Source organism: Oncorhynchus gorbuscha, linkage group LG07 (assembly GCF_021184085.1).
Source record: "Oncorhynchus gorbuscha isolate QuinsamMale2020 ecotype Even-year linkage group LG07, OgorEven_v1.0, whole genome shotgun sequence".
Lineage (NCBI taxonomy): Eukaryota > Metazoa > Chordata > Actinopteri > Salmoniformes > Salmonidae > Oncorhynchus > Oncorhynchus gorbuscha.
Genome location: NC_060179.1, coordinates 66,936,067 through 67,007,180, shown reverse-complemented (window position 1 = coordinate 67,007,180; position 71,114 = coordinate 66,936,067). Strand labels below are relative to the sequence as shown.

At 44.1% G+C, this 71,114-nt stretch overlaps 4 protein-coding genes across 7 annotated transcripts in view; 2 read left to right on the top strand and 2 right to left on the bottom strand.

The window, feature by feature from the left end:
• The window catches only part of urb2 (URB2 ribosome biogenesis homolog), a 19,860-nt gene extending 7,793 nt beyond the window's left edge, over nt 1-12,067 (bottom strand). The window contains exons 1-7 of the mRNA XM_046357264.1: nt 11,885-12,067; nt 11,021-11,160; nt 10,730-10,906; nt 6,793-10,132; nt 6,253-6,413; nt 5,818-5,928; nt 4,492-4,734 (exon numbers count right to left, since the gene is read on the bottom strand). Coding sequence (XP_046213220.1) covers nt 4,492-4,734; nt 5,818-5,928; nt 6,253-6,413; nt 6,793-10,132; nt 10,730-10,906; nt 11,021-11,146 — 4,158 coding nt within the window. The 5' untranslated portion in view covers nt 11,147-11,160; nt 11,885-12,067. The remainder of the gene's footprint in view (nt 1-4,491; nt 4,735-5,817; nt 5,929-6,252; nt 6,414-6,792; nt 10,133-10,729; nt 10,907-11,020; nt 11,161-11,884) is intronic.
• Nucleotides 12,068-12,780: 713 nt separating this feature from the next.
• abcb10 (ATP-binding cassette, sub-family B (MDR/TAP), member 10) lies at nt 12,781-20,134 on the top strand. Of its 2 annotated transcripts, XM_046357263.1 has the most exons (14): nt 12,781-13,430; nt 13,589-13,740; nt 13,970-14,170; nt 14,323-14,525; nt 15,124-15,258; nt 15,424-15,570; nt 15,800-15,935; nt 16,103-16,198; nt 16,344-16,553; nt 16,659-16,738; nt 16,851-17,031; nt 17,257-17,300; nt 17,397-17,431; nt 17,608-20,134. In XM_046357263.1, exons 3-14 carry the CDS (start codon nt 13,987-13,989, stop codon nt 17,858-17,860), a joined length of 1,704 nt encoding a protein of 567 aa, XP_046213219.1. In that variant the 5' UTR covers nt 12,781-13,430; nt 13,589-13,740; nt 13,970-13,986; the 3' UTR covers nt 17,861-20,134. The 2 variants fall into 2 exon arrangements, with proteins under 2 accessions (XP_046213219.1, XP_046213218.1); XM_046357262.1 differs by having other exon boundaries at nt 12,781-13,740.
• Nucleotides 20,135-35,607: 15,473 nt separating this feature from the next.
• Nucleotides 35,608-38,649, top strand: LOC124040258 (actin, alpha skeletal muscle 2-like). The gene is made up of 7 exons (XM_046357261.1): nt 35,608-35,763; nt 36,555-36,691; nt 36,854-37,178; nt 37,305-37,466; nt 37,603-37,794; nt 37,893-38,074; nt 38,201-38,649. The coding sequence occupies exons 2-7, from the start codon at nt 36,563-36,565 to the stop codon at nt 38,342-38,344; spliced, it is 1,134 nt and encodes a 377-aa protein (XP_046213217.1). The 5' UTR covers nt 35,608-35,763; nt 36,555-36,562; the 3' UTR covers nt 38,345-38,649.
• A 19,186-nt stretch (nt 38,650-57,835) lies between these two features.
• Nucleotides 57,836-63,123, bottom strand: LOC124040257 (ras-related protein Rab-4A). Of its 3 annotated transcripts, none has more exons than XM_046357257.1 (8): nt 62,965-63,123; nt 62,442-62,522; nt 62,159-62,273; nt 61,445-61,507; nt 60,971-61,125; nt 60,474-60,569; nt 60,209-60,353; nt 57,836-58,935 (listed from the first exon to the last, which is right to left on the bottom strand). In XM_046357257.1, the coding sequence occupies exons 1-7, from the start codon at nt 62,978-62,980 to the stop codon at nt 60,238-60,240; spliced, it is 642 nt and encodes a 213-aa protein (XP_046213213.1). In that variant the 5' UTR covers nt 62,981-63,123; the 3' UTR covers nt 57,836-58,935; nt 60,209-60,237. The 3 variants fall into 3 exon arrangements, with proteins under 3 accessions (XP_046213213.1, XP_046213214.1, XP_046213215.1); XM_046357258.1 differs by having other exon boundaries at nt 57,836-58,817; XM_046357259.1 differs by having other exon boundaries at nt 60,209-60,350.
• Between the last annotated feature and the right edge of the window lie 7,991 nt (nt 63,124-71,114).

The following is a 71,114-nucleotide window of genomic DNA, read 5'->3' as shown; positions in this document are numbered from 1 at the left end:
GGACAACACCCTGTCGTTCTCAACTAACATCAAGGCGGTGGCCCGTTCCTGTAGGTTCATGCTCTACAACATCCGCAGAGTACGACCCTGCCTCACACAGGAAGCGGCACAGGTCCTAATCCAGGCACTTGTCATCTCCCGTCTGGATTACTGCAACTCGCTGTTGGCTGGGCTCCCTGCCTGTGCCATTAAACCCCTACAACTCATCCAGAACGCCGCAGCCCGTCTGGTGTTCAACCTTCCCAAGTTCTCTCACGTCACCCCGCTCCTCCACTCTCTCCACTGGCTTCCAGTTGAAGCTCGCATCCGCTACAAGACCATGGTGCTTGCCTACGGAGCTGTGAGGGGAACGGCACCTCAGTACCTCCAGGCTCTGATCAGGCCCTACACCCAAATAAGGGCACTGCGTTCATCCACCTCTGGCCTGCTCGCCTCCCTACCACTGAGGAAGTACAGTTCCCGCTCAGCCCAGTCAAAACTGTTCGCTGCTCTGGCTCCCCAATGGTGGAACAAACTCCCTCACGACGCCAGGACAGCGGAATCAATCACCACCTTCCGGAGACACCTGAAACCCCACCTCTTTAAGGAATACCTAGGATAGGATAAAGTAATCCTTCTCACCCCCCTTAAAATATGTAGATGCACTATTGTAAAGTGGCTGTTCCACTGGATGTCATAAGGTGAATGCACCAATTTGTAAGTCGCTCTGGATAAGAGCGTCTGCTAAATGACTTAAATGTAATGTAAATGTATTTCTGAGGTCTTGGCTGATTTCTTTTGATTTTCCCATGTTGTCAAGCAAATAGGCACTGAGTTTGAAGGTAGGCCTTGAAATACATCCACAGATACACCTCCAATTGACTCAAATTATGTCAGTTAGCCTATCAGAATCTTCTAAAGCCATGACATCATTTCCTGGAACTTTCCAAGCTGTTTAAAGGCACAGTCAACTTAGTGTATGTAAACTTGTGACCCACTGGAATTGTGATACAGTGAATTACAAGTTAAATAACCTGTCTGTAAACAGTTGTTGGAAAAATTACTTGTCATGCACAAAGTAGATATCCTAACCAACATGCCAAAACTACAGTTTGTTAACAAGACATTTGTGGAGTGGTTGAAAAATGAGTGTTTACATACACTTTGGAGTATATGTAAACTTCCGACTTCAACTGTAATATTACCCGCTAACATGAATTTCCTTAAACTAAATATGCAGGTTTTAAAAAATATATACCTCTGTGTATTGATTTTTAGGCATTGACGTTTATGGTTAGGTACATTCGTGCAACGATTGTGCTTTTTTCGCGAATGAGCTTTTGTTAAATCATCCCCGGTTTGGCAAAGTAGGCTGTGATTCGATGATAAATTAACAGGCACAGCATTGATTATATGCAACGCAGGACAAGCTAGTTAACCTAGTAATATCATGAACCATGTGTAGTTAATCACTAGTTATGTTAAGATTGACTGTTTTTTTTATAAGATAAGTTTAATGCGACCTAGCAACTTACTTCGCGTGGTCTGCCTGCCACGCAATTTTTTCGTGGAATGCAATGTAATCCAAAAATGCCGATTACCGATTGTTATGAAAACTTGAAATCGACCCTAATTAAATCGGCCATGCCAATTAAATCGGTTGACCTCTAATCTTGACAAACAGACCTATACATCCCTCCCTACCTTGTAGGCTTACCCAGTTTTGAAGGCATGGCAATCTCTGAATGTCATTAACATTTTTGGTGTTTCGTAATAGATGTATCTTTCCATTCATCATTTGGACTCTATACAGTTTGGATTGGTTGATTCATTTTATTTATCAATATAAATAAAAAAAGTTTGGAGACCTACTCATTCAAGGGTTTTTATTTTTATTATATTGTAGAATAATAGTGAAGACATCAAAACTAACTTTGTCAGATGGCTACTGCGTCTGCTATACAGATTTTCAATTCAAATATTTTTGTACAAAGATAAGCATAATATTGTTATATTATAGGTGTAACTCTTGTAGTTTTCCCTCACCTGAAGTTCAACTGTCGGAGTCAGCTGGAGCGCTTGGGCTCCCGAGTGGCGCAGCGGACTAAGGCACTGCATCTCAGCGCTAGAGGTGTCACTACAGACATCCTAGTTCGAATCCAGGCTTTATCACAACCGGCCGTGATTGGGAGTTCCATAGGGCAGCGCACAATTGGCCTGCAGTAGCTAAAGCTTAATAATAGCCATACCATACCAAACATTCACAAATGTTTCTCAACTTTATTAGGGTAATATCAAAAGTCAGTCAAGCTATTGTTTATAGAGAAAATACGAGCAGAAAAACAAATGTTAAGCAGGGAAAATAAACGCACTACCATCCCCTGTGCCCCCCATAAAACACAAACTTCGGCAAAAAAACCCAATAATAATTTGGCCCCTCCCCTATTTTGGATCACTCCTCGACCCCAGTAAAATTAGATTACTCCCTAATAAAAATCACACCTATCTTAACATACTTTACTTTGTTTGCAAGATCAAACATATCATCATTATAATTTGAGTATTCATTTTTGGAAGTTGTTTTAATTTCAGAGCATCTAAATTTGTAAACATTTCAATTGTTTTTAAAATTCCACGAAAAATGAACACCCATCAAAATAAAGTGATCTTTCTTCTCTTTCACTCTAACATGCTAACTACACCGCTTGCCTCGGGTGCATAGCAAAATACATTTAGACATAGATGTTATTCAATTATTGTACCCACACTGCTCACGTGCATCAATGAGCATCTGCGTTGTCAAAGGCTAAAATAGAAGTCAGTTCTATTTGTGACACTGATCGCGCTGCAAGTCCTGCCTCTCTCATCTCATTGGTTTAAAGAAGCACATACCCATGTTGTGACGGCCCTGAATTTTTCTGAGCCGTCTCAGTGCTTCTCCTTCCAATAGGGTGCTTTCCCTTTAATTCCCAATTAAATAGCCAGCATCAGCTGCGCAAAAGTGGGGGTGTGATGGAGACGTGAATGAGGATGTGTTCAAACCTCAGTTCCGAAGCTTCTCTATTCCGTTTGTTTGGTAGCCTAATAGAGTTTACCCAGGATCGGATCCACTTTCTCAGCCTTTCTCCACTGGAGATCTATTGGCGGATTGGATTGTCTGACTGACCGACTACCACCTTTTTGTATACGGTATTTCATTTGTTTTGATGTGATGTATACTGTGATGATTTATGTAGTTAGTTGTAGTTGAGGACATAGTAAGAGTTGATACGCTTTAAAGTTCTGTGGTAAAATATTGTATGATTAATACTGGGTTTACGCTACACTTGAATGAACGGACAAACATTGCGTGACTAAGGTCACGGGAGTTCCCTGAACTCCTTTACCGGGCTGGACTCTTAGGCCCGAGGTACAGGACATTTCTGGAGGAACCAGAACTCATTGTGATATTATTATATGTGTGTGTGTAATCATTGGTGTTGCTAATACAACCCACGCAAAAGAACATTGTTGTTTTTGAAGTTCTTTCCAATGTTTTACGGGTTTATGAAAAGTTTATTTCCATCCCGACTTTTACATAAGTCCTTTGTATTGGTGTAGACTTGATGGACCAGATGGGACTCATTCCCTCCCAAACCAAAAGGAGAAACCAATGTTTTACCTGGTAGGCACAACCTACCTGGCATCCCTATAAATAATAACCTCAAGTCAAAACCGTTACAATGTGCCATTTCCTCATTGGTTATACCCACGTGGGTGACTGAAAGACGATCGGAGGTCGGTGGTGGTTATACACCTTTTATGAAAGTTAGTTGCCAATCGCCATATAAGTCCAAAGAAGAAATTCCTGGAAGGAGGAGAGATGACTACAAATGACTCGGTTGACCATTTTATCTGTGGATTAATTGTCGGAGTAGAGGACCTTGTGCATTTCAGGTAAAATAACAACATTTATATCCCAGGACAAATTAGCTAGCAACAGCAAGCTAGCTAGCTAAATTGCCATAAATGTTTAATGCTTTTCGACCTGTCCCCAAATGAATAAAATTGGTTCAGAGTTTGTTTTGATATTTTAATCTGCGTGTCTTGATCGCGTTTGGTGTGGGGGGACAAAATCTATTTGCGCACAGTGGCATGTGCGAGGCCGGTTTGGGTACGGTGTAAGTCTCGAGACGGTATGTTAAATCCCTGAGAAGCTTTAGCGTTCTTATAGATTCAACAGAAAGACCATGTATTCTATTAAGACCATTTCAGCCATTACCGGAGTGTGTTTGATAGGTCATTACATACGTTTCCTCGGTTGTAACATTAACGGGAGGGAAAAAAACAACAGGAACAAGCAAAACTATGAAAGTCACAGTATTAAAAGGAAAGCAATCAATCAAAATGGAATTGACAAGTGGATTTTGCACTCCTTAAGCACAGGAAATAGATGGCTGAAAAAGACAGATCCTCCGGTGGACGGTGCATATGCGTTGCTAAAAACACATTTATCGAATCCAGGCCACTAACCTGCGGGTGACACTGGATGACTGCAAACAGAGCCTCGTGAATGGCCTCAAAGGTAGCGTGGTAGACTTCCATCGTCAGGTGCTCAAGGGGGACAAACTGCAGGGCCCCCAGCACCATGGTCACGTGGTGGGGGTTGGAGAGCATCCACTCCCCCTGACGGAGCATGGCTGTCAGAGTGTCCAACACTGGCACGGTCAGAGCAGCAGTCAGTGTTGGCTCCTTGCCAGCCTCCTTCACTAGAAACTGAGAGAGAGCAGAGAGGACCGTGGGAGTTGAACCAGAGATGAATATAATGAGGAATATGGATTTAAGATGGAGGACAGAAAGAGAGAAACAAGGAGTGAAGTACTACATTCTGTATGGGTTCTCAAAATGTGTTGTCTCAATGTTTTACTATGGTTGATGACAACAAGTAAATAAATGTGTTAATTAAGCAATGAAAGTTTACATTTGGATTTGGCAATAGGGCTAAGTAAGCCATAGAGAGAACAGAAAAAAACTGTTATACTGTAGACCAATTAAGGTATGAGGCAACATTCCTGTTTGTGTTGTGAACACAGTGAGGGATTATAGTTGTGTTGTAAAACCTAACGTTAGTTATTCCTGCAGAGTTGCAATGAGGTGAGAAGGGGCAATATTGATAAATGAAACCAGATTCAGCTCGATTAAATGGGACAGTAACAGGGAGGGAGAGACACTTACTGCTGCAGCCCAAAATTGGCTTTCCCCAGCTAAATAAATTCTTCCCCCGTATCAGATCCAAGACCCAGGAGACAGTGCACAGCGGAGGAGAAGCGTGACATGCTTTGTAACAGACAGCCAGACTGTGGTTCTAATTACAGTGCTCTCTGCAATGCCCAAAGGGGGTTTCTACATTAGATAGGAAACACATTTACCCTTTACGTCGATGATAAGTCTATGCCAAAGCCAATGCTTTGTTTTGTCCCTCTTGAAGCATGGACGCAGGTTTTTAAGTGAGAAGGACGCAGGTTTTTAAGTGAGAAAGACGCAGGTTTTTAAGTGAGAAAGACGCAGGTTTTTAAGTGAGAAAGACGCAGGTTTTTAAGTGAGAAAGACGCAGGTTTTTAAGTGAGAAAGACGCAGGTTTTTAAGTGAGAAAGACGCAGGTTTTTAAGTGAGAAAGACGCAGGTTTTTAAGTGAGAAAGACGCAGGTTTTTAAGTGAGAAGTACACATTGTACCTTCACCATAACTGGATGTTGAGTGATTCTAGCTCAAATAATATTTTTCAGTGGCATCAATTGATTTGGATAAACCATCCTTGTTTATCCAAATCAGCACATCAAATGTCACAGTTAATACTTACTACTAAGGCAGATATGATCTGAGGTGCAATGAGCCAGAATGCCTTTAAGCAGGTTTCTGGAAGCAGGCCGCTGGCAAGCAGCTTCGTTATCGTCACTGTTGAAAGGACTTCCTGTAAAATACAGTGTGCTCTTTGTAGTGTGTCAACAAAGCCAACATAACCATTTTAGGGAAAATCTCTGTAGAGGAGAACTGAGAAGAGGGAAAATTGAGGGATTCCTGTGCTGAATTATTTAGTAGGAAAAATATAAGGCTAGGTTTTAAAGGTGGTGTTAAATACCATTTAGTAGCCCATATAGGAAATGTTATCCAGACTTCAGTGTTTAAGTATTCAGGACACCAAATACAGTAGCTTGTAACTCAGATAGCATCATTTTACAGTAGCTAGTAATATCACAACTTGTACAGTAACACTTGCAGTAAATATAACACCTACCCTATGACAGCCGCTCCTGAACTTGGAGGTATCCAGTCCGTCTCGGAGCAGCAGCAGGAGAAGGTGGAACTGTTCTGGGGTACTCCTGACCAGCAGCTGGTCCAGAAGCTCCTTTACTGGCTCCTCCAGGGACCTCACCTCTGATACTGACAGCCATGGGGCTAACACAGAAGAGTTATGGTTAACATTAAATAATAGGCGTGAAGTATCAATCCATAACGTTATCATTATATTTATCCATTACTGGGAAATTAGATGGTTTCTAAATGTACAATTATTTTGAATAATATTTTTTTATACTAATATGTATTATTATTTTGTGTTCAAGAGAAATTCTGTCCAAATGCTTAATTATGTCTGTTTTAGTTATCAATGTCTGTCAGCAGTGGTACAGGAAATGTACTTTGACATTTACTTGAGTGCTATTTTACAAGCAGTAGGAAATCACACAACACACACACACACAGGTGAGCATCTCAGAATACACTGTACCAAGTCGGATAAAAAAAACATTCATTGTTGTGGAATAAGAGCGCGTACCTGCAAGCAGTTTGTGGACAGTCTGCAGAATTGCCACAAAGAGCTCCTCCTGGCCAAGGGCTTTGGTCATCTCTGCAGCAGCATAGTACGCTGAGAGGAAGTGGAGCGATGAGACCAGGAAGTCCATGGGGCGCTGGGATGGGCACAGCTCTCTGAGAATCTGCTGGCTGAAGCTCCTGTACATGCCCATGTGGCTTAGACTCTCTTGTGTGATGCCCTCGCTAGGCTCATCTTGGTGGCAAGCACAGGCCAGCTCGCTCCTCACCATCCCGGTCACCACATCCACAGAGAAGGCCTGGCCTAGTAGACTGCCTGTCTGAGCCCTCAGGCTGGCCTGGATGGCAGGGCCCATGACAGCAGTGGTCTTCCCCAGTAATTGACTCAGGGTCTCATCTAGCTGCTTGGTTGTCCTGAGGCTGGATGTCATGGCCTGGCACAGTGTGTTCATAGACGCAAGCAGGAGCTGTATGGCGAACAGGCCCCCTGTTTCAATGTTTCCTGGGAGAGAAGACAAAGCCATAACGGCAACCTCGCTATTGACCAAATAGGTGGTGAATTTCTCCAGGTTAAGGCGGACACTGCTCTTTCTGTGGATTATCAATAGGATCAGGGACTGGATGAAATCCTGGACGGTTTTTAGGAAAGTCAGCCAAGCAGAGCTGTCCACGGTTTGAAAGAGGCCCTTATTGCTGTGTGAAAAGAGAGCTGTCAAAGATGCCTCCAAGAGGCTACTCCCATGCACAATCTTTAAAACATGATGGGAATTATTCCCTGCCAGAAGCAACCCCATGAGACTGAAGAGCTGGTTCAGCAGATGTATTGTTACGGCAGGCTTCACATCATTATGTAGCTGTGTGTCTGTGACCATGAGGAATAAGAGTAAAAAGAGCCCTGAAAAGTCTTCAGAGGACATTCCATCTGGGTTAAGAGCATTGGTGACTTGAAGTAAGCTTAAAAGGTTATCGGCTTGACTTTGAGATAGGGTTATAGAGGCTCCGGTCGTACTAGAGTTCAGTATGTGTTGGGCTATGGACTCCAGTCTCTTCAAAGCAGAATGGGATTCACTGACATCGCCATCTGACTGAGTTACTGCACTTCCTTTGTCTCCAGCTGTCAAACAGCTTACTTCACTCAACTTCATGAGTGCAGGACAGACAGAGGCCATGTCTGGGATGCCGCTGAGAATCCCCACAATCCTTTGAGTGACACATCTGACAACAGCAGAGTAAATAGTGGGTAACTCGACAAGAACAAGGCTCTCAAGCAGATCTTTGGAAATGAGAGAGACAGACAGCCTCTCAGTGGTGTCATCTGGTGTCTTCTGAAGTAGGGAGCTGAGGAGAACATCAGCTATACGACACAATTCGTCCTCAGTGAGGAATGGCGAGATCATGGGTAGGTTTGTGGTAATGAGGTACCAATGTGCCACTGGGTACGTGCTGGCATCCACACTACTGACCTGACGGTCCCATAGCTGGTCACTCTGCTGGCAGAGTTGAGGATCTCCTCTCCCCACAATGTACTGGGCTGCTCTGCGGAGGACATCTGAAGCTCTAGTCTGTGCCAAGAGCTCATTGCTTAGGATAATTTTCTTCATTTGTTGGAGAGTGAGCAGTTTTTGCAGGAGGTGAGTCATGGGGCTACAGTGCTGGCCGATGGGAGAGGCCTGATCTTCACCTGTCGCCATCACACCAGAGAGGAGAATACCTATGTCGTCTAGTATGTTAACGCTAGCTGGGTCCGTTGGAGATGTGTATTTCGTACAGTGAATCTGAAAGAGGGTGTCCACCTCCACCCAAGTGTACTTTAGCAGAAGGCCTGCATCTTGGACTTTCTGACACCCAGGGACGTCTGGGGCCTGGCCTTCAGCCAGCTGCAGCACTGGCTTCACCACCTGGAGCATCTTCTCCATTAGAGCCTGGGTTTGCCTCACAACAGGAACTGGTGTGCTGTTGTCCAAAGTTTTCAGGCTGAACAACACAGAGTACAAGAGCACACTCAAGGAGAACAACTTCAGGGACATGTCTTTGTTTCCTTCCAGATCCGGGAGTACATAGCTTGTTACATTCTCTAACATGAGGCAGCATATTTCCAAAGTCTGGCTGGTAGGGTTGTCCAGAAGGCATGTGCTGAGCGTCCTATGCACTGCCTCTGGGAGAACAGGCTGTCTGAGCTCATCCATTGCTGGGCGGCAGATGACAGCCAGGAGCTCCTCGAAGAGCTTGGGGAGCTGCCTCAGCTTGGCGTAGATCTGGAGAACAGAGGAGATGAGGGCCTCGCGTGCCTTCCTAACCCGTGGCTCTGTGCAGTCGGAATCAATCCATCCTGCCGACAGCAGCTCGTCCAGGTCCGGCTCTATGATCAGGTGGTTGAGACTGAGCAGGGCTTTTAGACAGCGGTACCATGCTGATATGCTGGGCTGGGCATTGTCGAACAACAGCCTCACCACCTTCCTGTAGAAAATCAACTGAACCTCCTCGTACTTTATCCTGTCAGCCACCACATTGTAAATGTCTGCCGTCAAGCATAAATTCAAGAGGTTCTCCAAAGCCAGCAGAGCTAAGCTCCAGTTTTCACCATCAAACAGGTCTTTGAGAGTCACCTCATTTGTGAAATCCAAGGCAGCGATTAACTGTGTTAACATGTGAAAGCAGAGTACTTTATTATCTCCTCCTTTACAGTAGGCATCCAGAGAGAATTTGAAGAGCAGTGGGAGGGAACTCGACCTGACCGCAAAATGGAGATCAGTGTCACAGTACCCTTGTACACAAATCTTTGAGAGTATCGTGTTGACTGGGGAGAGTAGGCTCTTCCCCGCTGCTCCCTTCTTCATCCCTGGCTCCTCCTTTGAGAGGAGCTCCTCCTTATAGGCCTGGAGGTGGTCTGGCAGGAAGAGAGCAGACTGCAGGATGGTGTCCACTTTCCCACGGATGTCCCTACTCAGGTGCTGGCGGACACGGGAGTCATCCTCGGCCATCCAGGTCCTGGAAGTCAATAGGTGTCTGAGCAGGAGGAGGTGCTGGAGCAGGTGTGTTGTGACTTGGGCAAACACGCGGTTAGCATTGGCCTGCTGCTTTTGGACCGCGAGGTAACTACTCAGGGTAAGGAGGAGGACCTCAAACACCTGGGGTGTCAGGGGGTCTGTGGCTTGCTGCTGACTGAGCTTGGAGCAGCCCAGGGTACACAGCTTGGCCAACAGCTCCACCAGTAGCTCGTACTTAGTGGTGAATGTGACAGAGAGGACTGAGGAGGAAAGGATGCCCTGACAGCAGCTCAACACGGTGGAGACAGACGCTGAGGAGGTCCCTGAGCTAAACTCCTGAATCCTTTCAATTATAACCTGGAAAGAAAAATCACCTGTCAAAAATCAATACATTCAATAAAACAGGTGTACTTTTTTTTTTTTTTTTTTTACAATTATTTTACCAGGTAACTTGACTGAGAACACATTCATTTACAGTAATGATCTGGGGAATAGTTACAAGGGAGAGGAGGGGGATGAATGAACCAATTGTAAGCTGGTGATGATTAGGTGACAGTGATGGTATGAGGGTCAGATTGGGAATTTAGCCAGGACACCGGGGTTAACACCCCTACTCCTTCAATAAGCGCCATGGGATCTTAAGTGACCACAGAGTCTGGAAACCCATTTAACATCCCATCCGAAAGACGGCAGCCTACACAGGGCAATGTCCCCAATCACTGCCCTGGGGCATTGGGATATTTTTTTTAGACCAGAGGAACAGGTGCCTCCTACTGGCCCTCCAACACCACTTCCAGCAGCATCTCGTCTCCCATCCAGGGACCAACCCTGCAGTGAGATGCAGGGTGGTATGCTGTACCATCAATGTCCTTATCTTGAAAAGCATCAAACTTACTTAAGCTGCTAAAAGTGTAGCGATTACATACTGATCATTGGCACTTATGACCAACTTACTTGCGCTACTGCCAAACGAAGGCTGATGGTTTTTCCTTGGCTCAACACACTATGTAGCTTTTTGCTGTGCAAAATATCATCCAGGTAGATCCACAAGCCTTCCACCACCACCTGTGGCAACTCCACTTTCTTACTGTAAAAGCCTGTCAATGCATGACTTATCCAATCAAAGAGTACCTGTAAGGAGATATAGGACACAGCACTTCAATATAAAACAAATAAGGTTTACAGAGACAATAGGATAAACATGCTGGTATAATTCACCTAATATCTGATGGGCAGATGTGTTACCTGTTCTTTGTTAGGAAGTAAGCACTGTGATGAAATCCATGCAAAACGGGCAAGCTTCAGTTTGTCCACCCAGGGTGTCTTGGGGTTTTTGAGCTTCAAGTGAATACCAGAGTACATGGCAGCCATATCCGAAGCCTGGCCTGTGGAGAAACTGACCTGAGTCAATAGTTCTCAGACTAAAGGACTTACCTTATTTGGCCAGTAGAGGGAGACGTTTACTTAAAGTTAAATTCTGACTGCTTAGTCTAATGGAGCAAGCTGGTGAATGGACTTGAAACAGCAAGAATCCACATGATTGTGAAATACAAATGAAATACATTTGTATGTCACATGCACCATATACAACAGGTGTAGGTAGACCTTGCAGTGAAATGCTAAATGTACCATGCCTGGAGTGCACTGGTCAAATAAACGTGTAATCAGATTTGTTTTTATAGCAAGTAGCATTGACATAGTACTACTACACGATGAGCTATTACTGTTCTAGTACAGATATACAAATATTTGGTACTAGCTTTAGTTACTAACTCGCCAAGGTTGTTTCTGCAATGCTAACATCTGTCAAAAATGACATGTCAAGTAGAAATAAGTAAATAATACAAGTGAAAGTCATTCATATTTAGTGTGTCATGAGGTTGTAACAAAATCGAAGGAGACGCTAGAAAGAACAAGCGAGAATCTACATGATCAACGGCTAGCATGCACGGCTAAGCTAAATCAAGTTAAGCTAATCATGGGTCTTTCAGCTGTACTTTTAACTACGAAAACACGAAGCAATGTCTGAACAATTCAAACACTCACATTTTAATAAAATTCTGAATTATAAACCGATTTTGTTAGCAAATGATGTTAGATATTACTTACTATTTTAACACCAACACGTGTTCCGGTGTTTTCACAGACAAACTTTAACCTTTACCCTTTGAACGCCACTGTATCCAGACAAAAACAATCGAGTGCTGATTATTGCTCACTTTTTTTTGTAACTTAACCTTAATTTATCTAGGCAAGTCAGTTAAGAACAAGCTCTTATTTTCAACGACGGCCTAGGAACAGTGGGTTAACTGCCTGTTCAGGGGCAGAACGACAGATTTGTACCTTGTCAGCTCGGGGATTTGAACGCTCTAACCACTAGGCTACCCTGCCGCCCTCATGTGGTACCCCTCAGGCTCATCCTGACATGACCCTCCAAGCATGACAAAGTCACTAGCCATACTGCTCGTACTGTGCATGATTTCCTGCAAGACAGGAATGTCAGTGTTCTGCCATGGCCGGCGAATAGCCCGGATCTCAATCCCATTGAGCACATCTGGGACCTGTTGGATCGGAGGGTGAGGGCTTGGGCCATTCCCCCCAGAAATGTCCTGGAACTTGCAGGTGCCTTGGTGGAAGAGTGGGGTAACATCTCACAGCAAGAACTGGCAAGTCTGGTGCTGTCCATGAGGAGAAGATGCACTGCAATACTTAATGCAGCTGGTGGCCACACCAGATAATGACTTTTGATTTTGTCCCCCCCCCCCCTTTGTTGAGGGACACATTATTCCATCAATGTTAGTTACATGTCTGTGGAACTTGTTCAGTTTATGTCTCAGTTGTTGAATATTGTTATGTTCATACACATATTTACACATGTTTAAGTTTGCTTAAAATAAACGCAGTTGACAGTGAGAGGACGTTTATTTTTTTGCTGAGTTTATATGTTTCTGTTGAAGATGACATCGATTAATCGAGGTCGCTTAGCAATGTCTTTCAAAGTTATTCTTATATCGTCGGCCATTGATTTCCGTCAGGGACTTTAACAAGAAGCAGCTAGGTTATTTTCCGGGGGTCACCTTTTCTATTGAACAGAGAGGTTTTTCTGTTCGTAGAGTAGTGTGTTCTTCTGACAGTCGGTTACCGTTAGGCTGCCTTGTCGCCTGCAGATTGTGTCGACATGTCACTCCTATCGACAGACATATTGTTGTGACAGGGCGCTCCCAGCGCGATAAAGACAACTTCGCCTAAATGTGGCTGTCACGAACAGATAATGATGAATAACCGCCAGGAACCCACGATGTAATAGACATTATCATTTGCCGTTAGTGTTGGCTGGACACGAAGGAGGACGTTGACCTAACCGTGTTTTTATGTTGGAATTCGCTGGCCTCCTCGTATGTGAAATGGAACATGCTCGTTCGCACTTTCTTGCTATGTTTTGGTCATTTGGTAGGTAGCTGGCAAGCCAACGCACTTGAGTTTGTTTTTCTTGCTTTTATGTGTCTGAGTCGCTCACTAGCTGTCTTGCAGAATGGGACTGTTGCTGTTGCAATTGTCAAAATGTCCAGGCGTGAATATTTTGAAGCGCGAGGTTCACTCCCGTGTACATAAACTATTTTGGTTAGAATGCCAGACGTCCAGGGGACAACGAGAGGTGAGTGGGAAAAGGTTCGAACCTGTGGCACGCTCTTCGCTTTCACACCCGAGGAGATGCAACTCTCTTGTGCCCTGTGTACCACTTAGACAGTTCACCATACCCCCCCATTTGTTGAGGAACTCATGGACAGCAACTGTACACTTTGCCAACTACAGCTCTTCGACAGACTCAAAACAAGCAACACAACAAGAAGTTGACAGCAAAGATCTGCAGTCAACGGAAACAAAACAATCCCCAACTCGGATACCCACTGAGGATGTGAAAAGGATTTTACAACTTGCCCACCCTGAGCGCTTGCGACTGTCAGGTAGGCCATGTCATTTAAGGTCACCACAGGGATATCTTCGAAAATGACCAACGTGGCACTGAAATAATGTTATCACCAACTTGTGCCTGTGTAGGGTTGACTAAATGACATCGTTTATTCCTTACTTGGGCCCTATTTGTTGTCATGAAAGTTTCCCTTTTTAAACAATAATACAGTAATGTTACTTGTTTTGATTCTTATATTATGTTTTCTATACCATCCTCCTCAGCGGCTGTGGGCTTCCTAATGGTCTCCAGCGCTGTCACAATGTCGGCTCCCTTCTTCCTGGGCCATGTCATTGACACCATCTACACCAGCTCTTCAGAGGACTTCAGTGCCTCCCTCCGCTCTCTGTGTATCATGCTTTCAGGGGTATTCCTTTGTGGGGGCGCCGCTAATGCTGCCCGTGTCTACCTCATGCAAATCTCAGGTGAGCGTCACCTTTTGCTCTCAGTGCATGCAGAGTGGGTTTACATATTAAACAGATGTCGATCTCTGGATTTCTTTTGGTTATTACTATCATGACTTTGATGCCATACAGAGGAACTAATCGAACATTTAAAAAATATGTGACTCTTGCAGGTCAACAGATTGTGAGAAATCTACGTGTATTCCTATTCTCCTCGATTCTGAGGCAGGAGGTAGGTTTCTTTGATAAGACCCGTACCGGGGAACTCATTAACCGCCTATCTGCAGACACGGCACTCATCGGCCGCTCCGTCACAGACAACCTTTCTGACGGGCTCCGCGCTGTCGCCCAGGCAACAGCTGGGGTCAGCATGATGGTGAGAAACAGCCCTCTCTCCACATTTGTTTGTAAAGTGTTTTTAGGGTGTTAAAGTCCATTCTACTCTGTACAGGGATCAGTTCTAAGATTTTGAGTCACATGGGAATGCAAGTTGTATTCAGAGGTGAAACTGGTTTGTCATTAGGAAGATGTGATTTTTCATCCTTTCATGTACAGCTTTCCTTAGCGGTACCATTATTCTGGTTACTGTCATTTTTCTTTGTCATTGTTCTGGTCTCTCCACATAGGATCTGGTTTGACCCAAGTTCTTCTCATGTTACAACAAGTATATTTAGAATTTATCCTTGAGTTTAGAGTTAATTCCTTGAGTTTCCTCCTTGGTTAGTATATATTCCTAAGATGTCATTTCTAAAACGGATGACCCCGTAGCAAAATATCCATAACTCATTTATCATAGTAAATATAGTACAGTTGAATACATTCATGATAAATATGTTAACACATCCTCTCCGGTCATTAGTGGCTTTACAGGTTCAAAATCCCTTTATAAAAAGGTAACCGAGCAGGCTTAAAATACTTGGGCTGAATTGCCTCCTCACATTTCCTGGCATCTCCCTCTCGCTCTCTGCCAACAGTTTTATGTGTCACCAAGTTTAGCAGCCTTTGTGCTGCTGATTGTGCCTCCTATGGCTGGCCTAGCTGTCATATATGGGAGATACCTGCGCTCCATATCCAAACGTACACAGGACTCTCTGGCTGAGGCCACACAGGTAAGACGAGACCCGTTCTAACTGCACAGCATTAGTCATTACTGAAGCAGTGTTGCACTGTAGATTATTCTCCAAGCAGAGTACATAGACACCAGGTCTTTTAATAATTTTTTAAAATGTTTAATTGAAACCAATTGATCAGACTGATACTGTATTGTCTTGTAGTTGGCAGAAGAACGCATCAGCAACATGAGGACAGTTCGGGCGTTTGGTAAGGAGCTGACAGAGGTGGCCAAGTATACGGAGAAGGCCAACTATGTTCTCCACCTGGCCAAACAGGAAGCCGTTTTGAGGGCTGGCTTCTTTGGCGCGGTGAGCATCCAACAATTCAATGTTGCCCAATGTTCCTTAAAGAGAAATGGAGTGGTTGTTAACATTTTCTCAATCAACGGCAGTTGAAATGTAGTCAAGCCCTTTTGGCCTTTTGAAAGACTGGAACCACAGAGTTGTGCGATCTGTGGTGGTAGCTTCTGCTTTTATGACCTGTGTGTTTCTTCGGTGGTCATTGGGTTGTAACTGGTTTTGTATGAGTCTCTTTTAGACTGGACTCAGTGGCAACATCATCATCCTGTCAGTGCTGTATAAGGGAGGGCTATTGATGGCCAGTGAACACATGACTGTGGGAGAGCTCTCTTCCTTCCTCATGTACGCCTTCTGGGTGGGCATTAGCATTGCAGGTAGGGCGTATATAATTGTCTCATTGCCTATGCATTCTGATGAAAACCCCTGCTCATTAATCAATGAACAAATCACACTGTTAGAATTTCCATTTTAATAAGAAACTGATTCTCTCTATCCCCTAGTCTGTCTGAGCAGCTGTTTAAATGTCTGTTTCGTTGAACAGGTATGAGCTCGTTCTACTCTGAACTGATGAAGGGCTTTGGCGCAGGGGCACGGCTTTGGGAGCTACTGGACAGGAAGCCCGAGTTCCCCCTCAATGGTCAGCATCAAGCCCTGCAATTCTAGACCACACTGAGAAAGCATTGTGCAAAACACCTTAATTACATCACACTTGGCTAGTAGTCCTCTGCATCTAAACTGGCATGTAAATGTATATGTCCATGTTCCTCCTCATTTCTCTGAAGAGGGTATTGTACTGAGGCCGGAGCAGCTTAAGGGTCAACTGGAGTTCCAGAATGTCTCCTTTGCCTACCCAACCCGCAAAGACGCCCCCATCTTCCAGGACCTGAGTCTCTCTGTGCCTGCTGGCTCCGTCATGGCTGTGGTAGGGCCCAGTGGATCGGGCAAATCCACTCTGGTCTCCCTGCTGCTCAGGCTCTATGACCCAGTTGCAGGTGAGGACTACAGTTGAGGTCATCTCTTACAGCAGCTTCATGTCACTGTATGTGTTCCATTTCGTCAACAGTCTTCTGATATAGAGATCCTTTTTTGCTGTATAGGTGTGATCACTATCGACGGGCATGATGTGAGAGATTTGAATCCTTATTGGCTGAGGAGTCACATTGGAACTGTTAGTCAGGTAATTGGTCACATGATGATTATTAGTAGGCAATATGTTCCCATTGTTGTGGCTAAGCAGTGCTTTGACATGTGGTCTAACCCTGTGGTATTCTCCCTCTGTGGGTCTGCAGGAGCCTGTACTCTTCTCCTGTTCCATCGCTGAGAACATTGCCTATGGAGCGCCCGACTCTGGCACGGTCACAGTTCAGGAAATCCACCAGGCTGCACAGATCGCCAACGCTTATGAGTTTGTCCGAGGTTTCCCAAAAGGCTTTGACACTGTGGTGGGAGAGAAGGGTGTTCTTCTCTCAGGTGAGACAAATACATGCGTATCAGGAATTTTATTTGATTTTGTGATGTGATTACGTAGTTGATAGGTGTTCCTAAAAAAAAAAACTTTTTAAATTGTTATGGTGTTGGACTTCACTGGGCATTCCTCAAACCGGAATGATCTGACTACAGAGTTATTGTTCATAACTACAACCATCGCTTCTTTAACAGCTTTAATGTAATGACTAGTTTTGCTTTAACCAACAGGTGGTCAGAAACAGAGAATTGCTATTGCAAGGGCTCTGCTTAAGGTATTTTTAATTACACCTGATTACATGCATCAACATTTTTATGTTTTAGTCAAATGGGCAAATGTTGTAATGTATGCATTCTCTCCCTTCTCTCAGAACCCCAAGATACTTCTACTTGATGAGGCTACAAGGTAAGACATTGTGCATGGTCTAATCACATTTCCATGAGTCGTTCTTCCTCTGTTTTGGACAGTTAAGCAAGTTCAATCAGCTGGGTGAAGCAGGGTCAAACAACCCAATGACATGTGAGCTATAACTCATGGACCTCTCACTTTTGCCCTCTCTTCTCCATCCCCCTCTTCCTCAGTGCCCTGGATGCAGAGAATGAGTTCCTGGTCCAGGAGGCTCTAGAGCGGCTCATGGATGGTCGCACAGTGCTGATCATCGCCCACCGCCTCTCCACCATCCAGAACGCTGACGCCGTGGCTGTGCTGGACCAGCGGCGTGTGGTGGAGTGTGGGCAGCATGCACAGCTCCTGGGCAACCGCCAAGGCCTCTTCAGGAAGCTGATGGAGAAACAAGCCTTCCTTCAAGAGGGGCAAAAGCAAGCGTTGCGTTGAAAAGAGCTGGGGAGGGGCCTTAAATGTAGAGAAACTGCCTTTAGCTGTGTGGTGACGTGCTAATCACGCTGCGCTCTGCTACACTCCTCAGTCTGTCAGTGGTGTGTGTGAATCAGTTTAAGCTATTTGCAAGGGAGCATTTGAATATCAACTGGAACATGGATGATTTTAATATTGCAGAGCCATCTCGTAGTGCTGAGGGGGGTTCATTTTGAGACAGCCAGTAGGTTTGGATTCTCTTCTTGAGGACACCCAACTTATTGAGTATCATTCTTCAAGCTACAATATGTCACTTTTTGGGTGACCTGACCAAATTTGCATAGAAATGTTATAGATCAGTCACTCATTGAAAGCAAGTCTAAGAAGGGGTACATCTGTTCTATATGCGCTATTTCTATGCTTCCTGTTAAGTTTTGTCTTTTACTTTCGGTTTTGTACACCAGCTTTAAAAAGCTGGAAATATTTTTGATTCTGAAAAATATATTTCACAGCGGTTAAGATGGTACAATGATTCTCTACACTGTGCTTCCTAGTTTTGTCAAACACTGAAATTTTTTCACAAAATTGGGTTGTGCCTTCAGATAGTGAGTCATGTGGCTTGCGATATAAAGCAGAAGGACAGTCATCGAGGCATTCAGTTATTGTTCGATTGAAGGTTAGAATGGGTGAAACGAATAACCTAAGCGACTTGGAGCATGGTTTTATCATCGGTGCCAGGCATGCAGGTTCCAGTATCTTAGAAACGGTCTGCCTCCTGGGCTTTTCACGCACAACTGTGTCTAGGGTTTACCGAGACGTGAGACAAACAAAAAAACATCCAATCAGCAGCAGTCCTGTGGGCGAAAACAGCTTGTTGATGAGAGGTCGATTGAGAATGGCAAGAATAGTGCAAGCTTACAGGCGGACCACAAACAGGCAACTAATGGCGCACAACGACATCTTGGAACTCACAACTCATCCGTCCTTGTCACGGATGGGCTATTGCAGCAGACGACCACACCAGGTTCCACTCCTATCAGCTAAAAACAAGAAGCGGCTCCAGTGGGCACGCAATCACCAACACTGGACAATTGAGGAGTAAAAAAACAAACATTGCCTGGTCTGACAAATCTTGATTCCTGTTGCGTCATGCCAGAGTCAGGATTTGGCATAAGCAGCGCGAGTCCATGGCCCATCCTGCCTGGTGTCAACAGTAGAGGATGATTAGGGTGGTGTGGGGATTGTTAATTCCATTGATAACAATTGAGCAATGTTTCCATGCCCTGAAGAATTCAGACTGTTCTGGAGGCAAAGGGGTGTCTGACTCGGTACCAGATGGTACCTAATAAACTAGCCACAGTGTGCATTTATTTGTTAGAAGTTATCCAAAACGTGAAGCTAGCATTGTCAATTATGTAGGCCTATTTCAAAGACAATGGAAAACATACAGAACACTGATATACAAGCAACATTGGCATAAATGTGGACGATAATCAAATATCTTACATTGCAGTTGATAAAGCAAACAAACCACCACTGATCAGTTATGAAAATGATGTGCATATCCATGCAAATGTTCTGCTATATCACCTATTTCACCACTGGCTATTATTTCATTGATGGATAGTATGCTGGATATTTGATTTACATGAAATACAATCACAAAATTAATCTTCAAAGATGCTTTTGGGTGTTCCACTGGTACCAATTGTACATTGTACATTTCTGAACAATCTAACATTCAATAGGTAGAATTTGACCAAATCCATGTTATCTTGACAGTTGACAGTATGTATAACTGAAAGACCTTGCAGACTTTTTAGTATTTGGATGTAGATTTCAGCAAAATCCTTTCTACTAATGGGATATGTAGATCTTTAAAATGTGGCATTATACGCTCACATTATCAAATAACATTTATTTTCTTATCTGACACTGATGAATAGATTTCTCACTTACCTGTGACACTGGATGTACTGTGCCTGGATTGTACTGCAAAGAAACATTCACTGCTCTGTTTTGTGCCATTTTGCTCCTCACATTTTAATCTTGGATTCAGTAGTCATCCTTGTGCAATAGAATGGCAAGAACAAGAATGGTAGGGAGATTTTAAATAACTTTGAGCTTCAACCAATGCCATACCAATGTGTTTGTGTGTAAGTCCTATATCCATGTTCTCTACAGAAGGCTCCTTGGTAAAATCAGCATGTTGTAATAATGTATTCAAATATAATATTTTAATGATTTTGTGTGCTAAATTATTAGGCCTTTGAAAAATAAACGATTTTAATAATATTCTGTGATTTCCTTTTCAAATATAAACCCATTAATACAGACCCTTACTATGCAGGACAAGTTACATTAACTGTAAAATGTTTTTTATATTATCTCAGACTCAGTCACATATCTTCTCAGAAAATATTTCATCTAACTTAATCTCTTGTGGACAGATGAAACAGCAAGAAAAAAAAGAGTAAATGACAAACTTTCACAAGAGAATTTTACTTCTGGGTAACCAAAATGACCAAAAGAGGGTACTATTAACCTAATGTTTTTTCTCCAATCTGTGTGTGTTTAGAAAAGTTATATATCAAATTAATGAAATTCTAAATGTTCAGTCGAGACAAATCTGGACCATCCTCATCCATTCTATTCATACACCTTTGTCACCTCTTTCAGTGATCAAATAGATCAGTTCAGAGCCCATGACATGCACTGGCGTTGCGTACTGGACACCTGCGCTGCCCCCGCAAGGTAGTAACCCTTCAAAAAGTCTGTCATCAAGCTTTTTAATGTCAATAAGTACTTATTTCTTGGCATCAAATCACATATCTACCGTAGCTTTGATTGGACTGATCATGTCAACATCATACTTTCAAAATCCTAGCTAGCAAGCTAGACAAGCAGTCATCTTCAAGAATCAAGTCAACAATCTACTGGCAAATCCTGTTCAATCCTTGTCATATGAAGAGAAATTATAGATAAAATGTATCGGTGCTCATCAGCCATTGGACATTGGAAATTGCAAATTCAACAATGAGTGGTTTGGAAGGAATCAGTGGCGAACTGCAAGTCTTGCAAAGCAATCACTAGCCTGCTATTCAGTGGAGAGGGTGTGTGGTCCAAGTCTGGCTTTAAGGGTCTCTTTTCCAAGCTTAAAAGGATAAACATTCACATGCAACACCATGGGAATTAAAAGGTTGAATTCATTGGCCATGCTGTCAATCCAGCATGACTTCTGCCGCATTCAAAACAACTGGAAACTTGGAACTGGGAAATCTCAGACGTTAGTGAGTTCAAGACAACTGGGAACTCAGGGAAAAAATGAGCCCCGACTGGGAAAATACATTTTGAACAGTCATTCAAGTCGGAATTCCAAGTCGGGAACTCATGCCATGATTCAACCTTGTTTAAAAATATATATATTTTACCCCTTTTCCCCCTTTTTTCTCCCAATTTCAATTACGATCTTGTCTCATTGCTGCAACTCCCCAACGGGCTTGGGAGAAGCAAAGGTTGAGTCATGCATCCTCCGAAACGTGACCCACCAAACCGCACTCTTCAACACTCGCCTGCTTACTCCAGAGGCCAGCTGCACCAAAGTGTCAGAAGAAACACCGTTCAGCTGACAACCGAAGTCAGCCTGCCCGGCACCCGGCCTGCCACAAGGAGTCACTAGAGCGCGAGAAGCCAAGTAAAGTATTTATCCTACGGTTCTGACTTGTGTACAGGGAGATTACTGTAAGAACGGTCCATGTTATGAATTATGTACCTGTAAATTTCAAAAGTGCTGAACAAATAGTTATATTGACTACATCCATCCTAGCTCGCTCATTAATGTCTTAATCGAAATTACGGATTGCCTCTTATCAACTGACACACATCTCAAATGTCAGTAGAATCCACATTTGTTTAAGCAAGTCAGCCATATCAGCTATGTTTTTTAAAAAGGCAGTAAATGAGGCTGAATTAACTGTTTCACTGCCAGACAAGGCTCCATTCATAGCCAGATGTAAGGATTCACTCCATGGTGCTGAAAAGAAAGCTCTACAGTTGGGACAGATTTATGTAGTTTGTGGGCACCATTTGTTACCGTTATAGTGCAATTAATGTATTGTTTAGTGTTGTGTTGTGTAGTGGCTTTGCTAACTTGCATCAAAACATTTGGGGGGAGTTTGCCCCACCAAAATCTTCATGCTAAAATCGCCACTGCTCAGGCCTTGAAAATGAAATTTACATTTACATTTACATTTAAGTCATTTTGGCCTAATTGAACTGATGGAAAGTAAGTGGATTTCGGTGAAGAAATGCCGTGGTTAAGGCTACGATGGTGCCAGTGCAGAGTGGAGCATACTCAGGTGTTCAAAAGCACATATCAGGCCGAGAGCCTAATGCTTCTTTCTGAGGTAGCTCTTTATGAGTTTTAGTTTAGAAAACCATCTCTCCGCAGAAGCGACAGTTACAGGGATGGTTAAAAACAACTTGATTGGCATAGCAACATCAGGGAACAGGGCAGAAGGGAGTGGTGATTCAAATACAGCAGTTCTGCAACATCTTTAATTGAGCCTTTCATTCTCCTTAATTGCCATCCTAAAAACATTATGGAAAGAGTTTAACTGTAGCCTATAGGATGTTTTGGAACAGGTCCACCTGGCAGATGCAAACAGATTGGCAGATGCAAACAGATAAATACAGGATAAGATAGGATGAAGGAGTACTCACTCTGGGCAACGAGCAGAGGCAGCAGGTCTGTGGAGTAGCTGCACTCAAGGAAGGCAGTGTGTGGGCCACCTTCACAGGCTGTATTTACTGTGCAGCCCAATTTCACTGGTGAATGGTTCTGTGTCATCATGACAATGTGGGTGAGTGCCTCCCCATCTGGCAGGAAGTCCTCCATCCCTCTACTTTGACTGAACTGAGTTATCCATCTACCTACACACACACGCAAATAAGAGCCGATAGGTTAAAGGTGACAACAACTCAGGAGATGAAATAAGCACTTGAACCCCAGCCCTCTAGTACCTTTGAAGTAGACAACACCCAGAGCAACCAAGGCAGCACTTCTTCACACAGGCTTTGTCAGGATGCGATTCACCTTGCAGCCAGTCTGGTTGATTGCATTAATGGTTGTGCCTGTTTTCAATCTTTCCGCAAGATGGCGCCAACTCTCCATGTAAATGCTCAGTACAATGCTCATGTGCTTTCAAAATGGTCCTGTATTCTTCCACGAATGAAAACCATCACTGCTCAAATGAGTCTCTTTTTCCAAAAATGCGACAACAAAAACAAAAAACTGCATCAGATATACTTGAATACACAAGCTATGTCAGTGTCATTTCTTCGCAATTTTTCATACATTTTTCATAGTTGTCACTAAATGTCAGAGGGACTGGGTCCCCACTTTGAGGGAATACAAAATCTCTGATCTGTTTTGACCCTTTATGAGAAGATGGTTGTCAGACGGGGCCTCTGGCCACAATTGTGCATCATCACATAAACACACTCACGTTCTGTAGTAGGTCCACAAACTGGTCTTTTTGTGACTGGAACAGCAAGTGCTGGGAGTGAATCAGACTCCAGCTGTAGCTGGTTGAGAAAATGCCAAGAGTGTGCAAAGCTGTCATCAAGGCAAAGGGTGGCTATTTGAAGAATCTCAAATAATAAATATATTTAGATTTGTTTAACACTTTTTTTGGTTACTACATGATTCCATATGTATTATTTCATAGTTTTGATGTTTTCACTACTATTCTACAATGTAGAAAATAGTAAAAAGAAAGAAAAACCCTTGGATGAGTAGGTGTTCTAAAACTTTTGACCGGTAGTGTAGCTGATATTGCTGACTTGCTTAAACAAATGTGTTTTCTACTGACAACTGAGATGTACAAGCTATGGCATAAGGGGATGACAAGCGGATAAGATAATTTCGATTAAGACATTAATGAGAGAGCGACGACAGACGTAGTCAATATAACTATTTGTTGAGCACTTTTGAAATGTACAGCGACAGAATTCAGAACATGGGCCGTTCTTACAGTGTTCTCCTTGTACAACAAGTCAGAACCATAGGATAAATAAAGGGGGCATATAAACAAACAATGAAAGCTCTTCCAATATTCAATGATTACATTTCTCAAAAAACAGGTTATAGGCTACATGTGCACCCCCAAGTTAGAACAGTAGGCAAAATGAAGAGGTGAAAATAGATTGAATTGTTAGGGTGAAGCACATTGAATGCCGTTTGGGTCTTTGCGTGTCAAAAAACATACACGTCATCTAACACTATTTAACACATTAAATAAGCTTTTAATTTGACACATCAAATGACACAATTCTATTATAGAATGTTGTGTGTGCTGAATTTGCACGTGCAAGCCAAGCGCCCCCACTACTATCAGCAGCACTGTCAAAGATGTACAAAAAAAGTTTGCTAACAATCACACACCAGGCCATGAACGGTGTGTTTACAATACTGTATTACATTCTTAGCTACAATATACATATCTCCGTTGCATATTACATCATTTATGCAGCAACATACAATATATTTTTGGACTCACCTTGTGATGGTGGTGCAGCGGGCCTTTGTGGGCAAATTTTGGCATCAAACTTTGTCATCAAAGTCTGGCATTCTCTGGATTTGTGGTGGGAACTCTGGGGAAAAAAACAGCCACTCCATTGAATAGCAGACTAACATTAGTGGTTGCTTTGCAATGCTTGCAGTTAGCCACTGATTCCTTCCAAATGACTCATTGTTGAATTTGTTGTGTAATCTTTATGTCCAATGACCGATGAGCACCGATACATTTTAGCTATAATTTATATTCATATGACAAGGATTAAAAAGGATTTGCCAGTAGATTGTCGACTTGATTCATGATGATGACTGCTAGCTAAGAAAGTAAGATGTTGACATGATCAGTCCAATCAAAGCTACAGTACATATAACGTGATTTGAGGTCATTTTATCTGTGGCCAATTAAATCAAATGTATATATATAGCCCTTTGTACATCAGCTGATATCTCAAAGTGCTGTACAGAAACCCAGCCTAAAACCCCAAACAGCAAGCAATGCAGGTGTAGAAGCACGGTGGCTAGGTAAAACTCCCTAGAAAGGCCAAAACCTAGGAAGAAACCTAGAGAGGAATCAGGCTATGAGCGGTGGCCAGTCCTCTTCTGGCTGTGCCGGGTGGAGATTATAACAGAACATGGCCAAGATGTTCAAATGTTCATAAATGACCAGCATGGTCAAATAATAATAATCACAGTAGTTGTCGAGAGTGCAGCAAGTCAGCACCTCAGGAGTAAATGTCAGTTGGCTTTTCATAGCCGATCATTAAGAGTATCTCTACCACTCCTGCTGTCTCTAGAGAGTTGAAAACAGCATGTCTGGGACAGGTAGCACATCCGGTGAACAGGTCAGGATTCCATAGCCGCAGGCAGAACAGTTGAAACTGGAGAAGCAGCACGGCCAGGTGGACTGGGGACAGCAAGGAGTCATCATGCCAGGTAGTCCAGAGGCATGGTCCTGGGGCTCAGGTCCTCCTCCGAGAGAGAGAAAGAAAGACAGAAAGAGAGAGCATACTTAAATTCACACAGGACACCAGATAAGACAGGAGAAGTACTCCAGATATAACAAACTGACCCTAGCCCCCCGACACATAAACTACTGCGGCATAAATACTGGAGGCTGAGACAGGAGGGGTCAGGAGACACTGTGGCCCCATCCGATGATACCCCGGACCGGGCCAAACAGGAAGGATATAACCCCACCCACGTTGCCAAAGCACAGCCCCTACACCACTAGAGGGATATCTTCAACCACCAACTTACCATCCTGAGACAAGGCCGAGTATAGCCCACCAAGATCTCCGCCACGGCACAACCCAAGGGGGGCGCCAACCCAGACAGGAAGATCACATCAGTGACTCAACCCACTCAAGTGATGCACCCCTCCAAGAGACGGCATGAAAGAGCACCAGTAAGCCAGTGACTCAGCCCCTGTAATAGGGTTAGAGGCAGAGAATTCCAGTGGAAAGAGGGGAACCGACCAGGCAGCGACAGCAAGGGCGGTTCGTTGCTCCAAAGCCTTTCTGTTCACCTTCACACTCCTGGACCAGACTACACTCAATCATATGACCCACTGAAGAGATGAGTCTTCAGTAAAGACTTAAAGGTTCAGAATGAGTCTGCGTCTCTCACATGGGTAGGCAGACCATTCCATAAAAATTATCTCTTTAGGAGAAAGCCCTGCCTCCAGCTGTTTGCTTAGAAATTATAGGGACAATTAGGAGGCCTGCGTCTTGTGACCGTAGCGTACGTGTAGGTATGTTACGGCAGGACCAAATCAGAGAGATAAGTAGGAGCAAGCCCATGTAATGCTTTGTAGGTTAGCCGTAAAACCTTGAAATCAGCCCTTGCCTTAACAGGAAGCCAGTGTAGGGAGGCTAGCACTGGAGTAATATGATAAAATGTTTAGTGTCTAGTTAATGTCTAGTCAGGATTCGTCTAGTCAGCCGTATTTAGCACTAACTGAAGTTTATTTAGTGCTTTATCTGGGTAGCCGGAAAGTAGAGCATTGCAGTAGTCTAACCTAGAAGTAACAAAAGCATGGATTCATTTTTCTGCATCATTTTTGGACAGAAAGTTTCTGATTTTTGCAATGTTACGTAGATGGAAAAAAGCTGTCCTTGAAACAGTCTTGATATGTTCGTCAAAAGAGAGTCCAGAGGGTCCAGAGTAACGCCAAGGTCCTTCAGTTTTATTTGAGACGACTGTACAACCATTAAGCTTAATTGTCAGATTCAACAGAATAGCACTTTGTTTCTATGGACCTAGAACAAGCATCTCTGTTTTGTCCGAGTTTAAAAGTAGAAAGTTTGCAGCCATCCACTTCCTTATGTCTGAAACACTTCTAGCGAGGGAAATTTTGGGGCTTCACCATGTTTCATTGAAATGTACAACTGTGTGTCATCCGCATAGCAGTGAAAGTTAACATTATGTTTTCAAATGACATCCCCAAGAGGTAAAATACACTGCTCAAAAAAATAAAGGGAACACTAAAATAACACATCCTAGATCTGAATGAATGAAATATTCTTATTAAATACTTTTTTCTTTACATAGTTGAATGTGCTGACACAAAAATGATCAATGGAAATCAAATGTATCAACCTATGGAGGTCTGGATTTGGAGTCACACTCAAAATTAAAGTGGAAAACCACACTACAGGCTGATCCAACTTTGATGTAATGTCCTTAAAACAAGTCAAAAAGAGGCTCAGTAGTGTGTGGCCTCCACGTGTCTGTATGACCTCCCTACAATGCCTGGGCATGCTCCTGATGAGGTGGCGGATGGTCTCCTGAGGGATCTCCTCCCAGACCTGGACTAAAGCATCCGCCAACTCCTGGACAGTCTGTGGTGCAACGTGGCGTTGGTGGATGGAGCGAGACATGATGTCCCAGATGTGCTCAATTGGATTCAGGTCTGGGGAACGGGCGGGCCAGTCCATAGCATCAATGCCTTCCTCTTGCAGGAACTGCTGACACACAGCCACATGAGGTCTAACATTGTCTTACATTGGGAGGAACCCAGGGCCAACCGCACCAGCATATGGTCTCACAAGGGGTCTGAGGATCTCATCTCGGTACCTTATGGCAGTCAGGCTACCTCTGGCGAGCACATGCAGGGCTGTGCGGCCCCCCAAAGAAATGCCACCCCACACCATGACTGACCCACCGCCAAACCGGTCATGCTGGAGGATGTTGCAGGCAGCAGAACCTTCTCCACGGCGTCTCCAGACTCTGTCACGTCTGTCACATGTGCTCAGTGTGAACCTGCTTTCATCTGAGAAGAGCACAGGGCGCCAGTGGCGAATTTGCCAATCTTGGTGTTCTCTGGCAAATGCCAAACGTCCTGCACGGTGTTGGGCTGTAAGCACAACCCCCACCTGTGGACGTCGGGCCCTCATACCACCCTCGTGGAGTCTGTTTCTGACTGTTTGAGCAGACACATGCACATTTGTGGCCTGCTGGAGGTCATTTTGCAGGGCTCTGGCAGTGCTCCTCCTGCTCCTCCTTGCACAAAGGCGGAGGTAGCGGTCCTTCTGCTGGATTGTTGCCCTCCTACGGCCTCCTCCACGTCTCGTGATGTACTGGCCTGTCTCCTGGTAGCGCCTCCATGCTCTGGAAACTACGCTGACAGACACAGCAAACCTTCTTGCCACAGCTCGCATTGATGTGCCATCCTGGATGAGCTGCACTACCTGAGCCACTTGTGTGGGTTGTAGACTCCATCTCATGCTACCACTCGAGTGAAAACACTGCCAGCATTCAAAAGTGACCAAAACATCAGCCAGGAAGCATAGGAACTGAGAAGTGGTCTGTGGTCACCACCTGCAGAACCACTCCTTTATTGGGGGTGTCTTGCTAATTGCCTATAATTTCCACCTGTTGTCCATCCCATTTGCACAACAGCATGTGAAATTTATTGTCAATCAGTGTTGCTTCCAAAGTGGACAGTTTGATTTCACAGAAGTGTGATTGACTTGGAGTTACATTGTGTTGTTTAAGTGTTCCCTTTATTTTTTTGAGCAGTGTATATAGTGAAAACAATAGTGGTCCTAAAACGGAACCTTGAGGAAAGTCTGGAATTTACAGTTGATTTCTCAGAGGACAAACCATTCACAGAGACAAACTGATATCTTTCCGACAGATAAGATCTAAATCAGGCCAGAGCTTGTCTGTGTAGACCAATTTGGGTTTCCAATCTCTCCAAAAGAAAGTGGTGATCGATGGTATCAAAAGCAGCACTACGGTCTAGGAGCACGAGGACAGATGTAGAGACTCGGTCTGATGCCATTAAAAGGTAATTTACCACCTTCACAAGTGCAGTCTCAGTGCTATGATGGGGTCTAAAACCAGACTGAAGCATTTCGTATACATTGTTTGTCTTCAGGAAGGCAGTGAGTTGCTGCGCAACAGCTTTTCAATTTTTTTTGAGAGGAATGGAAGGTTCGATATAGGCCGATAGTTTTTTATATTTTCTGGGTCAAGGTTTGGCTTTTTCAAGAGAGGCTTTATTACTGCCACTTTTAGTGAGTTTGGTACACATCCGGTAGATAGAGTTATGTTATGTTCAACATAGGAGGGCCAAGCACAGGAAGCAGCTCTCAGTAGTTTAGTTGGAATAGGGTCCAGTATGCAGCTTGAAGGTTTAGAGGCCATGATTATTTTCATCATTGTGTCAAGAGATATAGTACTAAAACACTTGAGTGTCTCTCTTGATCCTATGTCCTGGCAGAGTTGTGCAGACTCAGGACAACTGAGCTTTGAAGGAATACGCAGACTTAAAGAGGAGTCCGTAATTTGCTTTCTAATAATCATGATCTTTTCCTCAAAGAAGTTCATGAATGTATTACTTCTGAAGTGAAAGCCATCCTCACTTGGGGAATGCTGCTTTTTAGTTAGCTTTGCGACAGTATCAAAAATAAATTTTGGATTGTTCTTATTTTCCTCAATTAAGAAAAATAGGATGATCGAGCAGCAGTGAGGGCTCGTCGATACTGCACGGTACTGTCTTTCCAAGCTAGTCGGAAGACTTCCAGTTTGTTGTGGCGCCATTTCCGTTCCAATTTTCTGGAAGCTTGCTTCAGAGCTCGGGTATTTTCTGTATACCAGGGAGCTAGTTTTTTATGAGAAATGTTTTTAGTTTTTAGGGGTGCAGCTGCATCTATGGTATTGCGCAAGGTTAAATTGAGTTCCTCAGTTAGGTGGTTAACTGATATTTGTCCTGTGACGTCCTTGGGTAGGCAGAGGGAGTCTGGAAGGGCATCAAGGAATCTCTGCGTTGTCTTTGAATTTATAGCACGACTTTTGATGCTCCTTGGTTCGGGTCTGAGCAGATTATTTGTTGCAATTGCAAACGTAATAAAATGGTGGTCCGATAGTCCAGGATTATGAGGAAAAACATTAAGATCCACAACATTTATTCCATGGGACAAAACTAGGTCCAGAGTATGACTGTGACAGTGAGTGGGTCCAGAGACATGTTGGACAAAACCCACTGAGTCGATGATGGCTCCGAAAGCCTTTTGGAGTGGGTCTGTGGACTTTTCCATGTGAATATTAAAGTCACCAAAAATTTGAATATTATCTGCTATGACTACAAGGTCCGATAGGAATTCAGGGAACTCAATGAGGAACGCTGTATATGGCCCAGGAGGCCTGGAAACAGTAGATATAAAAAGTGATTGAGTAGGCTGCATAGATTTCATGACTAGAAGCTCAAAAGCCGAAAACATCATTTTTTTTTGTAAATTGAAATTTGCTATCATTAATGTTAGCAACACCTCCGCCTTTGCGGGATGCACGGGGGATATGGTCACTAGTGTAGCCAGGAGGTGAGGCCTCATTTAACACAGTAAATTCATCAGGCTTAAGCCATGTTTCAGTCAGGCCAATCACATCAAGATTATGATCAGTGATTAGTTCATTGACTATAACTGCCTTTGAAGTAAGGGACCTAACATTCAGTAGCCCTATTTTGAGATGTGAGGTATCACGATCTCTTTTAATAATGGCAGGAAGGGAGGAGGTCTTTATCCTAGTGAGATTGCTAAGGCGAACACCGCCATGTTTAGTCTTGTCCAACCTAGATCGAGGCACAGACACGGTCTCAATGGGGATAGCTGAGCTGACTACACTGACTGTGCTCGTGGCAGACTCCACTAAGCTGGCAGGGTGGCTAACAGCCTTGAGCCTTTTTGGAAGGGCACTTGTAATATAACTCTATGGCAGGACCCAAAGGGCTGAAATGTTCGATGTTTACCCCTACTAAGGACGTAAACTTGGCGATGACATACTATCCCCATGAGTGACAGAACAATGAGCCAATCAAGGCGCAATGATCCTATTTTCTGCTCGCTTGCCCCACCGCCACAGAAAGCACTGAGCTAGGCTGAAACACCTGCATTTTGGAGCTGCCTTACTCAAGAAAACAAAAAAGAGACCATGTGTGTATTCAGCTTTATTAATAACTGAATGATATATATTTTTTTTTACATTGTTTGCAAACTGATATGTGACACGTATTAATGCAAAACAGGCAAGCCGCCCCCAAAAAAATACATATATTATTATTATTTTTTGTTAAAAATGTGGGGCTCAAAACATGAATGAGGGGCCACCACTGGCTCTATGCCTCTCGCAACTGCAACATGTTGGATAAAGCAATTTCCCAATTTCGGCTGTTTTGAATCTTTGCTATGCTGTAATAAAGGCTCTCTGGTATTACTTATAATTTATTTATTGTTATTTACACTGTTCCAAACAGTCAGAAATATAATAATACTGCAATCTAAAAGCACCTGTTTATCACACATAATAAGCTGCCCACTCAGCTCTTGCTCCTATACACTCATTTTTTTCTTGATCTCCTTCTTATTGTTATTATTACAATTAAGATTATGATCATCAGTATAATAATAAGTCATGTCATTATCATTCATAGGCTTAGCATAGTAGCCTTGTTTTACCACCATCGAGCTGTAGGCCTAAGAGTGCATCCTGTTCAGCTGTCTTAATACTGTAATTTAGGCCTATATTTCAATGTAGCCTAAAGGCCTCAGTGTCAATAAATCAATAATTCATTTGTGCATGTCATCACACAGTATACAAGTCATTCATGCTTTGAAATGCCATTAAGCTTTTTTTGTTTTAAAATTAATTAAGAAAGGGAGCCTCGAATAATTAGCCTAAACAATACATCTACTGCAACATGTCAGCAATTGCATTCACAAATCCATGCGACTGTTTTTAGTCTTTGCGGGAATAAAGGCTTTCAATTTTTAAAAGTTAGATTAGACTCTTGGGTACAGTTATAATTTATTAAGTGTTGTTTACACAGTTCCAAAAGGTCAGAATTTTTTTTATATTGTAATCTTCCACAACTAAGTCAAATGTCTTCCACACATTGGACTTCCCCTTTGCCCCATGAGAAACCAGTAAACATTCCCCATTTGGAGTTAATTTGTCACATCCTCTGCACCATTATACTTTCAAAACTGTTATGGTTTTCGGAGTTTGCTATAACCAACTTATTGATGTGATTATGATATGCTATAGGTCAGGCCCTATTGGTCACGTGCATATGATGCATAAAGTGCATTCGGAAAGTATTCAGACCCCTTGACCTTTTCCACATTTTGTTAAGTTACAGCCTTATTCAAAAATGTATTTTAAAAAATCTATTCCCTCATCAATTTTCCCTTAATGACAAAGCAAAAAAACGTTTTTTAGACATTTTTGCAAATGACAATACATTCACATAACTATTCAGACCCTTTACTCAATACTTTGTCGAAGCACCTTTGGTAGTGATTACAGCCCTGATTCTTCTTCGGTATGACTCTACAAGCTTGGCACACCTGTATTTGGGGAGTTTCTCACATTATTCTCTGCAGATTATCTCAAGCTCTGCCAGGTTAGATGGGGAGTGCTGCTGCACAGCCATTTCCAGGTCTCTCCAGAGATGTTCGATCGGGTTCAAGTCCGGGCAACTCAAGGACATTCAAAGACTTGTCCCAAAGCCACTCCTGTGTTGTCTTGGCTGTGTGTTTCTCCCATCTCCACAGAGGAACTCTGGAGCTCTGTCAGAGTGACCATCGGGTTCTTGGTCACTTCCCTGACCAAGACCCTTCTCCCTTGATTGCTCAGTTTGGACGGGTGGCCAGCTCTAGGAATAGTCTTGGTGGTTCCAAACTTCTTCCATTTAAGAATGATGGAGGCCATTGTGTTCTTGGGGACCTTCAATGTTGCAGGCATTTTTTGGTATCCTTTCCCAGATCTGTGCCTCGACACCTGTCTCGGAGCGCTGGACAATTACTTCGACCTCATGGCTTGGTTTTTGCTCTGACTTGCACTGTCAACTGTGGGACCTTAGATAGTAGGCCTTATATAAACCATGGCCAATCAATTTAATTTACCACAGGTGGGCTCCAATCAAGTTTTAGAAACATCTCAAGGATGATCAATGTAAACAGAATGCACCTGAGCTCAAATTTGAGTCTCATAGCAAAGAGTATGTAAATATGTAAATATATAAATATGTAAATATGTTATTTATTTTTATGTGATAAAATTTCTAAAACCTGTTTTCACTTTGTCATTATGGGGTATTGTGTGTAGATTGAGGCAGATTTGTATTGTTTTATCAATTTTAGAATATGGCTGTAACATAACAAAATGTGGAAAAGGGGAAGGGGTCTGAGTACTTTCCGAATGCACTGTAAATATGAACCAGTCCATGGGTGATTAATGACACTTGTTTCTACTATTATGAGAAAAACATGGATTATATGAATATTGATATGAAATGTATGTATATGTAGAGAAATACATTGTTGATCTATTATGAATTATTATTCAGTTGAAAGGATTAATGTACTTTTTTTTAAGGTATTGTGACCTCATTAACCTGGGCACAGTGCTCAGGTCATGCAGGTTCAGGTAGGCTATACAGGACAATTGCATTTTTTGTTAGACAACATTTATCCATTAGCTAAAGCAAAGCCATAGGCTACATTCCCTGGCACCACAGAAAGGCTATCATCGATTTGATAGGCAGCTGTATAGACATACCAAAATTTCAGCACCATGGACACAAATCAGTAGTCTAAACTTGGTGAGTGGCTTTCTGGCTGACAGATTTTGTTTTATTTTAGGGAAGGTGGTGGGAGAGGAGAGTGAACTCTGACCTTGTGGGGTCCAGAGAAACTACATTACGCCAGTGATGGCGTGTAGCCTATCTGTCATGAAAACAGAGGAATGCATGTGTCTAGAAGAGGCCTCTGAACCTCATTAAAGCTAGAATCCTTAATTGAAACAATAACAAAGTGGGCAACCCGCCTCTGTTTTTGTAAAACGCTGAGGGATGGGCTTGGAGAAATGTAAACACTCAAATTCATAGAAAGAGCAATGGATGCAAGGACTGACCATCCATGATATCAAAAGTATAGTTTTAACCATGTTTTGAGGCTGTTTGTTTATAGTTACATTGTTTTCAACCATTGTAGTAAACCAAGCTTATATTTTGGGTTCTGATGGGGTACGACAGTTGAGCTCATGAGGCGATCGGAATGAATCCCAGCCTTAGTCTATTCTTGTCCTATTACACTCTTAGAAAAAAGGTTCTAAAAGGTTTCTATTACTTGCTTCATATATGTCACCCCTAAAGGTTCTAGGCTTTTCAAGAAAATGGTTAATTGGGGTTCTATATAGATAGCACCTTTAAGCGTGCCATAATATATTAAACAAAGTATAGAAAATATATATATATAGAACCAAAAAGTGTTCTGAGAGTGTAGGGTTCTCCAGCCCAGGCTGAAGTGGTCTTCTGAACGAATAAGCTGCTTATTTTCCCTTGGTGACAGGGGGAGGCATAGTGGCAGTTGTCCCTCTTGCTTCCTCCCCTCCTACCAAACTGACACGTACCCAACAGACATCACCTGCTGGGGCAGACAGTGGAGTGGCAGCAGCTGGGCAACAGACCCTGTCAAACCAAGCAAGCCTCAAATGTAGACCTACTAAAAAAATGCTTTATGTACTGTATTTTGAGTTCATGGAATAACTGTGATTTACACCGAATTTCAATGGGAAAAAATGCTCTGCAGCTTTTCATTTTATTTGAACACAGCATTAGAAGGTTGTATATGAGGTTCTTGGATAGCTTATTATGTCATATGTTCAGGATACACATCTGAACGTTTGAGACATGGTCCTCATGCCAACACTGAGTTAACCCTGGGCTCCTGTTGTCTCTGTCAACAAATGATTTGACTTGGGTGTTGCTGTGAGCATATGACCTGGCCACTATGTGTTGAAACGTCTAAAGTATATGAGAAGTAAAAAGTCACATTCTCAATGTATTTGACCAACTGGAACTTGTATGTTTAAAAAAAAACGAATTTTAAATATAGCCTGTGACAATACCAACAATAAATAGCCTATAAGGCTAGCTGTTATCAGCTGTTTCAGAGAACCTGTCGGATGCTGGCCATAAGATGATAGAAAAGAGGTCAGTCTATGGATGCATAATGATGTAGGCTAATAATAATAACAATGCAATCTTTATTGGGTCTCGTCACAAAATAAACATTTCAAAATGTTTTACTTTGCATGTATAATTAGCACCATACAATTAGTTGTATTAAACGTAGCCTATGCTATGCCTGAATCAATGCGGCATCTGTTATTGTTTGGATAACCTACAGCTATCCCACAGTAGGTATGCACGGGGTTCTAGAGCTCTCAACCGAGTAAACCCTAAAACCCCAAGCAGCAACGATTACAGAGCACAATGGCAACAACAAAAAAATACAGACCAATCCATTGTTAACACGGTTGTGCAACTGCAAATCCAAGCTCAAATGAACATTACTATGTTTGTAATCAACCTGCAGTAGTATGACAGAACAATAATTTAAACTACCTTCTTTCCTTCTTGTTGTCGTTCCTATATGGCTATACAGTTGCGCTCCTCGATAAGGGCTTTCCAACCGGGATCCTGTATGCAGTTGTAGTTTGCTGTGCCACGAGGGTGTCTTACAAATCATAGACTCTCCATATACGGCCCTGGCGCCGTGGCTTCGAATCAGGACCACAGTCCCATACATGGAGAGCCCTGCTCACTTTTAAACCGGGGAGCCCTTTAGCCTGCCTGCGAAGTTTCCCCCGTCACACCGAAGAACCTAATATGGATGACGCTGGAAAAATGTCCAATGGAACACGTAGACATTCTCAATGGTGGGTAAGGGAAATAGGCCGAACGCGGTGAGTATATAAGGTTTGAAGTGCCACTATAGCTCGATCCAGCAGCAGTTGCTTTCCGCCTTCTGAGCTTAATCTGAGACAGACACCACCAAAGGTAAGAAAAATGGAATCAACCCAAACCTCAAAGACTGGATCTACTATTCATGGACTGATATCAAAGGATGTACCCTTCTTTTTATTTTACATCTGCGGAGCCAATTAATATGATAAAATACATAGATAGTGATGTTACAGTCTCTTCACCTGAAGGAATTGCGCATGCCAATTACGCATGGATTTATTGTATAGGCTACAGAAATTAAACAAATTGCGGAAGAGTAGAAGAGAGATCAAATACAAATTTTCCTTTCTGTAAAATGACTTGATAAACCCTTGGCCTTGTTTGTAGACTTAATTTAAACAAACAACTGGCTAAGTTGCCTGGGCTTGGCTACCTAACGATTTAACAGCCCCTTGACATTGTGTTATTGAAAGAAATTAGAGTGGTTTCCTGGAGTTCAGAAACAATGCATTTTAATTGGATAGATAATTTTACTCATACAACAAATGAGTGTGTAACATGCATAATATAACCAGTAGGGTATTCAACAGGTGACAATATCAATGCGTAAATCTAACCAATGATTTGTGCCTAAACTCAATTCAATATAATTTCGACATAGTAGCGAATTAACTTGCAACAACCTTTTGAGTAAATGCAATGATTTTCTCACTCAACCAGGCTTGTGTGTTAAACTGTCATCCGTGGCTTGTACAATATTTAGTGTTAGACAACGTTTAGGTGTGCATCGTGAGTTAGGTTATTCTAATGTGTTTCACAGCTCCGGCATGTGTGCGTGCACTCTGGAGAAATATGACAGTTATTTGTGTATGTGTATTATTAAGAACTCAAGATGTGTGACGACGACGAGACTACAGCTCTGGTGTGCGACAACGGCTCCGGCCTTGTGAAGGCTGGGTTCGCCGGTGATGACGCCCCCAGGGCTGTCTTCCCCTCCATCGTTGGTCGCCCTCGTCACCAGGTATGATCTGCATTCCGAAGACGCCTGCAACAGGCCCATATTACGCAATTTGCCCCGTAAATCCTTTATTATCCATTATCTATCTATGCGTTCCCACGTCATTTTTTGACTGGGATTAGGCTATGCCACCATATAGGCCAATGAGTCTCGTCTTTCCTCCAGGGTGTCATGGTCGGTATGGGTCAGAAGGACTCCTACGTAGGAGATGAAGCTCAGAGCAAGAGAGGTATCCTTACTCTTAAGTACCCCATCGAGCACGGTATCATCACTAACTGGGATGATATGGAGAAGATCTGGCACCACACCTTCTACAACGAGCTGCGTGTGGCCCCTGAGGAGCATCCCACTCTGCTCACTGAGGCCCCCCTGAACCCCAAGGCTAACCGTGAAAAGATGACTCAGATCATGTTTGAGACATTCAACGTCCCCGCCATGTATGTTGCGATCCAGGCTGTGCTGTCTCTGTACGCCTCCGGTCGTACCACTGGTAAGGAATGCAGCGTTTACCCATAAACAATTAACCTAAAACAACGTGTCGGCTACGTGTGGCCTACCATGTGTCTATACTATGAGTTATGTCAACTGAATATTTACATTTTTGTTTGTGTTAAAGGTATTGTGCTGGACTCCGGTGATGGTGTGACCCACAACGTACCCATCTATGAGGGTTATGCTCTTCCCCACGCCATCATGCGTCTGGATTTGGCTGGTCGCGATCTGACTGACTACCTCATGAAAATCCTCACCGAGCGTGGCTACTCTTTTGTCACAACCGGTGAGATTTTGTTTGCCTTGTTTGACTCACCATGAAAATACCATGCATAATCTGTAAAAATGCGCTAAAACGCACAAGACGTGCGTAATTGCAATGATTTGTTCCATGTTCTGAGCAAAATAGTTATTCATTACAGCCGAGCGTGAGATCGTGCGTGACATCAAGGAAAAGCTGTGCTATGTGGCTCTGGACTTTGAGAACGAGATGGCCACCGCCGCCTCCTCCTCCTCCCTTGAGAAGAGCTATGAGCTTCCCGATGGTCAGGTCATCACCATCGGTAACGAGCGTTTCCGTTGCCCAGAGACCCTCTTCCAGCCTTCATTCATTGGTATGTAATAATCATATAACGAGTAATGATAATTTATACGCCTATTATATTGGTCAAAATAGAGACATGCTGTTTCTAATACGTTATAATCCGAACAGGTATGGAGTCTGCAGGTATTCACGAGACCGCCTACAACAGCATCATGAAGTGCGACATTGACATCCGTAAGGACCTGTATGCCAACAATGTCCTGTCCGGTGGTACCACCATGTACCCTGGTATTGCTGACCGTATGCAAAAGGAGATCACCGCTCTGGCTCCCAGCACCATGAAGATCAAGGTATGACATATATGACAACCCAATAACACTATTCGTATTTATACCTTCCAATAAACATTTATTTGTCAACAATAAAACCTTAATAAAAACATGTTATGGTTTTTACTCATACTTCTTTCTCTATAGATCATTGCCCCACCTGAGCGTAAATACTCCGTCTGGATCGGTGGCTCCATCCTGGCTTCCCTGTCCACTTTCCAGGCTATGTGGATCACCAAGCAGGAATACGACGAGGCAGGCCCCAGCATTGTCCACCGCAAGTGCTTCTAAATGTATCATCTCCTGCGTCTGTTTGCTCTGGATCCCCAAGAAGAACAACACAATATTGTCACTGGACTGTTTTTGTAACCGTATGTTATCTGGAAAGAAAATCTGCAAATGTGAACCAGCATCAACAAGAACGAGACATGACATGTTATTATTCAACATGTGAATGTAAATGTACATAAATACTAAGTTATTAAAGTTCATTATTTGGTATTTTCATATATGTCTGTTTTATAATCATAATGCCGCAATATCTATGTTGTAAAGCACATGACATGATCATCACACAATAAACCAATAGGCCTTCAGTCCAATAGTCGTGGTCACTCGAATGCATGGTATGTTGAGGATTTCCATGCTGAATATGGTATGGTACTGTAGGATAATGTTAGAGATAATACGCTATAGTAAATGCAAAGGAATTATCAAAGCATTCAAACATTGCCATCATTTTACACAAATGCAGAATTATAATAGGCTACTGCTATAGTGCATCCTGATTTGCGTCAAGTCTACTACAAGAGATTTGACTCTTGATTTGGCATGGCGAGAGTGAAAGGGGACTGTCGGGCATGACTTCGCTGGAATGTGCTATGCTTGCTCCTTCACGTCTACTTTAAACTTCGCAACAACACAGATTTGACATTTGATACCAATCTCATATTCCATGGACAGCCTGAAGAAGCCTTGTATAGAATGTATTGCATGGGCAAATAACCACCTTGCACACTAAGTCTAGGGTAATAGTAGCTGCTCACCAGGACCTTGTTAGAGCAGGGTTGGAGCATTCTTCTGACATACATTTTAACAAACAGATTATTGTATTCTAACCAACATTTACATTTACCATTTGAATGTACAAAACATTAGGAATACTTGCTCTTTCCATGACATAGACTGACCAGGTGAATCTAGGTGAACGCTATAATCCCTTATTGATGTCTTCTGTTAAATCAACTTCAATCAGTGTAGATGAAGGTGGGGGGGGGGGCAGGTTAAATAAGGATTTTTCAGCCTTGAGACAAATGAGACATGGATTGTGTATGTGTGAAATTCAGAAGGTTAATGAGCAAGACAAAAATATTTAAGTTTCTTTCAAACACCTGTTAGGAGGAAATTGACTTTTAAATGCATCTCAACTATGGGTGGGGTTAAAACGTAGCCAGTCGAGGATTACTGCACACGAAACACCATCTGTTGTGTTTTGCTTCCGTGAAAACCGAGCCAGTAAATATATATGCTGTAAGTATAAGACATTAGAATGTTCAAACCTGCGATTTGCAATACATTTTCAGACACACATTCTCTAGTTCTGTGCAGATTAAAATCGGATATAGGCTACACTATGCATAATCTGGTTCTCTTCCACATTTTGCATTCATTACAGTGTAGACATTAGGCTACATATTCGTTTAATTGTCTTACATAGAATAGAATATGAAGATTGATATGCTATCACTTAAATAGTAGGCCTATGGCAGCATCATGTTACAATAATACTCATGTCATAACAGTTTAATAATCATTTAATAATCAATCAACACTACACATCCAAGTATATCTGATCAAATTATGAAAGACAAGCATTATAAATGTAGAATTTCGTAAAGTGAGTGTGGAAGAATTAAAAAAATATATTGTTGACTATCAACAATGACAAGTCACCGGGGTCTGATAACTTGAGTGGGAAATTACTGAGGATAATAGCGGACAATATTTCCACTCCTATTTTCCATATCTTCAATCTAAGCCAACTAGAAAGTGTGTAGGCTTGGAGGGAAGCAAAAGTTATTCTGCTACCCAAGAATAGTAAAGCCCCTTTACTGGCTCAAATAGCCTACCAATCAGCCTGTTACAAAATTGTGTTAAACAAATTGACAACAAACTTTCAGCATGCTTATAGGGAAGGACACTCAACAAGCACAGCACTTACACAAATTGCTGACGATTGGCTGAGAGAAATTGATGATAAAAAGATTGTGGGAGCTATTTTCTTAGACTTCAGTGTGGCTTTTGACATTGTCATCATAGTCTGCTGCTGGAAAAATATATTTGTTTTGGCTTTACACCCCCTGCTATAATGTAGATAAAGAGTTACCTGTAACAGAACACAGAGGGTGTTCTTTAATGGAATCCTCTCCAACATAATCCAGGTAGAATCAGGTATTCCCCATGACAACTGTCTAGGCCCCTTACTTTTTTCAATCATTTACATTTACATTTAAGTCATTTAGCAGACGCTCTTATCCAGAGCGACTTACAAATTGGTGCATTCATCTTATGACATCCAGTGGAACAGTCACTTTACAATAGTGCATCTAAATCTTAAAGGGAGGGGGGGGTGAGAGGGATTACTTATCTTATCCTAGGTATTCCTTAAAGAGGTGGGGTTTCAGGTGTCTCCGGAAGGTGGTGATTGACTCCGCTGTCCTGGCGTCGTGAGGGAGTTTATTCCACCATTGGGGGGCCAGAGCAGCGAACAGCTTTGACTGGGCTGAGCGGGAGCTGTACTTCCTCAGTGGTAGGGAGGCGAGCAGGCCAGAGGTGGATGAACGCAGTGCCCTTGTTTGGGTGTAGGGCCTGATCAGAGCCTGGAGGTACTGAGGTGCCGTTCCCCTCACAGCTCCGTAGGCAAGCACCATGGTCTTGTAGCGGATGCGAGCTTCAACTGGAAGCCAATGGAGAGAACGGAGGAGCGGGGTGACGTGAGAGAACTTGGGAAGGTTGAACACCAGACGGGCTGCGGCGTTCTGGATGAGTTGAAGGGGTTTAATGGCACAGGCAGGGAACCCAGCCAACAGCGAGTTGCAGTAATCCAGACGGGAGATGACAAGTGCCTGGATTAGGACCTGCGCCGATTCCTGTGTGAGGCAGGGTCGTACTCTGCGGATGTTGTAGAGCATGAACCTACAGGAACGGGCCACCGCCTTGATGTTGGTTGAGAATGACAGGGTGTTGTCCAGGATCACGCCAAGGTTCTTAGCGCTTTGGGAGGAGGACACAATGGAGTTGTCAACCGTGATGGCGAGATCATGGAACGGGCAGTCCTTCCCCGGGAGGAAGAGCAGCTCCGTCTTGCCGAGGTTCAGCTTGAGGTGGTGATCCGTCATCCACACTGATATGTCTGCCAGACATGCAGAGATGCGATTCGCCACCTGGTCATCAGAAGGGGGAAAGGAGAAGATTAATTGTGTGTCGTCTGCATAGCAATGATAGGAGAGACCATGTGAGGTTATGACAGAGCCAAGTGACTTGGTGTATAGCGAGAATAGGAGAGGGCCTAGAACAGAGCCCTGGGGGACACCAGTGGTGAGAGCGCGTGGTGAGGAGACAGAAACTCGCCACGCCACCTGGTAGGAGCGACCTGTCAGGTAGGACGCAATCCAAGCGTGGGCCGCGCCGGAGATGCCCAACTCGGAGAGGGTGGAGAGGAGGATCTGATGGTTCACAGTATCGAAGGCAGCCGATAGATCTAGAAGGATGAGAGCAGAGGAGAGAGAGTTAGCTTTAGCAGTGCGGAGCGCCTCCGCGATACAGAGGAGAGCAGTCTCAGTTGAATGACTAGTCTTGAAACCTGACTGATTTGGATCAAGAAGGTCATTCAGAGAGAGATAGCGGGAGAGCTGGCCAAGGACGGCACGTTCAAGAGTTTTGGAGAGAAAAGAAAGAAGGGATACTGGTCTGTAATTGTTGACATCGGAGGGATCGAGTGTAGGTTTTTTCAGAAGGGGTGCAACTCTCGCTCTCTTGAAGACAGAAGGGACGTAGCCAGCGGTCAGGGATGAGTTGATGAGCGAGGTGAGGTAAGGGAGAAGGTCTCCGGAAATGGTCTGGAGAAGAGAGGAGGGGATAGGGTCAAGTGGCCAGGTTGTTGGGCGGCCGGCCGTCACAAGACACGAGATTTCATCTGGAGAGAGAGGGGAGAAAGAGGTCAGAGCACAGGGTAGGGCAGTGTGAGCAGAACCAGCGGTGTCGTTTGACTTAGCAAACGAGGATCGGATGTCGTCGACCTTCTTTTCAAAATGGTTGACGAAGTCATCTGCAGAGAGGGAGGAGGGGGAGGGGAGGGGGAGGAGAATTCAGGAGGGAGGAGAAGGTGGCAAAGAGCTTCCTAGGGTTAGAGGCAGATGCTTGGAATTTAGAGTGGTAGAAAGTGGCTTTAGCAGCAGAGACAGAGGAGCAAAATGTAGAGAGGAGGGAGTGAAAGGATGCCAGGTCCGCAGGGAGGCGAGTTTTCCTCCATCTCCGCTCGGCTGCCCGGAGCCCTGTTCTGTGAGCTCGCAATGAGTCATCGAGCCACGGAGCGGGAGGGGAGGACCGAGCCGGCCTGGAGGATAGGGGACATAGAGAGTCAAAGGATGCAGAGAGGGAGGAGAGGAGGGTTGAGGAGGCAGAATCAGGAGATAGGTTGGAGAAGGTTTGAGCAGAGGGAAGAGATGATAGGATGGAAGAGGAGAGAGTAGCGGGGGAGAGAGAGCGAAGGTTGGGACGGCGCGATACCATCCGAGTAGGGGCAGTGTGGGAGGTGTTGGATGAGAGCGAGAGGGAAAAGGATACAAGGTAGTGGTCGGAGACTTGGAGGGGAGTTGCAATGAGGTTAGTGGAAGAACAGCATCTAGTAAAGATGAGGTCGAGCGTATTGCCTGCCTTGTGAGTAGGGGTACTCACAAGGCAGGCATGAGATGCCACTGGCCTTGAGTAAAGCCAGTATGTCTATTGATGTATGCGGATGACTCAACACTATACAAGGCAGCTACTACAGCGAGTGAAATCACTGCAACACTTAACAAAGACCAGCAGTTAGTTTCAGAATGGGTGGCAAGGAATAAGTTAGTACTAAATATTTCAAAAACTAAAAGCATTGTATTTGGGACAAATCATTCACTAAACCCTAAACCTCATCTAGATCTTGTATTAAATAATGTGGAAATTGAGCAACAAGTTGAGGTGAGTAAATTGCTTGGTAACCCTGGATTGTATACTGTCATAGTCAAAACATGATCATACAACAGTAGCCAAGATGGGGAATAGTCTGTCCATAATAAAGCACTACTCTGCCTTTTTAACAACACTATCAACAAGGAAGGTCCTACAGGCTCTGGTTTTGTCGCACCCGGACTACTGTTCAGTCGTGTGGTCAGGTAACACAAAGAAAGACCTCGGAAAATTGCAATTGGCTCAGAACAGGGCAGAACGGCTGGCCCTTAGATATACATGGAGAGCTAACATTCATAATATGCATGTAAATCTCTCATGGCTCAAAGAGGAGGAGAGATTGACTTCATCATGTTGACATGCAAAATGGACCGAGGTGTCTGTTTAAACTACTAGCACACAGCACGGACACACATGCACCACAAGACCAGAGGTCTCTTCACAATCCTTCATAAGTCCAGAACAGACTATGGGAGGTGCACAGTAGTACAGTGCCTTGCAAAGTATTCATCGCCCTTGGCGTTTTTCGTATTTTGTTGCATTTGCAACCTGTAATTTAAATGGATTTTTATTTGGATTTCATGTAATGGACATACGCAAAATAGTCAAAATTGGTGAAGTGAAAAAAAAAACTTGTTTAAAAAAAAAAGTTTTAAAATGTTAAATTGGTGCGTGCATATGTATTCACCCCCTTTTCTATGAAGCCCGTAAATAAGATCTGGTGCAACCAATTACCTTCAGAAGTCACATAATTAGTTAAATAAAGTCCACCTGTGTGGAATCTAAGAGTCACAGTTTTTTTTTGTTTTTTTATTTCACCTTTATTTAACCAGGTAGGCTAGTTGATAACAAGTTCTCATTTGCAACTGCGACCTGGTGGCCAAGATAAAGATAAAGATTAAGACATGATCTGTCACATGATCTCAGTATAGATATACCTGTTCTGAAAGGCCCCAGAATCTGCAACACCACTAAGCAAGGGGCACCACCAAGCAAGCGCCATCATGAAGACCAAGGAGCTCTCCAAACAGGTCAGGGACAAAGTTGTGGAGAAGTACATATCAGGGTTGGGTTATAAAAAAATATCAGAAACTTTGAACATCCCACAGAGCACCATTAAATCCATTATTAAAAAATGGAAAGAATATGGCACTACAACAAACCTGCCAAAGAGGGCCGCCCACCAAAACTCACAGACCAGGCAAGGAGGTCATTAATCAGAGAGGCAACAAAGAGACCAAAGATAACCCTGAAGGAGCTGCAAAGAGATACTCCAATCTCTTTGCAGCTCCTTCAGGGTTATCTTTGGTCTCTATGACCAGTATCAAAGAGATTGGAGAATCTGTCCATTGGACCACTTTAAGCCGTATACTCCATAGAGCTGGGCTTTACGGAAGAGTGGTCAGAAAAAAGCCACTGCTAAAAGAAAAAAATAAACAAACACATTTGGTGTTTACCTAAAGGCATGAGGGAGACTCCCCAAACATATAGAAGAAGGTACTCTGATCAGATGAGTCTAAAATTGAGCTTTTTGACCATCAAGGAAGGCCGTCACTGTAAATAATAATTTGTTCTTAACTGACTTGTCAAGTTAAATAAATGTTAAATACAAATAAAGAAATAAATTACAACTGTTGTCCAGGAGTTTCACCCCATTGTCATGATCAGTGGTTTCAAGTTTGTATCTGTACATTTTTTGACAATCTGATCATAGTGAGAAAAAAAAATACTTTTGCATTTCTCGCTGTGTAAAGTAAACACATTGCAAATAGGCTTGAGATAACTCCTGATAAAGTTGGGTGCCTGATATTCAGCGCTTAAATAAACAAATCGTTTAGTCACAGGAATCAGGACTAATAAAGCAATAGCAACAGCCTGTTTTACAAAAGGTGGGCCTACCACATGGATGGGCATTCATAATATTCCATTGCTGGCCGACATGGAAGGCTACACCCCAGTAAGTACGAGCCAATGTCATCTGGATGTCTTTTTTTGGTGTTTACAGTAGGCTTACCACATGGATAGGCATTCCTAAAATTCTATTTCAGGCAACACTGTAGGCTAGACCTTAGTAAGCACGGGCCGACGTCGACGCCTTTTGAACATATTTTTTGGGTGATTTCCATATTCACAGACATTGGTTTTTGGTCCGGACGTTTAGGTTTAGTTCAGATTTGGTGTGGTCCAGACCGGCCTTAATTTGGCCCAAACATAGACTATAAATTAGTTATTTCCATTCAGAACCAAAAATTAGACTGATTTCAACATCAGGGAAAAACATATTTCAACATCTGTAAAATATAATTATTTTCAACATCTGGAAAATAAGTATTTTCAACTTTCATACAGAACAAAAAAATAAGCTGATTTCAACATCCGGAAAATACCTATCTTTCAATGTCCGGAAAAGATGCCTTTTCAATGTCCTGGAAAATATGTATTTTAAACATACAGAAAATACTTTTTCAGCTTTCATTCAGAACCTAAATTAAACTTAAATTCAATGTCATTTTTCTTATTCTAGTTTTGCGGGTGCATTTTTTGGTTTCCCTATTTTGGCAGAATGGCAAGGACCAGCCCTGCTGAGACTTATGTTTTTGTTGTACACCGTCCCTGGTCAAATAAAGTTAATAAAATAACAAATATGTATACTATAAAACTGTTATGTTATTTGATAAGTTAACATTACATTATATACATCTTTGTATCCCTCTCAAATCAAATCAAAGTTTATTTGTCACGTGCGCCAAATACAACAGGTGTAGGTAGAATTTACAGTGAAATGCTTACTTACAGGCTCTAACCAATAGTGCAAAAAAGGTGTTAGGTGAACAATAGGTAAGTAAAGAAATAAAACAGTAAAAAGACAGGCTACATACAGTAGCGACGCTATAAAAGTAACGAGGCTACATACAGACACCGGTTAGTCAGGCTGATTGAGGTAGTCTGTACATGTAGATACGGTTGAAGTCACTATGCATATATGATGAACAGAGAGTAGCAGTAGCGTAAAAGAGGGGTTGGCGGGTTAGCCAATGTACGGGAGCACTGTTTGGTTGGCCCAATTGAGGTATTATGTACATGAATGTATAAAGTGACTATGCATATATGATAAACAGAGAGTAGCAGCAGCGTAAAAAGAGGGGTTGGGAGGAGGCACACAATGCAAATAATCCAGGTAGCCATTTGATTACCTGTTCAGGAATCTTATGGCTCGGGGGTAAAAACTGTTGAGAAGCCTTTTTGTCCTAGACTTGGCACTCCGGTACCGCTTGCCATGCGAGAGAACATTCTACGACTGGGGTGGCTGGGGTCTTTGACAATTTTTAGGGCCTTCCTCTGACACCGCCTGGTGTAGAGGTCCTGGATGGCAGGCAGCTTAGCCAGTGATGTACTGGGCCGTACGCACTACCCTCTGTAGTGCCTTGTGGTCAGAGGCCGAGCAATTGCCGTACCAGGCAGTGATGCCTCTCGATGTTGCAGCTATAGAAACTTTTGAGGATCTCAGGACCCATGCAAAATCTTTTTAGTTTCCTGAGGGGAAACTAGGCTTTGTCGTGCCCTCTTCACGAATGTCTTGGTGTGTTTGGACCATTCTAGTTTGTTGTTGATGTGGACACCGAGGAACTTGAAGCACTCAACCTGCTCCACTACAGCCCTGTCGATGAGAATGGGGGTGTGCTCGGTCCTCCTTTTCCTGTAGTCCACAATCATCTCCTTAGTCTTGGCTACGTTGGGGGATAGGTTGTTATTCTGGCACCACAAGGCCAGGTCTCTGACTTCCTCCCTATAGGCTGTCTCGTTGTTGTCTGTGATCAGGCCTCACTGTCTGTTGACAGTTTCTACAACACTTGCACATATAAAAATCACAAGGTATACTAATTAAATTATAGAACTCTTAAGTATTCCTCATCCCTTCCTAGATGTACAGGGTGCTGTGGACGGAGGCTGCGGAGAGTCAGAGGAAGAGAAGCTTGGAAAAGGATTAACTGCTTCTGAGCCAGGGAGGAAGCCAGAGGCTCAAACTAAAGCCAAACAGTCCAGAAAGCCCCCCAGGGAGAGGAGCCAGCTACAGAAGCCCAAAGAAACCGACAAGGAAAACAGGCACCCATTTGCCATGTATGGATGGGGTGAAAGGCAGGCTGAGATGGCTAGCAAGAATACCCACAATGTGGGTCCATCAATCAATCAATCAAATGTATTTATACAGCCCTTTTTAAATCAGCAGATGTCTCAAAGGGCTTATACAGAAACCCAGTCTTAAACCCCGAACAGCAAGCAATGCAGATGTAGAAGCATTTCAAGAGTACCTGGCCATTAAGGCGAAATCGTTCTTCAAGATGTTCAAACTTTCATAGATGACCAGCAGGGTCAATTAATAATCACAGTGGTTGTTGAAGGTGCAACAGGTCAGCACCTCAGGAGTTAAAGTTTCAACACCGAGCATTCAGAGGTCGAGACAGCAGGTGCTGTAGAGAGAGAGCGAGAGAGGGAGAGTTGTAAACAGCAGTTACGAGACACGGTAGCATGTCCAGTGAACAGTTGAAACGAGCAGCAGTACGACAAGGTGGACTGGGGACAGCCAGAAGTCATCAGGTCAGGTAGTCCTGAGGCGGGAGAGAGGGAGAGAGAAATAATTAGTGGGAGCACACTTAAGTTCACACAGGACACCAGATAAGACAGGAGAATTTCACCACATAGGACAGACTGACCCTAGTCCCCCGGCACATAGATTATTGCATCATAGATACTGGAGGCTGAGGGGGGGGGCGGGGGCACGACACCGTGGCCCCTTCTGACGATACCCCCAGACAGGGCCAATCAGGCAGGATATAACCCCACCCACTTTGCCAAAGCACAGCCCCCACACCACTAGAGAGTTATCAACAGACCACCAACTTACTACCCTGATACAAGGCTGAGTAAAGCTAACGAAGATCTCCTCTACCTCACAAACCTGAACGGGTGCAAGACCGGACAGGGTGATCATGTCAGTGACTCAACCAACTCAAGTCGAGTATAGTGCAAAAAATACTGCCACCACGTGACGCACCCCTCTTAGGGGCGGCATGGAAGAGCACAAGTAAGCCAGTGACAGCCCAGTGAGTAAATAGGGTCAGAGGCAGAGACTCCCAGTGGAGAGAGGGGAGCCTTAACAGGAAGCCAGAGTATAGGCTAGCACTGGAGTAATATGATTTTTGGTCACTATGGTCACAATTTTTGGTTCTAGTCAAGATTCTAGAAACCGTATTTAGCACTAACTGAAGTTTATTTAGTGCTTTATCCGGGTAGCCGGAGGTAAGAGCATTGTCGTAGTCTAATCTAGAAGTGACAAAAGCATGGACTAGTTTTTATCCATTTTTGGACAAAAAGTTTCAGATTTATGCAATGTTACGAAGATGGAAAAAAGCTCACCTTGAAATATTTTTTATACTTTTGTCAGAAGAGAGATCAGGGTCCAGAGTAATGCCGAGGTCCTTCACAGATTTATTTGAGATGACTGTACAACCATCAAGATTAATTGTGAGATCAAACAGTAGGCCTCTGTTTCTAGAACTAGTATCTTTGTTATGTCCAAGGTAAAAAGCAAAACATTTGCCACCATCCACTTCCTTATGTTTGAAACACAGACTTCCAGGGTTGGCAATTTGCATTGACCCCCTTTTTTACACTGCTGCTACCCACTGTTAATTATCTATGCATAGTCACTTTACCCCGACCTACATGTACAGTACATACAGTATTACCTCGATTAAACCTGGACCTGCGCACGTTGATTTAATACCAGTAACCCCTGTATATGGCCTCGTTATTTTAATTTTATTTTGTTACTTTTTATATTAAATGTAAAAATGTAGCAAATATTTTATTACATACGTACAAGAAAAGCTCAGCATTGTTGATTTAATGGCTGTAAGTAAGCATTTCACTTTAGAGTTAAATATTCCTCAATATTAAAAAAGACCCAAGCCGCTAAATAATAACAACGCAAGTCTATAGATACACTTTCCTACTCATTCATTACTGTTGGAGTTATTGTTGTAGCGCTGAGTTGAAATAGGAAGAATGAGCATTGTATGGCTTATAAAAGTGTTGAATACAAAGTGCTGAGTAAGAACTTCAACGTGAACTCAGTCATAAAAACAGCAGCCCTTTGCTGTGTTCATTGACAGTCTCTCTCTACTCATGGTTTTAAATATTTTGACATCTCCAGTGGTGGGTATTCATGGATGCCACGGGAAGCCAGGATTCCCCAAAAACAGACCAATAATTGCTTTAAATAATATATATTTTATCTCTCAGTGTTTCAAAATGTTCCTTCAAGAGGCTGAACGTATGTCACAGGAGAAAGCAAACCCGAGCGAGCGAAACAGCGCCCCTCTGTATCTCTACGTGTAGGTCATCTATCTGATACTGCCTGGTTGTAACGGCATTCAGAGGTGGAAGAAGGATCGGACCAAAGCGCAGCGTGGTAAGTGTTCATGATGATTTATTCAAAACGAACTGAACACTGAAATACAAAACAATAATAACGATGTGAACAAAACGAAAACCGAGACAGTACCGTGTGGCCCAAAGACTCACACGGAAACAAACACCCTCAATCAGAGACAACTAACAACACCTGCCTCTGATTGAGAACCATACTAGGCCGAACACAAAAACCAACATAGAAAAACAAACATAGACTGCCCACCCCAACTCACGCCTGACTCCACTTCACCACAGTTTTTGTCCACCTCCTCAACCGCCCCCTTGGCCTCTTATGAGCGGCGACCCTCGCCTACCTCGGACTGGGGACCCACGCGGGTCCCCAATGGACGGGAGACTCCGGCGGCTCAGGACATGCGGGAGACTCCTGCGGCTCAGGACAGGCGGGAAGCTTTCTACGACTCAGGACAGGCGGGAGTCTCCGGCGGCCCAGGACAGACGGGAGACTCCGGCAGCCCAGGACAGACTGGATACTCCGGCGGCCCAGGACAGACGGAAGACTCCGGCAGCCCAGGACAGACGGGAGACTCCGGCGGCTCAGGACAGACGGGACACTCTTGACAGCGCTGGACAGGCATGAGCACCTGTAGGGAGAAGACGGAGAGACAGCCTGGTGCGGGGGGCTGCCACCAGGAGGGCTGGTGCGTGGAGATGGCACCGGATAGACCGGACCGTGCTGGCGCACTGGAGCTCCGGCGGCTCAAGACAGACGGGAGATTCCGGCGGCTCAGGACAGACGGGAGATTCCGGCGACCCAGGACAGGCGGGAGACTCCGGCGGCCCAGGACAGACGGGAGACTCCGGCGGCCCAGGAGAGGCAGGAGATTCCGGCGGCTCAGGACAGGCGGGAGACTTCGGCGACTCAGGACAGGCGGGAGACTCCGGCGGCCCAGGATAGACGGGAGACTCCTGCGGCCCGGGAGACTCCGGCAGCCCAGGACAGACGGGAGACTCCGGCGGCCCAGGACAGGCGGGAGACTCCGGCGGCTCAGGACAGACGAGAGACTCCGGCGGCTCAGGACAGACGGGAGACTCCGGCGGCTCAGGAAAGACGGGAGACTCTGGCGGCTCAGGTCAGACGGACCGTGCAGGCGCACTGGAGCTCTTGAGCACCGAGCCTGCCCAACCTTACCTGGTTGAATGCTCCCCGTAGCCAGGCCAGTGCGGCGAGGTGGAATAGCCCGCACTGGGCTGTGCTGGCGAACCGGGGACACCATGCGTAAGGCTGGTGCCATGTACGCCGGCCCGTGGAGACGCACTGGAGACCAGATGCGTAGAGCCGGCTTCATGGCACCTGGCTCGATGCCCACTCTAGCCCGGCCGATACGAGGAGATGGAATGTACCACACTTGGCTATGCACACGTCCCTCTCGCTCTCCAGTAAGCACGGGGAGTTGGCGCAGGTCTCCTACCTGCCTAAGCCACACTCCCCGTGTATCCCCCCCAATACATTTTTGGGGCTGCCTCTCAGGCTTCCAGCCGCGCTGCCGTGCTGCCTCCTCATACCTGCGCCTCTCTGCTTTTGCTGCCTCCAGCTCTGCTTTGGGGCGGCGAAATTCCCCTGGCTGTGCCCAGGGTCTTTTGCCGTCCAGAATCTCCTCCCAAGTCCAGTTCTCCAAATATTGCTGCCTCTCCTGCTGCTGCCCGTTACCACACTGCTTGGTCCTTTTGTGGTGGGTGTTTCTGTAACGGCATTCAGAGGTGGAAGAAGGATCGGACCAAAGCGCAGCGTGGTAAGTGTTCATGATGATTTATTCAAAACGAACTGAACAATGAACTACAAAACAATAAACGATGTGAACAAAACAAAAAACGAAACAGTACCGTGTGGCCCAAAGATTCACACGGAAACAAACACCCACAATCCAAAAGTGAAACCCAGGCTACCGAAGTATGATTCTCAATCAGAGACAACTAACGACACCTGCCTCTGATTGAGAACCATACTAGGCCAAACACAAAAACCAACATAGAAAAACAAACATAGACTGCCCACCCCAGCCCTGACCATACTAAAACAAAGAATAAAATAACAGAACTATTGTCAGAACGTGACACTGGTCCAAACGAGTATGACATTGTTTGTTGCTGCCTGTTGCATTGAAGGCAAGGGAAGCCAGCAAGCATCTGGCTTCCCTTGACAAAAAAAGTACACACAATTAGCCAATCAGTGTTGAGCTAAACTGAGCGATCTCAATAGTGAAGGGTTTTTCTACTTGCATAAACGCACACAGAAATCAGGACCATGGACAGCCAGATCATTTTTAGCTTATGTTGATTGGACAAATGTTTTTGGTATATTTTAGTTGTCACTGTATTAGACAAAGCAGAGGTGAGTTGATGTTGAAATGTTGATGTTGAAATGGGGCTGGAATAGTGGAGGCAGCTCCTGTTTTCATTGTGACTTCCATTAAGTCTCTGTGGTTCTAAATCAATAGTTGTTAAGTGGTCCGAAAATGTTGGAAACATTAACTTGCTTGATCATGCTGTAGGTCATGTAACTGTGTTACTGTACATGCAATATGCTTTGTGGACTTCATAGATTGTAATATGGCTTGGCTTCCCCAGTGATTTTACCCATGCACCACTACTTGAAATCTCACAGTAACAACTTTTCTGTAGCTTTCTTTTAAGCCTGCTACATGACTGCAGACAAGGTAATCCAAGCCATGCGATTGGCCAGCAGTAGTAGGCTTATAGTGCACTTGATTTGCTGGGAAGGTAGAGTTTGTATCTTCAGACATATGAAATGGTTCGATATGGCAACAGTTGCGTACCCAGAGCACAGCTGAATTGGGTGTAACTACCGCCAACAGCACGAGACAAATCAAAATTGGCAGAAATGTTTGGCAATCGACTAGGAATGCCTTGGAGATCGACCAGTTGATCTCCAAGGCAGTAAGTACTGCCTGAAGGGGCAGCGGCCACTAAATGGCATAAGCTGCTCTACAACAGTAACATTGGGCCCAGGGTTGTAAAACAGGAGAAAGCGGTCCACCCACTTATCCCACAATGACCTGATTGTAGCTAGCTTGTCTCTCTGCCACAGAGCTGGTCTGTTGTCTCGGTTATCGAAGTGGATAATCCTGGAAATAGTGTGGGACGGAAAAGTTGTATGGAAAAGTTCTCTGCCAGTTTCTGCATCCCACAGGGAATCTGTGGATTCCCCATTGGATCTGAAAACACCAGCAAGGAAAGAACCCCAAAGTATGCATGTAAATGAGTTTGATCTATCTCCAACCATCTCTCTCCAAAAATACACATTCCCTCCAAATTAGTACAGTCCAGAATGATGTTCTGGATGGTGTCTGGGATGAATAGTTCAAAAGAAGACTTTTTGTCCTGTACATGAGTAACCACCATCCGCATCGGCCCTGGTTGCATCCTTATTACATTGGCAGCCATGCGGGGTGGCTCATTCCTTGGACAAGAAGACCAGCTCACCTGCAGGCTGCTGATGAGCTGGTTGCTGACAGGCTGGCCGAGGGTCAATCACATCCTCTTCTTCCAACTCACTGTCAGCCTCAGAATTGACATGTTGACCGAATTGACATCATCTTCATATTAAGAAAAGTATTCACCTCCAAATTGGAAGACACTCCTTCCACTCTAGCTTCTCTTTCTGCAAAATTAAGACCCTCTGAGCAGAGATTATTTTTCCATACTGATTGATAAGGAGCTACACATGCAAAGCTATTTATTTGTTGTATCCCCAATTTGCAACTGGCTGGCGTAGTGTGGGAAAAAAGCACTTTTCTTTTAACAGTGTATCAATATGTTTTGCGCAGGCTCCCGCAAGACATTGTGTTGTTTCACACACTAAAACATGCGAGAAACGCAGAAGACAGACAGCACCAATAACCTGTCTGTCTCCATGCTTATGTTGAAACAGCAGGCAGGGGGAGGAAGACAGAGCAAAAGCACAGAGCAAACCTTTTTGTTTAATTTTTACTTGTTTTCACACACCTTTATTACCCTCTAGTCCAGTGGACCCGAACATGTATTTAACTCGGCAAGTCAGTTAAGAACAAATTCTTATTTACAATGACGGCCAAACCCAGACGACGCTGGGCCAATTGTGCGCCGCCCTATGGGACTCACAATCACGGCCAGATGTGATACAGCCTGGATTCGAACCAGGGACTGTAGTGACGCCTCTTGCACTGAGATGCAGTGCCTTAGACCCCTGCGCTACTCGGGAGCCCACATGTGTGATATAAACATGTAGGGAGTGTACATTCAACTGAGACTGCTCTCCTCTGTATCACGGAGGTGCTCCGCACTGCTAAAGCTAACTCTCTCTCCTCTGCTCTCATCCTTCTAGATCTATCGGCTGCCTTCGATACTGTGAACCATCAGATCCTCCTCTCCACCCTCTCCGAGTTGGGCATCTCCGGCGCGGCCCACGCTTGGATTGCGTCCTACCTGACAGGTCGCTCCTACCAGGTGGCGTGGCGAGAATCTGTCTCCTCACCACGCGCTCTCACCACTGGTGTCCCCCAGGGCTCTGTTCTTGGCCCTCTCCTATTCTCGCTATACACCAAGTCACTTGGCTCTGTCATAACCTCACATGGTCTCTCTTATCATTGCTATGCAGACGACACACAATTAATCTTCTCCTTTCCCCCTTCTGATGACCAGGTGGCGAATCGCATCTCTGCATGTCTGGCAGACATATCAGTGTGGATGACGGATCACCACCTCAAGCTGAACCTCGGCAAGACGGAGCTGCTCTTCCTCCCGGGGAAGGACTGCCCGTTCCATGATCTCGCCATCACGGTTGACAACTCCATTGTGTCCTCCTCCCAGAGCGCCAAGAACCTTGGCGTGATCCTGGACAACACCCTGTCGTTCTCAACTAACATCAAGGCGGTGGCCCGTTCCTGTAGGTTCATGCTCTACAACATCCGCAGAGTACGACCCTGCCTCACACAGGAAGCGGCGCAGGTCCTAATCCAGGCACTTGTCATCTCCCGTCTGGATTACTGCAACTCGCTGTTGGCTGGGCTCCCTGCCTGTGCCATTAAACCCTTCAACTCATCCAGAACGCCGCAGCCCGTCTGGTGTTCAACCTTCCCAAGTTCTCTCACGTCACCCCGCTCCTCCGTTCTCTCCACTGGCTTCCAGTTGAAGCTCGCATCCGCTACAAGACCATGGTGCTTGCCTACGGAGCTGTGAGGGGAACGGCACCTCAGTACCTCCAGGCTCTGATCAGGCCCTACACCCAAACAAGGGCACTGCGTTCATCCACCTCTGGCCTGCTCGCCTCCCTACCACTGAGGAAGTACAGCTCCCGCTCAGCCCAGTCAAAACTGTTCGCTGCCCTGGCCCCCCCAATGGTGGAACAAACTCCCTCACGACGCCAGGACAGCGGAGTCAATCACCACCTTCCGGAGACACCTGAAACCCCACCTCTTTAAGGAATACCTAGGATAGGTTAAGTAATCCCTCTCACCCCACCCCCCCCCTAAGTTTTAGATGCACTATTGTTAAGTGACTGTCCCACTGGATGTCATAAGGTGAATGCACCAATTTGTAAGTCGCTCTGGATAAGAGCGTCTGCTAAATGACTTAAATGTAATGTAAATGTACAGTGTGCACTCAATGAAAATGTGTTATTTTGCATGTTCTTCACAGAAAATGAGCCAAGGTCAATGAATCTCAGATTGAAAAATTAAATAATTGTATCATTTTTATTTCAGTAAACATTGAAAACACCACACAAAGGCTAAATAATTAGCAATAAATAAATACAATAAGTCATAGATAACTTGTACTTCTTTTTAAACCATTGTTGACAGTTTGTGCAATGTTCTGTTTCAAATAGCTGCAACCGGGTCAACTCTTACAGTGATCATAGCCATGGGATGTGTGCATTAATTGTAATAATTTACCAGCTACGGATATTTTATTAGTACACAAAATGTTATTGTGAAGTATGGCACAATAACAATTTTACTTCAGTCATAACATTAAGGCCTTTATTCATTGAAAGCTATGGAACATCTTCATGTCAGTGTAATGGTTTGTCGGCGCTATAGTGAAATATGTTAATGTGAAACTGTAATGAACAAAAATAGAAAAGCAACATGCAACAATTTAAACGAGATACAGTTCATATAAGAAAAGCAGTCACGTGAAGTATTCATTATGCCTAAGCTATGGAGTTCACATGACTGGGAAGGGGCGCAGCTATGGGTTGGCCTGGGAGGGCATAGGCCCACCCACTGGGGAGGTAGGCCAAGCCAACCAGAATGAGTTTCTCCCCATAAAAAGGGCTTTATTACAGACATAAATACTCCTCAGTTTCATCAGCTGACTGGGGGCCTGGTGTCAGATGATCCCACAGGTGAAGAAGCCGGATGTGGAGTTCCTGGGCTGGGCTGGCGTCGTTACACATGGTCTACGGTTGTGAGACCGGTTGGACGTACTGCCAAATTCTCTAAAATGACGTTGGAGGTGACTTATGGTAGAAAAATGAACATTCAATTCTCTGGCAACAGCTCTGGTGGACATTCTTGCAGTCAGCAAGCCAACTGCATGCTCCCTCAACACTTGAAACATCTGTGGCATTGTGTTGCGTGACAAAACTGCACATTCTAGAGTGGGCTTTGATTGTACCCAGCACAATGTGCACCTGTGTAATAATCATACAGTTTAATCAGCGTCTTGATATGCCACACCTGTCAGGTGGATGGATTATCTGGCAAATGAGAAATGCTCACTAACAGGGATGTAATTTTTTACATTTGTTCACAAAATTTGAGAAATAAGATTTTTGTGCATAAGGAACTTTTCTGGGATCTTGTATTTCAGCTCATGAAACATGGGACCAACACTTTACATGTTGCGTTTATATTTTTGTTCAGTATAAATTTAGAAAAAAAGTTGAGTTGTGGATCACAGTCGACATGAATGGTAGACTTCTGTGGAGGGAGCAAATATCCAGCTCCAACTGAAAAAAAAAAATGACTATTTTGTATGATTAAATGTTTAAGCTTTTACACATTCAAACGGAGCCGATACAGCTATCAGATTGCAATTTGATGTACAAGTATTTTGACAAAATTCATAAACTGCTTTTTACTAAATCGTTTGACTTATTTGATTGATTTACCTGTTGAAATACATGCCAGTAAATATCTACTATAGTAATGAGATTGAAAGGCATTTCACCTGGATACACATACATTTATCAGCATGACAAATATTCTTCAAAATAAAATCTGCTGCAGCGTGTCATTAAACAAAAATACAGATAAATGCCATACTGTACTACTCTGAAATGTAACAAACGGGACAAGAGGGAAGAGGACATACAGTACCATAATGGAGGACTGATGGGCAATTCAGAACTGTAGCTGGCATAGTCTTTTCTCCCCATTGAAAACATCAATCTTCAAAATACTGTAGAACTTGGTCCTACCCTGAGGAGAGGGGATCAGTGGATTTTCTGTCAGTCATCTCAACACAATGGTGGCATTGTAGGTTATTTTCTTCAGTCGCATCGAACCTGGGTTAGTTTTAGGTCTCAGGAACTATATTAATACGACACAGCAATCTTGCTCTTGCAAACGGTCAATCTAAGCAGACAGACACAATAACATTCTGGAGCCTGCCATTTCATACAGGCAGCCCAATTCTGATATTCTTCCCACTAATTGGTCTTTTTCAGAGCTGATCTGATTTGTCAAATGACCAATAATAAAAAAATATCATAATTGGGCTGCCTTTCTAAACACAGCCAAAGTGCACTGAAAAGCCCCCTGATCTACATTAGGAAAATGGTCATTGAATTAAATGACTGTCATCAATCATATGAACTTTGGTGCAAGTTGTCAAAAGGGAAGTAGCTCACCATGCAGCCAGCTTGTGACCCAGTTTATCCACCTGTGTAATAACAAAACCTACATAACTCCATAAATATACTATTACACAGCTATGAATAATTATTAGAAAGTTACTACAGGTATAACAACAATTTACAAAGTATTCTAAATGGATATTACACACTTAAGTAATAAAGATGACAACAAAGAGGAATCACCTTAGAACAATATAAACACATACATTTTGAATACTTTATTTTAAAAAGAGCTTCTATATCATTGAGAATAAATTTTAAAAAGCATGACTCATAACAATTAGGGAGGGAAAAACAACTAATAATATCAACCCAAACAACGGGTCAATGAAACCAGCAGGCGTGAGACAGTGCCCATTGATAATTCTCACTATAACATGACATAATTGATAGATTATTCTTCAGCTAATAATTAAAATTCTGATATTCAGTCCATAAAAATATGCTTTGAGGCAGTGGTTCCCAAACTCACTCAGCCCCGCCCCCCCCCCCTTCCATCACTGGGGAACATCCATCTATTTCTATGGGCACAAGCACTGTCCATGACAGGAACTGTTCACATCCCTTGTTGGCAGTTTTAAAGCTAATTTCCTGCAATTCTACACATTCCGCCATGTCTTATGTGTTCATGTGATATCTGAGTGACTCAAACATTACAACAATATCAGTGGGCTAAAAAACCTAGCTAAAAAAACGTGGGCTAGTTGATCTGGACATTTTTTCACCCAAATTTTCGTGATATCCAATTGGTCGTCACAGTCTTGTCCCATCGCTGCAACTCCCCTTCCGACAGGGATGAGCCCCACAGTTTGGGAACCACTGCTTTGAGGGACTATATTATGTGTTCTTTATACAGATAACACTGTACACAATGCAATATGCTATGGGTAGCATAGGGCAGAAGTACAGGGGTGAAAGTAAGATGTCAGGTCCCATTATCATACAGCATCGCAGACTTAGTGTGCTGATCTAGGAGTTGGGTTCCCTGTTATCTGGTTCATTATTATATAAAAGGAAAAACAAATCATATCAGCAATCATACTCTGAGACGCTTTATGAATACAGCCCAGATGATTAAAGGGCTTGAGTAAGATGAAACGGGACTCTCTGCCTGTGTCTGAGGGGCCTAGGAACAAGCTCAGCAGTCCAGAGTAGGGCCAGGAATCCAGGACTCTCTGTGGGTCTCTGACGGAACATCCAGAAGTTGGGAAGATAAAAGGTCAGAGAAGAGTCGCTCCACCATTATGAGCCCTGTATCATGTTCCCTACATCTCATCTTTCCTCAAAGTCTTCACCAACCTGCCTGAAAACAAGAACAGAAAGAGGTTTGAAACCATACACACACAAAATGTGTGGGGATCTTGTAAATTAGCCCCTTTAGCTAAGAAACCTGTGTCAACGTGAGGTTAATAGTTACATTTTGTTACAATTGCGTGCTGGCAATATTTGCCATGTACTGAACTCTACACTGTAATTTACAAATGAATTGATCATTTATTTTTGTAGACAAAGTACCCCTCTATGTTTGCCTAGCATTTTTTTGCAAAACACTACAATACCAAAAAAAATCTCAGGTAAATGTATCTGCCCAGATAGAAAACTGTATTGACAACAGTTGTGTGGAGCCACATGCACACAGCTTTTAAGCAGGTCATTCGATCATTCTCAAACTGTTGAGCCCCTTTAGCTTCCCCTCTCACTAAAGAGGCGGAGTCATTTTGGGTGGCTATGGTTTTCTGTATCATCGACACATCAGGCACTTGGGAGCTGGAGGACAGAAATAGCCAAAGGTGGCTCCTTCCTCTCTGTGAGATCCCTAAAAATAGCCCCCTGGACCCTATCCAACCACACACACCCACCCACCCACCGACCCAAGGGGGAGATACAGTACAACAGAATAAAACTCTGGACTTTGGGAGTTACATTTGGGACACAGGCATTAACTTTACCCTGAATTCAGTATGATGATACTGGTGAAAGTAGCATCAGAGATCACCTTGCAGCAATAGAAAAGTAATCATTACAAACCACTTCAGGGAAACCATTTGAGAAGAACATGGATCCGCATTGTGATAATCTTTTATTTTAGTTCTGATTGTTTGTTTTGACAGGACATATGTAAGTACCAAAATTTGAGAGGGGTAAAGAAAGTAGTTAAGGGCACAGATAATCGGCCCAGCCAGGGTTCAAACCCCCCATCACCAAGGAGGCATGTGATGGTTCTGACACCAATAATGCTGATAAAACTAGCCACGTTTCAGCATTTGGTGCATTAAGGCCGAATCTTTAAAGCTCATGGAGGGGCTTCTCAAAATGGCAAATGAATGCTTTACCTGCTCCATGCAATGCAACACAGTCAACTGTAAAATAGAGAGGACTTTTGAATTGCCTCTTACATAACATGTGAATGTGAAAAGCACCATCTACAACTGTATTTCTGCCTGCTATTTTGAGAGGGAGCATTTTGGATGGCAACTAAACTGAGCTATTAATTAAGTTACTAGTGTGATAACACAAGGATAAGTCACAGAGCAGAATCCTATTCAGTAGGCAGCACTGAGGGGGAGGAGTCTCACCTTGGTCCTGGGCATACTGAGCGTGTTCACTAACAGCCACATTCCTGAGCGCTCTCGGCCTGTCCCCTGCGAGGGGAGCGCAGCTGGCGCAGCGCGGCGTCTCCGTACTGGATCCCTGATCCCATCCTCTCCGGGTCCAACTCTCCTGGAAGAGAACACAGAGAGAGAGAGAGAGAAATAGAGAGAAAAAAAGAGTGAGATTAGTTCTTAAACTATGATTTCATTGCTGTTGGTTAAGGTGAGAAGATACTGAATGCAGAGATACCTGACTCTATCTTGTTGAGGATTTTCCTGGCACACTGCACAAAGGCCTCCTCTACATTCTCCCCTGTCAGAGCACTTGTCTCCAGAAACATAAGCTCTGAAACAGACAAGACAGCAGGACACAATAATAACAATGATTATCATCAATGTTGATAACATTTGAACACAAGAGAATTTGTCAGCATTTAGCTGTGGAGGACAATAATTGCAACGGTTTTGTGGGCAATAGTTCACACCAGTGAGTTGTCCTACAGTGACCTCTAGTGGAGTATACACAGTGCAACAATCAGAAATTAGGATTTCAGGTCTGCATCAGAGGGTAGGGGGTAGATTTGGGTCCATATACATCAAGCTTCTCAGAGTGGGAGTGCTGATCTATGATCAGTTTTGCCATTTTTTAGACTACATAGAGGATCTGCACTCCCAGTCTGAGGCGCTTGACACAGGGAGCAGTTTGGAATTCAGCTGTAAAGGGATCATCATTCATACTAAACACACCATTTTCCTGAGCAAAGCGAGACGCCTCCAGGAAGGTGACTTCCCGGTCTGCGTCCAAGTCCTTCTTGTTACCACACAGGATTATGACAATATTTTGGCTGGCCAGCATCCTGGCGTCTGTCAGCCAGTTGGTCAGGGCATTGTAGGTTTCCCGGCTGAGGATGATCAGGTCAATGGAGTGAGAGGGAGAGCAGTGGAGACATACAAATCAAACTTGGTGGTTCACTAAAATCACAGTAGGCTTTAGGAAGGTTCGAGCAGTGTTTTCCAAAATAGTCCATCGGGAGCCACTGTGCAACCAATGAGTCATATCATATCTAGGTCGCTTTGAAACGTACTACATTCAACATTTGTCTTTTAGAAAGATTTGTGTTTTATTAAAACAACATACCCCTTGAAGGTCCACCCATAATAAGGCAAGGATTATTTCTCCTCAACTCTCCTGATTACCTATGAGTAGGTAAATTAGCCTACCTGGTGATGTCATATACAAGCAGGGCTCCAGCAGCGCCTCTGTAGTAACTCCGTGTAACAGACCTGGGAGAGGAAAGAAATTGTAACATCAGTTGAAAATACACAAGTGCATAAATAAAACATTTTACACATCCTAATTACATTTATTAAATTGACATTCTCCATCTCCTACATCTATAGTTAGCTATACATAAAAGCATTTAGTGCCATCCAAGCTGGATAAGGAGTTGGTCAATGTGCAAAACAAAATGCTCAAGGTGCTCAGTAACCTTTATTTAACTAGGCAAGTCAGTTAAGAACAAATTATTATTTACAATGACGGCCTACACCCGACAAACCCGGATGACGCTGGGCCAATTGTGCACCGCCCTATGGGACTCCCAATCACAGCCAGTTGTAACACAGCCTGGATCCGAACCAGGGTGTCTGTAGTGACGCCTCAAGCACTGAGATGCAGTGCCCCAGACCGCCACGCCACTCGGGAGCAGTAATAGTGTTTCAGAATTTTAGCTGCGCTATACATTATTAACTCCCCCACAACAGCTGGCCATGATTCATTTTACTTGCTGTTCTAAGGATCTGGCACAAGTTCTCTAATGATCAGCTGGAGATGAGCACGCATGAAACAGTCCAAGCTGGTTTGAGAAAAAAATGTCTAATGCCCTGCCACAGTAGGAGTAAGTATGTGAAATGCTCTCACATACTGTACAGTACCTGAATCTCTCTTGTCCCGCAGTGTCCCAGATTTGGAGTTTAACATATTTGTTTACCACGTTGATTATCTTTGAGCCAAACTCCACTCCAATGGTGTGATTCGAATCGTCTTTGACTGTGATTTAAATGAAATCATTCCACAACACACAGCTAGATCACAACAATGCCTGTTAATGTATTCAAAGTTAAGTTAATCATAAATTGTAGCCTGTCCCTAAAATAAACTACAAGTCATAGCTAGATAGAAAATACATGTCAAAACAATCAATTGGACATAACTTACATCTCTTCTCAATAAACTGGTGAAGAAGACATGATTTTCCAGTTCCTGCATTTCCAATCACTAGGAATTTGAACAGAAAATCTAGAAGAGGAAAAACAAACAAAGTTCATTTCAATCATTAGAGAATGCGTATTCTTAGGCTAGTTGGATAGAAAGCTGGCTAACGTTAGTTAAGTAACAGGCGCACTACTTGCAGAACAGAAGCTATGTTATTGCTTCATGCAGAACGTTACATTTGCGTCGACATTTAGCTAGCTAACTTTGCTAGTTGTCTGAGATTCAAATGGCTTTCTAGATGGCTAGCTAAGAAACCAATTAATGATGACATTTGACGGAGATGCAAGCGATCTAGCGAAACTAAAGTTAGCCAGCTAGCTAATGTTAGCTAGCTATACCCCCAACAACGAGTAAACATGAAAGCATAGCACATAGGCTATTTGTTTTGATGGCATTACAATACACCTGCTCCATCTCATCTGGCTATCTATTGTGTAACGCGACCTGACTGATCAATATTTCTTACCGTATGTTTCAGACATGGCAATGGTCTGGTTTTATTTGCTAGCAATATCCTATTATTTTTCTTGAGGCACTGCAGCTTCGAAATTAATTGAAGAAAAATCCCTAATAGCCGTGAATCCTACTGGATTTTCCTTCTCACTTCCCGTAGAACGCTTTTTCAAAATAAAAGCTCTATCAATCAACATTTAAGAAAAATCGATTGTCAATAATATAGTTAAATATAATTTGATTATTATTGCATGGCTAGTTATATTGAAATATAATTTTTACTTGTAAAATAGACAAATCTGGTTACTTTTGCATTACTTCAATTTTCTGAAGAAAATGTTTCCGCTATTACTGCTTGTTTTTTTGTGTATGGTCAATGAGTGGCCCAGGGAAATGTGCTCATCTGTGGGGACACAAATGCGCGCATAGGAACACTACCTGATCTAACGAGCACACGAGGGGACAGCTTTATTACAGGCAATACTGTTTCTAACTGTCTTAATCTCCCCCATAGAAACAACAGTGACAGCACCGTCAACAAAAACGGAAGGGATCTGTTGCAGGTCTGTAGAAGCCTGGGTCTATACTTTGTCAATGGTAGGTTACGGGGGACTCTTTGGGGGGATCCACCTACTGCTCACCTCTTGGCCACAGCACTGTAGACTATATGATTACAGACATTGACCCCTTCTCTCTCATCAATCTGGCAGTAAAAAAACATCAACTATATATTCAGGCAAATGGCAAAGAAGTACAATTGCAATGGATAAAAAACAACAACAAAAAAGATCACAGATGACAACTGGTTTGATGCAAATTGTAAAATTATAAGGAAAAAACTTAGAACACTATCCAACTAAAAGCACAGAGACCCAAATAATGGTGAATTACGCCTTCATTACTGTGAGACTTTACACACCCTGATAGATAAACATGTCCACCAAAATAATACCAAAATATACGCTTGCTTTATCAACTTCCAAAAAGCATTTGATTCTATTTGGCATACAGGACTGTTCTACAAAGTTATTGAAAGTGGTGTAGTGGTGTAGCCTTATATGCGTCGCGGAAGTTAGAGTAACAATGATCCAAGGTTTTACCACCCCTGGTTGCGCAATCGATATGCTGATAAAATTTAGGGAGTCTTGTTTTCAGATTAGCTTTGTTAAAATCCCCAGCGACAATGAATGCAGCCTCCGGATAAATGGTTTCCAGTTTGCAAAGAGTTAAATAAAGTTAGTTCAGAGCCATCGATGTGTCTGCTTGGGGGGGATATATACGGCTGTGATCATAATCGAAGAGAATTCTCTTGGAAGATAATGCGGTCTACATTTGATTGTGAGGAATTCTAAATCAGGTGAACAGAAGGATTTGAGTTCCTGTATGTTTCCTTCATCACACCATGTCTCGTTAGTCATGAGGCATACGCCCCCGCCACTCTTCTTACCAGAAAGATGTTTGTTCCTGTCGGCGCGATGTGTGGAGAAACCCGTTGGCTGCACCGCATCGGATAGCATCTTCCCAGTAAACCATGTTTCCGTGAAGCAGAGAACGTTGCAGACTCTGATGTCCCTCTGGAATGCTACCCTTGCTCGGATTTCATCAACCTTGTTGTCAAGAGACTGGACATTGGCAAGAAGAATGCAGGGGATTGGTGCGCGATGTGCCCTTGTCCGGAGTCTGACCAGAAAACCGCTACGTTTCCCTCTTTTTCGGAGTCGTTTTCTTGGGTCGCTGCATGCGATCCATTCCGTTGTCCTGTTTGTAAGGCAGAACACAGGATCCGCGTCGCGGAAAACATATTCTTGGTCATACTGATGGTGAGTTGACACTGATCTTATATTCAGTAGTTCTTCTCGACTGTATGTAATGAAACCTAAGATGACCTGGGGTACTAATGTAAGAAATAACACGTAAAAAAAACAAAAAACTGCATAGTTTCCTAGGAACGCGAAGCGAGGCGGCCATCTCTGTCGGCGCCGGAAGTAAGTAAGAGGAAGACTACAAACAATGCATGCAGGGCAGAATTAGGCCAATATCCACTAATAATAAAAACTGAAAAAAAGAGCAATTAAGTTTTGGAAACTTAATTGAAATATCATTACCAAGTGTAGCGCCCGGGGTATAGTGGGTGAGAAGTCAGGCACAGGAAGCAGAGAGTTCAGGGTAGTGCTAACTTTTAATGCACAACAACGGTGAACATACGCCAACCAAAACAAATGTCCCAAACACGTGGGACTTAAACAGTCCAGCAAAAACCCAAGCACATGGGAAAACCGTGACACATACACATGTACATTGAACAATCCCGCACAACCAGCAGGCGGGCCTAAAACAAACACAGGTGAAACCAATAAACAGAAAAGGGGAAAAGGGATCAGTGGCAGCTAGTAGGCCGGTGACGACGACCGCCGAGCGCCACCCGAACAGGAAGGGAAGCTACCTTCCGTGACAGTACCCCCCCCCCCCCCCCCCCCCCGGCACACGGTTCCCGCAGCGCGCCCAACACCGGAGGGCGAGGCGCAGGACGATCTGGATGGAGGCAATGGAAATCCCTCAACAGTAACGGGTCCAAGATGTCCCCCACCGGTACACAGCACCTCTCCTCCGGACCGTGCCCCTCCCAGTCCACGAGGTACTGCAGGCCCCTCTCCCGGCATCTCGAGTCCAGAATGGCCCGTATCGTGTACGCCGGAGACCCCTCAATGTCCAGAGGAGGCGGAGGGATCTCCGGAACCTCACCGTCCTGCAGGGGACCAGCTACCACAGGCCTGAGGAGAGACACATGAAACGAGGAGTTAATGCGATAATAGGAAGGGAGTTGTAACCTATAACACACCTCGTTTATCCTCCTCAGGACTTTGAAGGGCTCCACACACTGCGGCGCCAGCTTCCGGTAGGGCAAGCGGAGGGATAGGTTTCGGGTCGAGAGCCAGAACCTGTCTCCCGGTACAAACACGGCGGCCTCACTGCGGTGGCGGTCAGCACTCCTCTTCTGCCATCCACTGGCTTGTTTGAGGGATTCCTGGATGGCCCTCCAGGTTTCCTTGGAGCGCTGCACCCACTCCTCCACCGCAGGAGCCTCGGTCTGACTCGGATGCCAAAGTGCCAGGACTGTCTGGTAGCCCAACACACACTGAAATGGTGATAGGTTCGTTGAGGAGTGACGGAGTGAGTTCTGGGCCAACTCTGCCCATGGGACGTACCTATCCCACTCCCTTGGCCGGTCCTGGCAATACGACCGCAGAAACCTACCCACCTTCTGGTTCACTCTCTCCACCTGCCCATTACTCTCGGGGTGATAACCGGAGGTCAGGCTGACTCAGACCCCCAGACGCTCCATGAACGCCCTCCATACCCATGACGTGAACTGGGGACCCCGATCAGAGACGATGTCCTCCGGCACCCCGTAGTGGGTAAATACCGCCTCCGCAGTCTGTAGGGCTGTACGGCTGTAGAGAGACCGGGCAACAGGAGGAGACGGCAGGACTTAGAAAACCGATTCACAACAACCAAGACCGTAGTGTTCCCCTGAAACGGGGGGAGATCGGTCAGGAAATCCACTGATAAGGGAGACCATGGCCGTTGTGGAACGGGGAGGGGTTGTAACTTCCCTCTAGGAAGGTGCCTAGGAGCCTTACTCTGGGCGCACGCCGAACAGGAAGAGACATAAAACCTAACGTTCCTAGCCAAGGTGGGCCACCAATACTTCCCCCGGAGGCCCCGCACTGTCCTCGCCACCCCAGGATGACCCGAGGAGGGTAGGGTGTGAGCACACCGAATCAGTTTGTCCCGAACACCAAGCAGCACGTACTTACGCCCAGCCGGACACTGAGGAGGTGCAGGTTCCGCCAGTAACACCCACTCGATGTCCGAGTCCACCTCCCATACCACTGGTGCCACCAGCCTCGAGGCTGGAAGGATGTGAGTAGGCTCGGTGTACCGATTCTCCGTGTCATAGGGACGGGACAGCGCGTCGGCCTTTGTGTTCAGGGAGCCTGGTCTATAAGACAGAGTGAACCTGAATCGGGTGAAGAACATGGCCCACCTTGCCTGACGCGGAATCAGTCTCCTAGCTGCCTGGATATACTCCAGATTCTGGTGGTCGGCCCAGATGAGAAAAGTGTGCTTAGCTCCCTCAAGCCAGTGTCTCCACACCCTCAGGGCCTTTACCACCGCTAACAACTCCCGGTCCCCCACATCATAGTTACGCTCCGCCGGACTGAGTTTCCTCGAAAAGAAAGCGCAGGGGCGGAGTTTTGGTGGCGTACCCGAGCGTACCCGATAGCACGGCACCCAACCCAGCCTCTGACGCATCCACCTCCACTATGAATGCTAGAGAGGGGTCCGGGTGCACCAATGTATGTGCATCCGTGAACAGCGCCTTCAACCTATTGAAGGTTCTGTCCGCCTCTGCCGACCACCGCAAACGCACCGGCGCCCCCTTCAGCAGTGAGGTAATGGGGGCCGCTACCTGGCCAAAACCCTGGATAAACCTCCAGTAGTAATTGGCAAACCCAAAGAACCGCTGCACCTCCTTCACCGTGGTAGGAGTCGAACAATTTCGCACAGGCTTAATGCGGTCACACTCCATCACCACCCCCGAGGTGGAAATGCGATAACCCAGGAAGGAGACGGCTCGTTTGGAGAACACACACTTCTCAGCCTTGACGTATAGGTCATGCTCCAGCAGTCTACCAAGCACCTTGCACACCAGAGACACAAGCGCGGCGCGGGTGGTGGAATAGATCAGAATGTCATCGATATAGACAACCCTGGAAAAGGGATCAGTAGCAGCTAGTAGGCCGGTGACAACGACCGCCGAGCGCCACCCGAGCAGGAAGGGGAGCTACCTTCGGTAGGAGTCGTGACACCAAGCCCTGCAATGCCAAGAACTGAGCATCCAGCTGGTCCTGGGGCTGAGTTCACAAGCCTGTTCTACTAACACACTGAGGCCTCAGGACCAGAACATCCAATCAATCAGAATAAACCAAATTACAACACAGTCAAAACAAAACTACATTGCTTATTGGGAAACACAAGCACAAACACAAAGCAAAGTGCAGTGCTATCTGGCCCTAAATCGACAGTACACCATGGCTAACTATTTGACCATGGTTATTGATCAAAACCTTGGAAAAACCTTGACAAAGTACAGGCTCAGTGAGCACAGCCTTGCCATCGAGAAGGGTAGACACAGGAAGCCAGGTTTTCCTGTGTCTACCCATTTAAGGCTGTGCACCCACTGCATAGCAGCAGAACCTGAGACAGAGCTGCATTTCCTGACAAAATGTGAAAAATATAAAACAATTAGAGAGTGTCATTTCCCCAAATTTGAAACCCTTATTCAAGGTTATCAAGACCTGTCTGATGAGAGTAGGCTCCCCGTCCTGTTGGGGGAGGACACAGAGAGCTGTGGGTTGGCAGCGCGCTACGTTGCTGCCTGCCATAAGTTGAGGGACAGTGTCTGACAGACCAATCAACCTGCACATGTACTCTACTGTATGCTTATTGTTATTGTTCCATGTATGGCTATTTTGACCTTTGGTTATTGTTGTTACTGTTGATCCGTTGACAATTTTGATTCTCAATTTTTTTCATATTGTAAATATCCAAAATAAGCGTTTGGCAATATGTACATTGTTATGTAATGCCAATAAAGCAATTTAATTTAATTTAATTGAGTGTCGAATTTTGTCAACAAAAAATTGAATTGCTTATTTGATCGAATAGAAGTTTCGTAATCATTAGGTTGCTACGATTGCACTGATATAAGTGGACGCACATCGCCTTTCCGCAACTTTGTAAAAAAACTACATTGTATCGGTCAGTTAAATAAAACATCTAATTGGAGTTGTGCCTGTTGTTCACACACGTATCTGCCCTCTCACTGGCTAGAATGGTCCCTCCCACCTGATCTCGCCTCCCGCCTACCATCCATCTTTGAGGACACGTATTTCCATTGTTAGAGCAGCCACTGGACTTTCTTGTCAATATAATAGATCATCTTTAATATTGACACAGAGCTAGCCTGGTCTCAGATCTGTTGTGCTCCATTGCTGTCATTGTCAAGCAGTACACGTTTGGCATGATAGCACAAACAGACTGGAATTGAGGCTTTCTTCAATCTAGTTGGTCCTGATCTAGTGTTCTTCTTCTTCTATGATTTACTGGCGGTCAGTAAACAAACATTTAAGGTGCATGCTGCCACCTAATGTGCTGGAGTGTGTTGTCAATCTTTGTAATGGGTGCGTGTTGGTGGCAGGGTAGTCAGGCGCAGGAGAACAAACTTAATAAGTAATTTAATAAGTGCTCACAGAACTCCCAAAAACAAAATATACAAAATAAAAAAGTGGGTACAAAACCCGTCGCTCACCAACACATAACTTGCACATAACATTACAATCAAACAGTCGCAGACAAGGACATGAGGGTTAAATACACAACATGTAATTGATGGGATTGGAACCAGGTGTGAAGGAAGACAAGACAAAACCACTGGAAAATGAAAAATGGATCAGTGATGGCTAGAAGGTCGGTGACGTCGACCGAACACCGCCCGAAAACAAGAAGAGGGACCGACTTCGGCGGAAGTCGTGACAATCTTGGTCTACATTATCTCCGCATTTCCAAATCTTCCTACCTACAGTTGAAGTCGAGAGTTTACATATACTTAGGTTGGAGCCATTAAAACTCATTTTTCAACCGTTTTTCAACCACAAAACTAAAGTTTTGGCAAGTCGGTTAAGGACATCTACTTTGTGCATGCCACAAGTAATTTTTCCAACAATTGTTTACAGACAGATTATTTCACTTATAATTCAGTGTATCACAATTCCAGTGTCAGAAATTTACATACACTAAGTTGACTGTGCCTTTAAACAGCTTGGAAAAATCCAGAACATTATGTCATTATATAATTTTAATCAATTGGATGTGTATCTGTGGATGTATTTCAAGGCCTACCTTCTGACTCAGTGCCTCTTTGTTTGACATCATAGGAAAATCAAAAGAAATCAGCCAAGACCTCAGAAAAAAAATTGTAGACCTCCACAAGTCTGGTTCATCCTTAGGAGCAATTTCCAAACGCCTGTTTTGGCAAAGAGATTTTGTTTTGGCAAATTCTACACTGTGCTTTAACATTGTCTACATTATTCAAATGCATCCAAATGCTACTGTGCTTACGACTCATTTTCCAGCTGTTGTTTTCACAGCTGTCTTTCCACTCTCTCCTTGGCTGCTAAGTGTGTGACTGTGAGTGAGTTGGCTCGGTCCTCCCTCACGCATCTTTGGTTCATTGGTTGACACTGCGTGTCTGATTGACAGGAACAACAGGAGAGGCTGTTAGTCTGAGCAGACAGTCAGAATGAATGTGTGCACTTGAGCATTTAGGCCTATATTATTTTTTTATATTTTTTTGTTCTTTGAATTAGTTCATTCTATTCATTTAAATTGTTTGATTATTCATATCTTAATTTTTATTTATTTATTATAAATAGATTCGGCTCTTCCGATATGCGAGCTGGCTACCAACGTTCACCTACAAGAGCCGGCTCTTAGAGCCGATTCGTTCGCGAACGCAACATCACTAGTTTAGACCAAACTGTTCGGACGCTACAGACAGAAGTTGCCATATCAGCTGTACCGACTTCAGATGAGTCCCAAGACACTTTTGGAGGTCGTAGAGAAAAATAGAGCACCATCATGTCGGTGAGAGTCTCATCTTTCCATAGAGGGGTCATAATAGTTTGAAGGCCAAACGCTACATATGATTTTGTGAGAAGACCGATTTTCTGGATGTCTAATGGTCAGACAAACACCACTCTAGCTCTGTCACCTTTCACCACAGATGCGGAAGTGCGATGTGGTGGATTGAGATGCAATGCAAAAAAACAGGACATCTCTAGTTTTTATTCTTACTGCCATCGATAAGCGACATTACTGTGCAGCCGTATTCATCGACCTGGCCAAGGCTTTCGACTCTGTCAATCACAACATTCTTATTGGCAGACTCGACAGGCTTGGTTTCTCAAATGATTGCCTCGCCTGGTTTACCAACTACTTCTCTGATAGAGTTCAGTGTGTCAAATCGGAGGGCCTGTTGTCTGGACCTCTGACAGTCTCTATGGGTGTGCCACAGGGTTCAATTCTCGGGCCGACTCT

Coding starts and splice junctions, on each gene's coding strand:
- abcb10 (XM_046357262.1), top strand. CDS start 13,308: ATGGGACTGTTGCTGTTGCAATTGTCAAAATGTCCAGGCGTGAATATT. Junction 14,171..14,322: donor CTACCTCATGCAAATCTCAG/GTGAGCGTCACC, acceptor TGACTCTTGCAG/GTCAACAGATTGTGAGAAAT. Junction 16,199..16,343: donor GCCCGAGTTCCCCCTCAATG/GTCAGCATCAAG, acceptor ATTTCTCTGAAG/AGGGTATTGTACTGAGGCCG.
- LOC124040258 (XM_046357261.1), top strand. CDS start 36,563: ATGTGTGACGACGACGAGACTACAGCTCTGGTGTGCGACAACGGCTCC. Junction 37,467..37,602: donor CTACTCTTTTGTCACAACCG/GTGAGATTTTGT, acceptor TATTCATTACAG/CCGAGCGTGAGATCGTGCGT. Junction 38,075..38,200: donor CCAGCACCATGAAGATCAAG/GTATGACATATA, acceptor CTTTCTCTATAG/ATCATTGCCCCACCTGAGCG.
- LOC124040257 (XM_046357257.1), bottom strand. Junction 61,126..61,444: donor CTTGTATATGACATCACCAG/GTAGGCTAATTT, acceptor GATCATCCTCAG/CCGGGAAACCTACAATGCCC. Junction 60,354..60,473: donor CCTCAACAAGATAGAGTCAG/GTATCTCTGCAT, acceptor GTTCTCTTCCAG/GAGAGTTGGACCCGGAGAGG.